Here is a 72,089-nt window from a genome sequence, read left to right as displayed (position 1 = left end):
AAGGCGCCTCCTCCTACATCCCCGCCATCTTGTCTCCCCCGATTTTCTCTGTCTTTTAATGTGAAAAGTGAAAAGGCATTCTTTTCATGTAATAAGCACACATCACAGCCCTTCAGTTGTAGACAAGTTTACTGAAATCAAGCTTCACCAAGTGGCTTGCTTTGTCTAGAGGAATGTGAACTGATGTGAAATGTTACACTTAGAGGAAAAGCTTTAACAACCCCTACCATTTTGTTTAATGTGACTTCCACAAGAAGAATGTCATTGTCCCAGGTGAGACTGCTCTCTCAATTTGAGGTCAGCACTGAGATTATGTAGAGAATCACAGAGCTACTGATATTAGTGCAGCGTGAGTGAGAATTTTTTGTTGTTGTTGTAAACTACTAAGAACTAGGAATTGCTTCTTACTCTACTATGACTTATATGAAGCTGACTGATACAGAGTGGTTGAATATGTTTTGGTGGTAGGAAAGACATATCCTCATATAAGAGTTGTAGCTATGATTAAAGAATGCTGCAAAATGTTTTTGGGGAGCATTAAAAAGGTAACCCTGAGCAGAACAGAAGTGTTACAAAGTAATGAGTTATGAGCATTTTATGTACACATTTTTTGCACAATGGGAAATCTGAAAACACATCATTGGACTTTAGATTTGGTATAGTAATGATGATGAATATTTAGGCTTTCAATCAGGGGCTCATAAGATGAAAACCCATGTAATTATTCCTTTTGGCTGTTAATTATAATCAGAAAAATTGGATGAGAAAGCAACAGAAATCCTGGAAAAGCTAAAAAAGGGCTGTAACTGTCATTTGATTATGGTTGAAATGTGGTCCATAACTGTGGAGTTAGGAAGAAGGTGAAGAACAAAATAATTCTTTATAAGTAAAACTATGGAGTTCTCTATATTTACAGAATATAGTGAATGTATAAGAGGAATTAATCAAATGTATCTTTATAGTTTCAGATCTGAGGGACTGGGGAAATAGAAACACCGTTAATAGGGAAAGGTAAATAAGAAAAAAAGGGCTAATTCTGAGGGAAAACTTTGTGTTTGGAGTAAATATCTTTTTTTTTTAATTTTTTTTTGTGATAAACCATTCAATGAAAAGTTGGATCAGAGAGAGATCAGGTCCCATGATAGAAATTTTGGAGTTTTCCTCATAGAGATTATCACTGAAGCCAAGAAAATGAATGAGTCTTCCCCAATGAAACAGAGAAAAATAAAAGAAGGTAAAGAAAGAAGTTATGGTTAGGGGTTGGAAGAAGAGAAGTTATAGAATCAAGAAGTTGGATATGAGGGCGCCTGGGTGGCTCAGTGGGTTAAACCACTGCCTTCGGCTCAGGTCGTGGTCTCAGGGTCCTGGGATTGAGCCCCACATCGGGCTCTCTGCTCATCAGGGAGCCTGCTTCCTCCTCTCTCTCTGCCTGCCTCTCTGCCTGCTTGTGATCTCTCTCTGTCAAATAAATAAATAAAAATCTTTTTAAAAAAAGAAGTTGGATATGAACTTATACTAGACATAGGAATTTTCAAAGCATTACCTTTTCCCCCCAAAGGTAGTTTATTTAGGATTATTTGAAGCATGGAAAGGCAAGAATAGAGAGGATAGAGAAAACTTATTAGGAACATCAATTCTCATGGTCTAAGCAAAGAGTTATTTACTGGTGAAAAATTGAGATTTATGAAGTTTAAGGTTATCATACAATAAACATTGAAAGTCAAAGGTTCTAAGAAAATAGAATAGGGAGAAGTATAGCAAGAATCAGGGTGTTTGAAGAATGAGAAATGGATGGGCTGGGGGAAGCAGGTGGGAGGATTAAGTTGCCTTTAAGTGGGATAAGTGCTTTTGCTTTATTAGCCTTGGTGAGCTGGTGTGAAAATAAGAAAAATAGCCATCATGTTTGGTTCCTCACTATGTGTGTGACAGGTATAATGTCATTTAATACACCAAATATCTTCATTGGGTAAGTGGTGTTTATTATAATCCCCATTACGAGGAAGAAACAAGGCGGTAAAAAGTAAGAAGAATTAACATACCTCAATAGTAAGTGACAGAAATGAGAGTCAAACTCATGAATTTGGATTCAGAATCAGTATCCTAAACCACTACGTTTAGAATGGAAGTTATCAGTGTTGAATTTGAACCAAAGAAAAGTAGGTGTGGCCATTATAACAAGGAAATTGAGGGTACTAGCAGCATTTTAAACAAAATGTCATTAGATGCATATATCCCTTCTAGTTCCTACCATTTCAAATACTGGAACATTTCACAATAAAATAAATACTTTAAAAAATTCAGTAAGTGATTTAGCTTAACTCCTCACCATTTAGGATTCACCTGTAGTATTTCATTTGGTTCTTACAGCAAACTATGTAAAATATAGGACTTTTTTTTTTTTTCAACAAGTGAGATAAACCTAAGAGGAGAGGAGGAATAAGTTGATTTTGTCAAAGTCACTCTGGACAGAATCTGGCAGAGATGGAGCTCACACCTAGGCAATCCCTTCACTTGATCCCATCAAACTTGATGTTCTTCCTACTTTGCTAAATAATTTCTACCAAGCACCTATTCTTTTGAAAATAACAGCATTTATTCACACATAGCATTTGATAAAATCCTCTAAGTTTCCCTGAATATTCCCGAGGAAGGAATAAATTCTCGAAGAAAGAATTAGAGATATGGGGGCACCTGGGTGGCTCAGGTGGTTTAGTATCTGCCTTCTGCTCAGTTAATGATACCAGCATCCTGGGATCAAGCCCCACCTGGGATTCTGTGCTCGGCAGGGAGTGTGCTTCTCCATCTCTTTCTGCTTCTCCCCTTGCTTGTGCTCTCTCGCTGTCTCTGTCAATTAAAAAATAAAATAATTTAAAAATAATGAAAGAAATCTAACACCCCAATAGACAGGCCTCCATGCCAGAGTGAATTTCTGATTTCTCTACTCTCTGCACGAAGTCCATTCACTGTATTTAATCCAGAAACACTAACAGTTTGTTCATAGGGAATGCTTCAGACTTATTTATCTATTACCATTGAGAAACCATTCCCTGAGGTGGTAACAAAGCTCCTGCACAGCCCTTTCATCTTTCCATCCAAAATATAAAGTATCTTTTAGCTTTGAAGTTGAGCATCACCAGGGCTGGAAAGGCATTATTTACCTCATGTTCCTATGAGTCATGTATTTTCACAAAGTCCAACTTGTAATCTTTGGTCACAATGTTGTAAAAGCTTTCCTTCAATATTATTCTTGTTGCTTACGTTAATAAGAATAATTTTAGCTATAATTAAATATAACATTTTAGCTTCCATTCTTCCAGGAGGCACTTTACAAATTATTTTTCTTTACTTCAAACCTGCACTGTGAAATTACCAGCAAATATTTGGATTTTCATCAAAACATAGTACAATATTTGTTAAGTATCAAATAAAGAAAAATGAAATTCATCACTGTTATTCTTAGTTGTTTCTTTTGCCTAAGATTACCTAAATGATGTACCTTCATAAACTACCATAGTTTACTTTGGAAAAGAAGGCATGAAGAGTTTGTCTTCTGAATTGAAAACAGATGTTCAGGTTTCCTGAATACCGTTTCCTGGAAGTGAACAGCCATAAGCAGAAATTACATAGTAGTATCCTGTGAAGAGCTCTGCTATGCTGATTGTTCAGTTATCCATACCATAGCTCCCTTCCCAGGAGATGGAAGATGAGACTCAGCAGTTTCCTATAGACACAGTTGATTGGAACAAAAAATCTCCATACATGCTTAGCATAACCTAAGTAGCGTTGATTTGAGAAGACCTTATGAAGCCTGATATTATCTCAGCATGTCTAGAGTCAGCTGTGATTTTTTTAAAAAAAATTTGTGCCTGTGGTTCTTAGGCTTCTGGATCAATGACTTGGGAGTATGCAGGAAGATGAGCTATTTCATCTCTTCTGCAAGTTGAGAGATTTTTTCTATCCCAAAAGAGCTCGTTTCTCTTAAAAAAACGTAGTCATACCAACTGAAACTCCTCTTCCAGCCTCATTTGGAGTAGTAGATCATCTTTTAAATTGCAGATATTTTGGAAGCACTTAAATGGTTAATAATACTTTAGTGGAAAATCCTTCAGGTTACTTTTTTCCCCACCATTGAATAAAAGCCATCCACTCCAAGGATAGTTAAAGACCAGATTCTGGGGATATTAAAAGTTAAGAATCCATTATATTGGTTGTGTGAGGCAATGCTGCAATTTCCTGCACTTCTGCAAGAATGAAAAAAATACTATTTAAGGAAAACTAGTCAACAATATGTTTGGATATAGTTTAATCCTTAAAAAATAATGCAGAAGCACAGTCTCGGACCCATGAGTTGGGGGGTATTACCTATTATCTGTTTTGTCACCAACCTACCATGTGATCATGCATAATCTGTCTTGTGTTTCTTAGTTTCTGTTTTTTTACTTCTAAAATGAAAGTGTTAAAAAAAAAAAAGGACAGAAACAGACCCATATATCCAGAGAACAAATTGCTGATTGTCAAACAGAAGAGAAAATGATGGGGAGTGGGAGGTCCAGTCTTCCACGTATAGAATGAATAAGTCATGGGATGAAAGGTCTAGCATAAGGAAAATAGTCAACAGTATTGTAATATATAGGTCATGTAATATACAGGTAAGGACTCCACTCGTGGTGAGCAGAGAACAATGGAGAGTTGTTAAATCACTATTTTTACACCTGAAACTAATGTAACCTTGTGTGTCAACTACAGTTAATTAAAAAAAAAAAAATCCTGCCATTTCTGTGAAAACTACTGTGAAAAGTAGAAAATTACTGTGAAATTCCTATGAAATTTAAATTCTGTGAAATTAAATAAAGAAAGAAAATTCTATGAAAATTAAAACACTTTTCACAAGAAAAAATAGACATTTCAAAAAATAAAATGAGGGTGTTATGTTAGTTTTTTGTAGACTTGTATATACACATTTATTATTTTATTGAGATAGAAATGACTGACATATAACATTTGACTAGTTTCATATGTACAACATACTGTGAATTGATCATCATAATAAAACAAGTTAACATACATTACCACATATAGTTACACATTTTTTTCTTGTGATGAGAACTATTAAAGTCTATCCTCTTAGTAACTTTCAAATGTGCCATACATTGTTAACTATAATTACAATAATTATTAACTATAGTCACTGTGTTCTCCACAACAAGTTATTACCTCACATTTAATAGAATGGCTGTTTTTTTTTTTTTAAGACCACAAATAACCAGTGTTGGCATGGATATGGAGAAATGTTAGACTAATTTGAGATTCCTTCTAATCCAGATTAAAAAATGAAAGCAATCAATCATCCCAATCATAAAACTATGAGCACTTAAAGTTAGAACAGACCTCAGCAATGACTTTTCCTCCTGTCCAGTTCAGGAATTCTTCTTTAACATCAGTGGTTCAGTAATCTATAGCTGAAGACTAACTCTGAGAAGAAGCTCTTCATCTTATAAAGCAGATTCTTCTAAGATACAGGTGGAAGAACTTGATGGTTGACTGTTGGAGCTCTAGGGTTCTTGCATTCTGAGTTTGAATCCCAGCTCCCTAGGTGAGTGACCTTGGGAAGTTTAACCTCCAGAAGCCTCAAGTCATCACTTGTTTAAAAATAATGTTATTACTATGATTGGTGTAAGTATTATTGACACAGACTCTCTTTGACCAGACTTGAGTTAAGCTCCTTTGAACCCTCTTCTCAGCTAGGTCTCTGTGCTCATCTCTGATAAGCTCTAATTTAGCAAGAATTCTGCTAAGTCAATTTATCAAGAATCCCCACCCTTGAGGGATGTCTACTTGACAGAGAACACTTGGTAGCTGATCAGATTCCACATACCCACCCTTTATATCTAATCCCTCTCTCTGTCCTCTATAAAAATCCTATTGCAAAAGTTTAGTAAGAATCCCCTCTTCTTGTTGTGCCCTCTTGGTAATTTTCCATCCACTGACCCCCTCACTCTGCTTCTCATCTATAAATATCCCGAACTGTCTTTGTTGTATTTGAAGTTGAACCTAAACTCTCTCCCCTGTTCAATAACCCCTTTGTAATAGTCTTAACAAAAGTCTTCCTTACCATTTTTGACAAATGTCAGTATAATTTTTCTTTAACATTTATTATTAGAAAGTTTTCTTTCATATTGAGCTGAGAACCTATTATCGCCTCCTCCACAGTCATCCTAGCACTTTCCTTTTGGAAACATAAAGAACATTTCTATTCCTTCTTTCATGTAAACTCTTTCAGATACATGAATAAAGAGACCACATATATCAAATCTTCATTATTTCAGGTGGAATATGTCCATTCTCTTAAGAGTTCCAATGATTACCATTTTGTCCCTTTTTTTTTTCTTTTCTTTTCTTTTTTTTTTTTTTTTGAGTCAAGCATATTTATTTTTCATTGTCAAAGGACACCTAACGGGTTCTGTCACCTCCTCGGAACAATTAAAAAGGAAAACACTTGCACCATCCTAAGTCTCGGCAAGACTTTCAAATTCTGAGCTCTCAGCTGAAGGCAGCTGTAGAAAGGACAAGACTCTTCCCAAGACTTGCTTTGAACATTCTCCTCACGGCACAGGAATTGGGGTGGTGTGGGGACTCCTGGCCAGGCCCTGGAGCGGCCACTTCTTGGAGAGCACTGGCACCCGCTGCTGGCCTGTCTGAGGCCCCACAGGCTCGCCCTGGGGGACGAGACTGAACCCGTGGTGGGAAACACAGGCTGGGAACTGCTCTCACAAATGAAATCGCGGAGTCCTGTGGGATCTGCACAACCTTAATAGCTCCTCATAATGCCACGTGGTTCCCACTTTATTGATCTCTAACCTATTCCTTTTCGCTCTTTCTTGGGCCCAGAGAGAAACTAGGGATCAGCAGAATTCTGTTGTAACGGTACCTATCAGATAGATTCCTTTTCAGTTTCAAGTGTAAGCAATCATGATTCTCAATTCCACATGTATATGAACATAGTTGAATATGACATTACAGCAGTCATTATACTTCAAAGGTGTACATACAATCTGAGGACACATGACACCATTATCTTTCTTGGTCTAAGCCCTACAATTCTATGAATTTGATATGAGATGTAGTTTACAGATGCACTAAATGTTGACAGTTACATCAAAGTTTGGCACACAAATACTGATATGAATCTGGATTTTCTCTAACCTTGAATTTTAGCAGTTGATTTAAGAAAGGAAAGTACAGGATTTAAAATTAGAATGGAATTATCAGGATAGACTACCCAAAAAAAGATTTTTCTAGTTATCTAATGAAACAGTAATGGACGTGTGTCTTGAGCCTTGAAAGAGATGATGGACACTGGATGATGAATCATGAATGTTTTCTAATAATAGGGTGGAATACAGAAAGGCATGGAGAAGGGAATTAAAGTAATATGTCAGCTAAAAGTTGAATTATCATTACTCGCTGCTTTTCTTTTTCTTTCCCCACAACCACATTTGCTATTTCTTATCTCCAAACCTTGCACATATTTCTTCAATCCTGGCAGATTTGTCTTCAAAGCACCTTAGACCCTGATTATGGCAGGTTTGAAACTGTATTTTTTAGGCATGCATTACTATTTTTCTGAAACAGAAAAGCAATTTAATAGAGAAAGTTTTGAAAGTATAGAAATTTGATCTCAATTATATATATAGCGATATATATATATATATATATATATATATATATATATCACTGAATTAAATACATAGACATATATTTATGTCACTGAGTATATTTATATGTCATGTATATAATAAATTTATCCTTCTTCCCTATAGATTCCACTTCAAAGCAATAAACATTTCAATTTACTTGTCTGGGTCCATCCTTAAGCTACAGATTCTTTGAAAATGTAAACTGAATTTATTCAAGGTTGTTAAGCCCATGATCAAAGATAATGTCTTTTGAAGATGATATCATAAGTCTTTTGAAGATGAGATCCATTAAGTATCAACTCTTACCAGGCATAGTTTCAATATCCAGCCAGTATCATATATGACATACTGTATAGAAACAATACATAAGGGTGAAAAAGGATGTTCTCTGCCCTAAAACACAATTACCAGATATTTGAGAAAATATTTTTGACTGAAAAAAACTAGACACAAACTTAGCATTCTTGATGCCATTTAGACTTCTAAAAAGCACTCTGGAAAATAAGCGTAGGCCGCACACTGATAGAGGAATTTTGCCAAAAGAGACAGTCTCGTTAGCCTTTGTGCATCTCAGCAGCATGCAGCAGCACCAAAAATGAAAACTGGATTTAATTATAGCAGCAAACATTGTCACATAGTGTAGACAGAACAAAAGTAACCAGAACAAGTTTTAGAGATGATAAAGCTCAGTATCTTGGCAACTTTTTCTGTTGTGTTATTTTTAAAAAGTGGATAATATTGCGCTCTATTTCTAATTTTTTTTTTAATTTTTATTAACATATAATGTATTTTTAGCCCCAGGGCTGCTGGTCTGTGGTTTACACACTTCACAGCAATCACCATAGCACACATATTCCACAATGTCCATAATCCAACCACCCTCTCCATACCCCCCTACCCCTGATCCCCTCAGTTTGTTTTGTGAGATTGAGTCTCTTATGGTTTGGCTCCCTCTACATCCCATCTTGTTTCATTCTTTCCTTCCCTACCCCCCATGCCCCTCACTTTGCTTCTCAACTTCCTCTTATCAGGGAGATCATATGATAATTATCTTTCTCTGATTGACTTATTTCACTCAGAATAATACACTCTGGTTCCACCCACGTCATTGCAAATGGCAAGATTTCATTTCTTTTGATGACTGCATAATATATATATATATATATATATATATATATATATATATATATATATATACTAACCACATCTCCTTTATCCATTCATCTGCTGATGGACATCTAGGTTCTCTCCATAGTTTGGCTACTGTGGACATTGCTGCTATAAACATTCAGGTACACATGCCCCTTGGGATCACTATATTTGTGTCTTTAGAGTAAATACCCAGCAGTGTGATTGCTGGGTCGTAGGGTAGTTCTATTTTCAACATTTTGAGGTACTTCCGTGCTGTTTTCCAGAGTGGTTGCACCAGCTTGGGTTCCTACCAACAGTGTAGAAGTGTTCCCCTTTCTCCACATCCTCACCAGCGCCTGTCATTTCCTGACCTGTTAACTTTAGCCATTCTGACTGTCGTGAGGTGGTATCATTGTGGTTTTGATTTGTATTTCCCTGATGCCAAGTGATGTGGAGTACTTTTTCATGTGTCTATTGGCCATCTGGATGTCTTCTTTGCAGAAATGTCTGTTCATGTCCTCTGCCCATTTCTTGATTGGATTATTTGTTCTTTGGGTGTTGAATTTGATATGTTCTTTATAGATTTTAGATACTAGCCTTTCATCTGATATGTCATTTGCAAATATCTTCTCCCATTCTGTCAGTTGTCTTTTGGTTTTATTGACTGTTTCCTTTGCCGTGCAAAAGCTTTTGATCTTGATGAAGTCCCAATAGTTCATTTTTGCCCTTGCTTCCCTTGCTTTTGGTGATGTTTCTAGGAAGAAGTTGTTGCACCTGAGGTTGAAGAGGTTGCTGCCTGTGTTCTTCTCAAGGATTTTGATGGATTCCTTTCTCATACTATTTCTAATTTCTTCAGCCACTTACTGAGTGAGAGCAAAATTATAACTACAGAAACTGTATGTCATTTTGAACTTATAAGTATTTCCTAACTGCAGTAATACTTGTTTTATTTTTTCTTGTTTAGTTATGCTGCTTTGTGAAGAAATCTTTAAAGAGGTACTTACTGGATTAACTCAACTATGCTGCCAGACCAAAAAGTCACTATCTTGTCTATTTTTTTTTTAATTTTGAGAAATATTTCTTAAAATTTCTATTTGAGAAAGACTGGAGACAATATTATGTCAGCCTCCTCTTGTCACTTGTTAATATGTTTGAAAGAACACTGTGGGATATAATTATATTAGTCTAAGCATATCAGTGAATTTTTTTTTTTTACAAACTGATTGGTAAAGGCTTAAGTAAACAGGGTCACTAAAGGATAAACAGATCCTTAATTAAGTTCCACAAATACAAAATGCCATTTCCGTGCTGTGCACTAGACTGGGTGCTAGTTCTGTAGGTAGAGATATATATGGAAAAGTCCTAGCCTTTATGTAGGTCATAGATCAATGGTAAATAATAGTCCCTTATAACTTTCATGATTTATATCTTCAAAGATCTTTTAAACTGAAAATGAAGGGAACAGCTTAACGTTTATTTATGCATTATTCATAACAAGCTTGTCCCTTAGACATTGTTCAGAAGGATTGCTAACCATTGTTAAATTCATACATCTCTGCTCCTCCTCTTCCTTCAAGGTTAAGAACTGTGGATGCTCAAAGCATCTCAAAGGCATATCAAAAAACCTCTGTGAAGCATGCCTCCCTCCTTATTCCCCAAGTGCAACTCGCAGGTTGAGTCAGACCAACTAAAACCTTCTCTGAAATTTATGAAAATCATACTAGGAGTTTCACATGAGGCTATGTCCTATATGTAGTGCCCCCCAATTTCTCTCCCTCCTCCTCCTCCTCCTCCTTCTTCTTCTTCTTCTTCTTCTTCTTCTTCTTCTTCTTCTTCTTCTTCTTCTTCTTCTTCTTCTTCTTCTTCTTCGTATAAAAGCATAAACACCTTTTATTTTTTTTAAATTTTAATTTTTATAAACATATATATATATATTTTAATTTTTTTTGTTTCTTTTGTAATTTAATTTTTTTTATTTTTTCAGCATAACAGTATTGATTATTTTTGCACCACACCCAGTGCTCCATGCAATCCGTGCCCTCAAAAATACCCACCACCTGGTGCCCCCAACCTCCCACCCACCACCCCCCCAAAATTCCCAGATCGTTTTTCAGAGTCCATAGTCTCTCATGGTTCACATCCCCTTCCAATTTCCCTCAACTCCCTTCTCCTCTCCATCTCCCCTTGTCCTCCATACTATTTGTTATGCTCCACAAATAAGTGAAACCATATGATAATTGACTCTCTCTGTTTCACTTATTTCACTCAGCATAATCTCTTCCAGTCCCGTCCATGTTGCTACAAAACTTGGGTATTCATCCTTTCTTTTTTCTTTTTCTTTTTTTTTTTTTTTTACAGCTTTATAAACATATATTTTATCCCCAGGGGTACAGGTCTGCGAATCGCCAGGTTTACACACTTCACAGCACTCACCATAGCACATACCCTCCCCAATATCCATAACCCCACCCCGCTCTCCCAACCCCCTCCCCCCATCAAACCTCAATTTGTTTTGTGAGATTAAGAGTCACTTATGGTTTGTCTCCCTCCCAATCCCATCTTGTTTCATTTACTCTTCTCCTACCCCTCAACCCCCCATGTTGCATCTCCTCTCCCTCATATCAGGGAGATCATATGATAGTTGTCTTTCTCCGATTGACTTATTTCGCTAAGCATGATACCATCTAGTTCCATCCACATCATCGCAAATGGCAAGATTTCATTTCTTTTGATGGCTGCATAGTATTCCATTGTGTATATATACCACATCTTCTTTATCCATTCGTCTGTAGATGGACATCTAGGTTCTTTCCGTAGATTGGCTATTGTAGACATTGCTGCTATAAACATTCGGGTGCACGTGCCCTTCCATATCACTACGTTTGTATCTTTAGGGTAAATACCCAGCAGTGCAATTGCAGGGTCATAGGGTAGTTCTATTTTCAACCTTTTGAGGAACCTCCATGCTGTTTTCCAGAGTGGTTGCACCAGCTTGCATTCCCACCAACAGTGTAGGAGGGTTCCCTTTTCTCCGCATCCTCGCCAGCATCTGTCATTTCCTGACTTGTTAATTTTAGCCATTCTGACTGGTGTCAGGTGATATCTCATTGTGGTTTTGATTTGTATTTCCCTAATGCCGAGTGATATGGGGCACTTTTTCATGTGTCTGTTGGCCATCTGGATGTCTTCTTTGCAGAAATGTCTGTTCATGTCCTCTGCCCATTTCTTGATTGGATTCTTTGTTCTTTGGGTGTTGAGTTTGCTAAGTTCTTTATAGATTTTGGACACTAGCCCTTTATCTGATATGTCATTTGCAAATATCTTCTCCCATTCTGTCCGTTGTCTTTTGGTTTTGTTCACTGTTTCCTTTGCTGTGCAAAAGCTTTTGATCTTGATAAAATCCCAAAAGTTCATTTTTGCCCTTGCTTCCCTTGCCTTTGGTGATGTTCCTAGGAAGATGTTGCTGCGGCTGAGGTCGAAGAGGTTGCTGCCTGTGTTCTCCTCAAGGATTTGGATGGATTCCTTTCTCACATTGAGATCCTTCATCCATTTTGAGTCTATTTTCGTGTGTGGTGTAAGGAAATGATCCAATTTCATTTTTCTGCATGTGGCTGTCCAATTTTCCCAACACCATTTATTGAAGAGGCTGCCTTTTTTCCATTGGACATTCTTTCCTGCTTTGTCGAAGATGAGTTGACCATAGAGTTGAGGGTCCATTTCTGGGCTCTCTATTCTGTTCCATTGATCTATATGTCTGTTTTTGTGCCAGTACCAGGCTGTCTTGATGATGACAGCATTGTAATAGAGCTTGAAGTCCGGAATTGGGATGCCACCAACTTTGGCTTTCTTTTTCAATATTCCTTTGGCTATTCGAGGTCTTTTCTGGTTCCATATAAATTTTAGGATTATTTGTTCCATTTCTTTGAAAAAAATGGATGTTACTTTGATAGGAATTGCATTAAATGTGTAGATTGCTTTAGGTAGCATAGACATTTTCACAATATTTATTCTTCCAATCCAGGAGCATGGAACATTTTTCCATTTCTTTGTGTCTTCCTCAATTTATTTCATGAGTACTTTATACTTTTCTGTGTATAGATTCTTAGTCTCTTTGGTTAGGTTTATTCCTAGGTATCTTATAGTTTTGGGTGCAATTGTAAATGGGATGGACTCCTTAATTTCTCTTTCTTCTGTCTTGTTGTTGGTGTAGAGAAATGCAACTGATTTCTGTGCATTGATTTTATATCCTGACACTTTACTGAATTCCTGTACATGTTCTAGCAGTTTTGGAGTGGAGTCTTTTGGGTTTTCCACATATAGGATCATATCATCTGCGAAGCGTGATAGTTTGACTTCTTCTTTGCCGATTTGGATGCTTTTAATTTCCTTTTGTTGTCTGATTGCTGAGGCTAGGACTTCTAGTACTATGTTGAATAGCAGTGGTGATAACGGACATCCCTGCCGTGTTCCTGACCTTAGCGGAAAAGCTTTCAGTTTTTCTCCATTGAGAATGATATTTGCGGTGGGTTTTTCATAGATGGCTTTGATAATATTGAGGTATGTGCCGTCTATCCCTACACTTTGAAGAGTTTTCATCAGGAAGGGATGCTGTACTTTGTCAAATGCTTTTTCAGCATCTGTGGAGAGTATCATATGATTCTTGTTCTTTCTTTTATTAATGTGTTGTATCACATTGATTGATTTGCGGATGTTGAACCAACCTTGCAGCCCTGGAATAAATCCCACTTGGTCGTGGTGAACAATCCTGTTAATGTACTGTTGCATCCTATTGGCTAGTATTTTGACGAGAATTTTTGCATCTGTGTTCATCAAGGATATTGTTCTGTAGTTTTCTTTTTTGATGGGATCTTTGTCTGGTTTCGGGATCAAGGTGATGCTGGCCTCATAAAATGAGTTTGGAAGTTTTCCTTCTATTTCTATTTTTTGGAACAGTTTCAGGAGAATAGGAATTAGTTCTTCTTTAAATGTTTGGTAGAATTCCCCTGGGAAGCCATCTGGCCCTGGGCTTTTGTTTGTTTGGAGATTTTTGATGACTGTTTCAATCCCCTTACTGGTTATGGGTCTGTTCAGGCTATCCATTTCTTCCTGGTTCAGTTGTGGTAGTTTATATGTCTCTAGGAATGCATCCATTTCTTCCAGATTGTCAAATTTGTTGGCTTAGAGTTGGTCATACTATGTTCTTATAATTATCTGTATTTCTTTGGTGTTTGTTGTGATCTCTCCTCTTTCATTCATGATTTTATTTATTTGGGTCCTTTCTCTTTTCTTTTTGATAAGTCTGTCCAGGGGTTTATCTATCTTATTAATTCTTTCAAAGAACCAGCTCCTAGTTTCGTTGATTTGTTCTGTTTTTTTTTTTTGTTTTTTTTTTTTTTTGGTTTCTATTTCATTGATTTCTGCTCTGATCTTTATGATTTCTCTTCTCCTGCTGGGTTTAGGGTTTCTTTCTTGTTCTTTCTCCAGCTCCTTTAGGTGTAGGGTTAGGTTGTGTACCTGAGACCTTTCTTGTTTCTTGAGAAAGGCTTGTACCGCTATATATTTTCCTCTCAGGACTGCCTTTGTTGTGTCCCACAAATTCTGAACCGTTGTGTTTTCATTATCATTTGTTTCCAAATGTTTTTTCAATTCTTTAATTTCCTGGTTGACCCATTCATTCTTTAGAAGGATGCTGTTTAGTCTCCAAGTATTGAGTTCTTTCCAAATTTCCTCTTGTTATTGAGTTCTAGATTTAGAGCATTGTGGTCTGAAAATATGCAGGGAATGATCCCAAACTTTTGATACCGGTTGAGACTTGATTTACGACCAAGAATGTGATCTATTCTGGAGAATGTTCCATGTGCACTAGGAAGAATGTGTATTCTGTTGCTTTGGGATGAAATGTTCTGAATATATCTGTGATGTCCATCTGCTCCTGTGTGTCATTGAAGGCCTTGATTTCCTTGTTGATCTTTTGCTTGGATGATCTGTCCATTTCAGTGAGGGGAGTGTTAAAATCCCCTACTATTATTGTATTCTTGTCGATGTGTTTCTTTGATTTTGCTATTAATTGGTTTATATAGTTGGCTGCTCCCACGTTAGGGGCATAGATATTTAAAATTGTTAGATCTTCTTGTTGCACAGTTCCTTTGAGTATGATATAGTGTCCTTCCTCATCTCTTATTATAGTCTTTGGCTTAAAATCTAATTGATCTGCTATAAGGATTGCCACTCCTGCTTTCTTCTGATGTCCATTAGCATGGTAAATTCTTTTCCACCCCCTCACTTTAAATCTGGAGGTGTCTTTGGGTTTAAGATGAGTTTCTTGTAGGCAAAATATAGATGGGTTTTGTTTTTTTATCCATTCTGATACCCTGTGTCTTTTGATTGGGGCATTTAGCCCATTCACATTCAGGGTAAGTATTGAGAGATATGAATTTAGTGCCATTGTATTGCCTGTAAGGTGACTGTTATTGTATATTGTCTCTGTTTCTTTCTGATCTACTACTTTTAGGGTCTCTCTTTCTTAGAGGACCCCTTTCAATATTTCCTGTAGAGCTGGATTGGTGTTTGCAAATTCTTTCAGTGTTTGTTTGTCCTGGAAGCTTTTAATCTCTCCGTCTATTTTCAATGATAGCCTAGCTGGATATAGTATTCTTGGCTGCATGTTTTTCTCATTTAGTACTCTGAATATATCATGCCAGCTCTTTCTGGCCTGCCAGGTCTCTGGGGATAAGTCTGCTGCCAATCTAATATTTTTACCATTGTACGTTACAGGCTTCTTTCCCGGGCTGCTTTCAGGATCTTTTCTTTGTCACTAAGACTTGTCAATTTTACTATTATGTGATGGGTTGTGGACCTATTCTTATTGATTTTGAGGGGGGTTCTCTGAACCTCCTGGATTTTGATGCTTGTTCCCTTTGCCATATTGGGGAAATTCTCTCCAATAATTCTCTCCAATATACCTTCTGCTCCCCTCTCCGTTTCCTCTTCTTCAGGAATCCCAATTATTCTAATGTTGTTTCGTCTTATGGTGTCACTTATCTCTCGAATTCTCCCCTCGTGGTCCAGTAGCTGTTTGTCCCTCTTTTGCTCAGCTTCTTTATTCTCTGTCCTTTGGTCTTCTATATCGCTAATTCTTTCTTCTGCCTCATTTATCCCAGCAGTGAGAGACTCCATCTTTTATTGCACCTCATTAATAGCTTTTATGATTTCAACTTGGTTAGATTTTAGTTCTTTTATTTCTCCAAAAAGGGCTTTTATATCTCCCGAGAGTGTTGCTTTAATATCTTCCATGCCTTTTTCAAGCACGGCTAGAACCTTGAGAATCATCATTCTGAACTCTATATCTGACATATTACCAATGTCTGTATTGATTGGGTCCCTAGCCTTTGGTACTGCCTCTAGTTCTTTTTTTTTGTTGTGAATTTTTCCACCTTGTCATTTTGTCCAGATAAGAGTATATGAAGGAGCAAGTAAAATACTAAAAGTGTGGCAAGAACCCCAGGAAAATATGCTTTAGCCAAATCAGAAGAGATCCCAAATCGTGCGGGGGAGAAAGGGGATAAAAAGGGGTTCAGAAGAAAAAAAAAAAAAGAAAAAAAAAACTATTAAAAAAAGAAAGCCGATTAAAAATAAAAAGGAAAAAAAATATATATATATATATATATATATATATATATATATATATTAGATAAACTATTTAAAAAACGTTAAAAAAACAAAACGGTAAAAGTTAAAAAAATTTAGCAGAAGAAGAGAAAAAAAATTGAAAAAGAGAAAAAAAAATTAAATTAACTGCAAGGCTAAAGAATCATGGGCATAAAGCCATGAGTCCATGCTCTTCTTTCTTCTCCTCTGGAATTCCGCTGCTCTCCTTGGTATTGAAACTGCACTCCTTGGTAGGTGAACTTGGTCCTGGCTAGGTTTCCCGTTGATCTTCTGGGGGAGGGGCCTGTTGTAGTGATTCTCAAGCGTCTTTGCCCCAGGCGGTGTTGCACCGCCCTTACCCGGGGCCGGGCTGAGTAATCCGCTCGGGTTTGCTTTCGGGAGCTTTTGTTCCCTGAGCGCTTTCCGTAGAGTTCCGGAGGACGGGAGTGAAGATGGCGGCCTCCCAGTCTTGGGCCCGGAGGAGCCGAGAGCCCGGGGCCCCACTCCTCAGTGCGCCCTCAGAGAACAGCGCCCAATGACTCCTGTTACCCTGGCCTCCGGCCGCGCTCCAAGCTGACCGAGCCTGCGACCGGTTCAAGGTAACCCTGAGTTTAGAGCTCACTCCTCAGCTCTGTCTCTGTAGCTGGCTTCCCTGTTCTAATACCGGTAAGCTCTGCAACACTCATGCACCCCTGATCCTTCTGTGACCCTGTGGGACCTGACGCCGCACTGACCTCGCCTGGGCTTCACCCCAGTTAAGCCTCTGGAGCGATGTCCCTCAGTGGAACAGACTTTTAAAAGTCCTGATTTTGTGCTCCATTGCTCTGCTGCTCGCCGGGAGCCGGCCCCTCCCCCCGCGGTCTATCTTCCCGTCGCTTTGGATTCACTTCTCTGCCAGTCCTACCTTTCAGATAGTGGTTGATTTTCTGTTTCTGGAATTACTGTTCTTCTTCTCTTCAATCTCCCGTTGGATTTATAGGTATTTGCAATATTTAGATAAGCTATCTAGCTGATCTCCCGCTACCTGAAGTAGTCTCAGCCTGCTACTTCTCTGCCATCTTGACTCCTCCTCCTCCCACCTTTTCTTTTTTAAAAGTAAACTTTACACCCACTGCTGGCCTTGAACTGAAAGACCCTGAGATCTAGAATCAGATGTTCTACTGACTGAACCAGCCCGGGTAACCCTAAATTTCTGGATATAGATTCTTACTCTCCTATGATCACCATCCTGCATATCATAATCAAATATGTGTGGTGCTTTTCATCTCTTTTTCTATTTAATTTCTTTTCTCATCTGTTCTCTTCACTATTTCACTATGACTAGCACAGTAAATACTTGTGATATCTGTAAGGGAATGAATGAGTGAGTGAATGAATGAATGAATTAATGATGCTTTACCCTTCTGCCATCCCCTGCAGAGGATTTCCCAACTGTGTTTGCTCTCTGTGCTATTCGCTTTCAATCGTGCCCCAGCCTGTGATTGCAGTTGACTCATCCCCTCAAACCTCAACCTGTAGAGTAGTGTCTCTAGAAGCTGTCTGTTGTCTGTTGTCTCCTCACATTTCTCGTGCTTGGTGCTTTCTGTGATTTTGTGTTCTGTGGAACACTCCGTATCACAGTGACTTCTAGTATCTGCCTAGAAATATGTCTAAACCTTTCATTTAAATTCTTCAATTTTGTTTTACTATTTCAGCGTTGTCTTCCCATCCCCCCTTCTGAGTCTTTAGATTTTGAAATTCCACCCCAACTAAAGTCTACAGAATTCTTTGAGCACTTTGTGTTTAATACTCACTGTCACTTTAGGATGCACACATAAGAAAATAGATTCCAGTGGGATGGTCAATAGCTCAGCCCTGTAGCTGAGATGGTTGAACCTGATTTCAGAGGGGTCTGTTTCTGCCAAATTGGATGCTTTTCCACTGTGCTGTGCATCACCACCTGGCCCAGTTTTGGCCAACTTCTGCCTTCGTGTATTTGAAAGACAAAAACACTGACTGATGAACTGCCTTGACATAGATCACTCTCTCATAAGAAGTATGAACAATCTGGGGGACAAGATGGCGGGGATGTAGGAGGAGGCGCCTTTTCAACCTGTACCCTAAAGTGAGCTGATTACCTACCAAAGAACTCCGATCACCCATGAAATCAGCCTGAGATAAGAATTATACACTTCTGGATCTCTACAGGGGCAGAAGATGCCAGTGGGAAGGTAAAGCAGAGTGGGAAAGGTTGACTGATATCCAAAGATAAACAAAAGGGAGAGGGAGCCACCAGAGGTGACCAGTTGGAATGTAATACCCCTAATAGAAGTGAGAGTGCCCTGCATCTGGGGACCAGCATTAACTTGGAGAGTGGTTGAAAGCACTCCAAAAGAGCAAAGATCTCGGGGGGAAATTGTAGGAATCGAGGTGGTTAAGGACAGGGGCTTAAGTCTCCGGTACCAGGACAGCCTCCCCTGGCATGGAGCCAAAGAGAGTGTGGTGGAGAAACCAGGTCTTGGTCCCTGAGCCACCAGCATGCCGTGGGTTCTGGCCCCTGTAAGGGGATGGGAGCCATGAAGGATGGCAGAACGCGTGAGCCCTGTGACAGAGCCTGAGATCCACGCGCTCCTCATGCTCCCCTGAGAGAGGTACAAAGGCCCAGCTGGCGCTCTTTGACAGGCGCCATTGTTTCAGAGCCTAAGACATGCGCCCCAGACTCTCCCCTGTAAGAGGTGCGCAAGCAGGGTGCTCTTAGACCCAGAAAGACCAGGCACTCCCAGCCCAGGCCAGCGGGAAAATATCAGTGTGCTATCGCTGCTTGGAACCTCTCTGGTGGTCTGGAGCTGCCCAGATAGCCTCCACTGCTGCCGTGGTTTTGGGTACAAGCAGATGATCCTGCGTCCCCAGGGACCACGACTCGGAACCTGCTCTGCGAGGCCAGAGGGGGATTTATATGGGCTCTGCAACACCCACAGAAGAACAGACTGAGGATTCCCTCTGAGAGGGAGGGCAGGGCGCAGTTTGCTTTCCTCTAAACCTACAAAAACCATCAAAAGCGCTCAAGGTGACAGGGGAAAAAAAAAAGGTTAACAAACATAAAAACCTCCAGAGAACAAATGCCTGAAAAAACCGGTTTCCTCAGAGCCTGCCCCCTTGAGGGGGACTGGAGGACTTAACTCAGGGAACTTCATTGACTGAAAACCCACGTGACAGGCCCCTCCCCCAGAAAACCAACCAGGAAAGAAAAAAAAAAAAAAAGACTACAAAAGAACCACCACCACTACTTCATAGGACCACTTTTATTTTTAATTTGTTCCCATTATTCTGGCTCATTTTTTATAGATAATTTTTAAGCTATTTATCATCACAGCGAGCTGTCCAGTACATCAAATTCCATAATAACCTTCTAACCTGAACATTTTGATACATACACCTGGGTTTTTCTTTTGCATTTCTATTTTTTGATTTTTTTTTTTTTACTTTTAGTTTAGTTTAGTTTAGTTTATTCCTTTTTCATTTTTATTTTCTAATATTCATATAGAGTTAAACTGCAAAGTAATCCCCTTTCCCAATCAATACTACCTCTATAGGTAAACCAATTTTTAATCCCCCTTTAGCCTAGGAAAGTTGAGTCCTTTAACAAAGATATCAAGATACATCCAGGAAGAATCAAAACAACCTTCCTCACCCACACTGAGAATTTATAACCACTCTCCCATCTTTTTCTTCCACCAGTGTTTCTGTGTTTTTGTGTTTGACCTGATAGTATATAAATCTTACACTTGGGGTTCTTTTCGACAAGGTTGTTCTTTTACTTGCATATATATAATTTTTTTCTCTTGTTATATACTTTTATCAGTCTTTTTGTTTGTCTGTTTTTGTTTGCATACCTCATAAATCTTACCTTGCGGCCCAATTGAGCTGAACATTCTCTTTCATATTCCCTTTCTTTCCTCTCTCTCTCTTTTTCCTTTTTACTTTCTTTTTTCTCTCATTTGGGTGGGGAATCCTGATTGCTCAGAAGTGTTCCAGGGTGCACCCAGACTGCACCACGGTCGATACAACCAGCTACATATGTTCAGTCATCTCTCACCAAAATTACTAGGAAGAGGAATGCCCAACAGAAGAAAAATACAGAGGATGGACCTTCTGCAACAGAGCTAATGGCTATCAACATACACAGTATGTCAGAAAGAGAATTCAGGCTAACAATTATCCAGGCAATAACTAGGTTGGAGAAAGCCATGGATGACCAAACGGATTTGATTAGGGCTGAGCTGAAAGCGACCAGACAGGATGTTCACAACGTTAGGGCAGAGCTAAAAGCTACCAGGGCTAAGTTTCACAATGCTCTCAATGAGTTCCAATCTAATCTAAATTCTCTCAAAGCTAGGGTAACTGAGACAGAAGATAGAATTAGTGATCTGGAGGGCAAACAGATAGAGAGAAAGGATCAAGAGGAAGACTGGAACAAACAGCTTAGAAACCATGAAAACAGAATCAGGGAATAAATGACGCCATGAAATGTTCCAACGTCAGAATCATTGGAACCCTGAAGGGGAGGAGAAAGAAAGAAGTCTAGAAGATATAGTGGAACAAGTTCTTCATGAGAATTTTCCCAATCTCGCGAATGGAACCAGTGTTCGTGTAAGAAGCCGAACAGTCTCACCCAAGATTACAGATTCCATAAAAACATCAAGGCACCTGATAATCAAATTGAGGAATCATAATTGTAGATATAATCTCTTGAAAGCCGCTAGGACAAAGAGGCTCCTTACTTACAGAGGAAAGCCCATCAGAATAACGTCACACCTGTCCACAGAGACCTGGCAAGCCAGAAAGGGCTGGCAAGATATATTCAGGGCACTAAATGTGAAGAACATGCAGCCAAGAATACTTATCCAGCAAGACTGACATTCAAAATGGATGGAGAGATAAAGAGTTTCCAAAACCAGCAAGGCTGAAAAGACTACGCAACCACCAAGCCAACAATGCAGGAAATATTAAGGGGGGGGGTTCTATAAAAGAGGAAAAATCCTAAGAATAGCATTGAACAGAAATATAGAGACAATCTACAGAAAGAAAGACTTCAAAGGTAACACGATGTTTATAAAACCGTATCTATCAATAATCAATCCCAATGTGAATGGCCTAAATGTGCCCATAAAAGGGCACAGGGTTGCAGATTGGATAAAATTACAGGACCCATCCATATGTTGTCTACAAGAGACACATTTTGATACTAAAGATACACCCAGACTGAAAGTGAAGGGATGGAGAAGAATCTTTCATGCCAGTGGGCCTCAAAAGAAGGCTGGGGTAGCCAGCCTTATCTGGTATCAGAAAAATTATATTTTAAACTAAACACTGTAGTCAGAGATACAGAAGGACACTACATCATTCTTAAAGGGACTATCCCCCAAGATGATCTAACAATTGTAAATATCTATGCCCACAATATGGGAGAAGCCAGTTACATAAGAAAATTGTTAATCAAGATAAAGAGTCATATTGATATGAATACATTAATAGTAGGAGATCTTAACATGCCTCTCTCAGAAATAGATCATCGAAGCAGAAAATCAATAAAGAAACAAGAGCATTGAATGACATTGGACCTGATGGACCTCATAGATATATACAGAACATTCCACCCAAAAACAACAGAATACTCATTCTTCTCAAGTGCACATGGAACCTTCTCCAGAATAGACCATGTACTGGGTCACAAATCAGGACTCAACCGATACCAAAAGACTGAGATTATTCCTTGCATATTCTCAGATCTCAATGCTTTGTAACTGGAGCTCAATCACAAGGAGAAGTTCAGAAGGAACTCAAACACCTGGAACCTAAAGACGACCTTGCTTAAGAATGCTTTGATCAACCAGGAGATCAAAGAAGGACTGAAACAAATTCATGGAAACCAATGAGAATGAAGACACTTCGGTCCAAAACCTATGCAATACAGCAAAGGCGGTCCTAAGGGGGAAATACATAGCCATCCAAGCCTCCTTCAAAAAAATTGAAAAATCCAGAACACAGCAGCTGTCTCTACGCCTTAAAGAACTGGAGAATCAACAACAAATCAAACTGACTCCACACATAAGAACGGAAATAATCAAGATTAGAGCTGAGATCAATGAGGTAGAAACCAGAGATACAGTAGAACATAGCAATGAAACTAGAAGCTGGTTTTTTGGAAGAATCAAAAGATTGATAAACCATTGGCCACACTAATCCAAAAGAAAAGAGAGAAAGCCCAAATTCATAAAATTATGAATGAAAATGGAGAAATCACAACTAACACCAAAGAAGTAGAAACAATCATCAGAAGTTATTATCAACAGTTATATTCCAATAAGCTAAGCAACCTAGATGAAATGGATGTATTCCTGGAAAACTGTAAACTCCCAAAATTGAACCAGGAAGAAATAAAAAACCTAAATAGACCGATATCTAGTAATGAGATTGAAGCAGTGATCAATAACTCCCAAAAATACAAGAGCCCAGGACCTGACAGATTCCCTGGGAAATTCTACAAAAGTTTAAAAGAAGAAATAACACCTATTCTCCTGAAGCTATTTCAAAAAAAATGAAGCAGAAGGAAAACTTCCAGACACTTTCTATGAAGCCAGCATTACCCTGATCTCCAACCCAGGCAAAGACCCTACCAAAATGGAGAATTTCAGAACAATATCACTGATGAATATGGATGCTAAGAATCTCAACAAGATCCTAGCAAACAGGATCCAAAAGCACATTAAAAAGATTATCCACCATGACCAGGTGGGATTCATTCCTGGTCTAAAAGGATGGTTCAACACTCGCAAATCAATCAATGTGATAGAACAAATTAATACAAAAAGAGAGAAGAACCACAATGTATTCTCAATTGATGCAGAAAAAGCATTTGACAAAATCCAGCATCCAGTCCTGATTAAAACGCTTCAAAGGATAGGGATAAAGGGAACATTCCTGAACTTCATCAAATCTATCTATGAAAAACCCACAGCAAATATTATCCTCAATGGGAAAACGCGTGCAGCCTTCCCACTGAGATCAGGAACACGACAAGGATGCCCACTCTCACCACTCTTGTTCAACATAGTATTGGAAGTCCTAGCAACAGCAATCAGACAACAAAGAGAAATAAAAGGTATCCAAATTGGCAATGAAGAAGTCAAACTCTCTCTCTTCGCAGATGACATGATTCTTTATATGGAAAACCCAAAAGACTCCATTCCCAAACTACTAGAACTCATAGAGCAACTCAGTAACGTGGCAGGATACAAAGTAAATGTACAGAAATCAGTGGCTTTCTTATACACTAACAATGAAAATACAGAAATGGAAATTAGAGAATCAATTCCATTTACTATAGCACCAAGAACCATAAGATACCTGGGAATAAACCTAACCAAAGAGGTAAAGGATCTGTACTCGAGGAACTACAGAACACTCATGAAAGAAATTGAAGAAGACACAAAAAGATGGAAGACCATTCCATGTTCTTGGATCAGAAGAATAAACATTGTTAAAATGTCTATACTGCCTAGAGCAATCTATACTTTTAATGCCATTCCAATCAAAATTCCACCGGTATTTTTCAAAGAGCTGGAGCAAATAATCCATAAATTTGTATGGAGCAAATAATCCAGAAAGTTGTATGGAATTTGAAGAGACCCCGAATCTCTAAGGAAATGTTGAAAAAGAAAAATAAAACTGGGGGCATCACATTACCTGATTTCAAGCTTTACTACAAAGCTGTGATCACCAAGATAGCATGGTACTGGCATAAAAACAGACACATAGACCACTAGAATAGAGTAGAGAGCCCAGATATGGTCCCTCAACTCTATGGTCAAATAATCTTTGACAAAAAAGGAAAATATATACAGTGGATAAAAGACAGCCTCTTCAATAAATGGTGCTGGGAAAACTGGGCAGCTATATATAGAAGAATGAAAAACAACCATTCACTTAAACTGTACACAAAAATAAAATCAAAATGGATAAAAGACCTCAACATGAGACAAGAATCCATCAGAATCCTACAGGAGAACATAGGCAGTAATCTCTTCGATATCAGCCACAGCATCTTCTTTCAAGATAGGTCTCCAAAGGCAATGGAAACAAAAGTGAAAATAAACTTTTGGGACATATCAAGTCAAAAGCTTCTGCACAGCAAAGGAAAGAGTCAAGAAAACAAAGAGGAAACCCAAGGAATGGGGAAGATATTTGCAAATGACAGTACAAACAAAAGGCTGATATCCAGGATCTATAAAGAACTTCTCAAACTCAACACACACAAAACAGATAATCATATCAAAAATGGGCAGAAGATATGAACAGACACTTATCCAATGAAGACATACAAATGGTTATCAGACACATGAAAAAATGTTCATCATCACTAGCCATCAGGGAGATTCAAATTAAAACCATATTGAGATACCACTTACACCAGTTAGAATGGCCAAAATTAGCAAGACAGGAAACAACATGTGTTGGAGAGGATGTGGAGAAAGGGGAACCCTCTTACACTGTTGGTGGGAATGCAAGTTGGTGCAGCCACTTTGGAGAATAGTGTGGAGATTCCTCAAGAAATTAAAAATAGTGCTTCCCTATGACCCTGCCATTGCACTACGGGGTATTTACCCCAAAGATACAGAGGGAGTGAAAAGAATGGCCATCTGTACCCCAATGTTTATAGCAGCAATGGCCACGGTCGCCAAATTGTGGAAAGAACCAAGATGCCCTTCAACAGATGAATGGGTAAGGAAGATGCGGTCCATATACACTATGGAGTATGATGCCTCCATCAGAAAGGATGAATACCCAACTTTTGTAGCAACATGGACGGGACTGGAAGAGATTATGCTGAGTGAAATAAGTCAAGCAGAGAGAGTCAATTATCCTATGGTTTCACTTATTTGTGGAGCATAACACATAGCATGGAGGACAAGGGGAGTTAGAGAGGAGATGGGAGTTGGGGGAAAGTGGAAGGGGAGGTGAACCATGAGAGACTATGGACTCTGAAAAACTATCTGAGGGTTTTGAAGGGTCAGGGGGTGGGAGGTTGGGGGAACCAGGTGGTGGGTATTGGAGAGGGCACGGATTTCATGGAAAACTGGGTGTGGTGCAAAAACAAGGAATACTGTTTTGCTGAAAAAAAAATTAAAAAATTAAAAAAAATAAATCTAAAAAAAATAAAGTTGGGCTGGTTTCCAGTGTTAGTTCAGTCCTATTTGGAAGTGTAAGATGGTAGTAGATAAATCAGCCTGTATCATGATTTGGTGGCCTTTGTTCTCTGTGATGTTCAGGATTTCACGCCAAGTCCTTAGAGTCAGGGGCCATCCCCGTATGGATCGTGAGTTTCCCTTTCCCAGGTGGGAAGTTGGATGCTTAGCTAAATCCTTTGTTGTACATTGTACCTGAATGGGGTGGCTTCTTGTATCAGTAGGTCTGGGAGGGAAGAAACCATTCCAAAAAGCCCTTTTTATTTTGAGGTCTCGCATGAGTATCCTCGTTAGTAGGAGTTACTGGTAAGTGGGAGACAACTCGTCTGGCAGATAAGGGCCTTCCCAAGTGCACCCTCCACTCCAGTTAGGGGGACAGCTGGGTACTTCATTGTCTCCATAAGTCCCCAGAGAACCCTGTGGAGTTGTGTATGTTCTCTGTCTTTGAGGGAATGAGTTCCTCATCCCAGCCCCATACAATTGGTCAAGGGTCTAGTTGAGTTCTACAGTCGTGGGGGAATCAATCACATGTTCCAGTTGTTGAATTAACCCTGAGCCCATGGGGTCCTGGTATCCCCACAGAATAAGAAGCAAGGGGATTGCCTGTCCATGAACTAATGTGGAAAAGTTTCTGAAGATGATCTCAAGTTGTCTAGCTTAGGTAAGCGACACATATGGAAAGGCCACCAGAATTAGACTTGAATGTCCACAAAGGCGGGTTTTTGAAGCTACTTTTCCTCTTCAAAAGAATGCTCCTTTCCAGAGACAGCCAGCTCAGGGCTCACATCCTTGGAAAGCAAGCCCTGCTTTAACCCATGTGGTGCAATTATCAACTTAAGCTTAGCAAGCCTAGTGATCAATCATGGTGATCACTTAGAATCTGCATCACTGTGACTTTTTTGAGGAATCTCTAATCGTTGTCTCTCTAGGCCAGAAGCCAAAGGAAGGGCTTGACATCAGACATGCCTTCGATACCTGTGGATTTGGGCACCTTCCTCTTCCTGAGGTGCCCGATATATCCGAGGATACTACACCTACCAGAGAGTGACATTCTTAATGCTCCTGGTGAGGCGGTGGGGAAGTCTGGAAGCAAGGGGTCAGGCAAACATTCCCAAGGGATTTGATGGCTGCAGGTTTTCTGAAAGTCAGCCTTAGTTCCTTAAAGCCCTTTGGTCCCATCTGAGTCTCTGCCTAGTTCTCTCCATAGGACAGTGCCTTCCAAGCCTTGGTCAAATCACCCATGTTTCCAATGATGCCCCGTTAAAAGTAGAAGAGAGTCTTTTTGAACATAGGGAGATAGATTAGGGTTGCCTTGTGAGAAGAAATGCTTCCTGAGAGCTTTGAACTTGGAGGGCTCATGTAGAGCAAAACGTGCAATGCTTTAACATGCTTCCAAAGGAACATTGGCCATTGCTGCTCTGAACATTGGGGTACACACGGCCCTTCTTTTCACTACATCTGTATCTTTGGGGTAAATGCCCGGTAGTGCAATTGTAGGGTCATAGGGAAGCTCTATTTTTAATTTCTTAAGGAATCTCCACACTGTTCTCCAAATTGGCTGAACCAACTTGCATTCCCTCCAAAGGAATGTTGGATCCCATTTCTGTACACCCTAGGTGTCTAGCATTGCCGTCCTTGAGTCACATGTTTTCCCCGAGATGCAGCAGGGTGCTTGGGGCCCTAGTTCCTCTGCCATGGTGTCTGGGTTCTCCAGAAGTTGAGCTCAGAATAGGGATAGCCTCTCCTCCCTACACCTGTTCCTACTGCAAAACACACAGACTGAGTGGGGCCCATTTTATGGGTCCACTGACGGTGTTGAGCCCAGCATTGGTCATGGTCAGGGTGTGAAAGCAGCAGGGGTGGTTCAGGGTTAGAACCCTGGGGTAATACAGCTGGGGTGGCTGCTGCCCCTCGAGTGGATTACAGGGTGGTCAAGGAGCCCTGGCAGTCCTGCTTCTTCCTGCATCTGTCATGCTCTGCATATTTGCTGGGGACTGGAGGGAAAGCGGGAGGAGCAGCCCCTGAAGCAGACAGGGGAAAAGACCACAAAGCTGCTGGGACCCCCAGTCCCAGGGAGGCCCAGTCTCACCAGACAATGGATTATTGTAGGCCCAGATCATTGCCTCTGCTCAAAGTGTCAGTCATCAGCAGGGTTTGGGCAGCCAACTCTGGGTGTGGCAGCCGACTCAGAGGGTCATCTTGTTTCATCCTCTATGGGCTAGGGTCCTCTTGCCTTGCCTCATCGTCTTCTGGTGGGCTGCCCAGAAGTCTTCTCTTTGGCCTTCGGAGGTCAGGTGTAAGAGAGCCATTCCTGCAGGCATGTTTCCTTGTGTTTTCATGCCGAGTCTTCCTCCTGACCCAAATCGAAGCCTCAAGTGGGGCCCCAGGGCCCTCCTGGCTCCCTTTGTCTGAGCACCCCAGGAGACTCTGGTGCCTCGGGGTCATGGGCAGACTGTCCTGTGGTGTAGCTGTTGAGACAGCAGGTGGAGTGGTATGAGATAGTGAGTGGCATGTGGTGTGGCCTGGGGCGGTCTTTCCAGAGGCCTGTGTGGTTTTGTGGGACATGTCTTCTGAGATGTTGAGGTAGAGGTTTCCCTGCAGGACCCATGTATGACATGAAGAAAGGTAAGTTTCCCATGGGCCCACTGAGGCTGAATGAAGGCTACACTCCCAGGGTCGCTCAAACTCCTTCACTGACCTTCTTGCTCCATTACTGCCGGGTCCTCCTGCTGGGCTGTCCCTTCCCCAGGCTCTCTGAGAGCCCTCGACATGCCCTTCTCTGTGGGGGGAGCCTTTGCCCACACGAGTGTTGCAGGTAGCGTGACAGAGAAGGCATGCTCCTGACTCCCATGGGAAGTGAGTTTACATGGGTCCCACGCTGTGGGCAGGTGGTGGGCAAGGTGGAAGCAGGCAGGGTGGCCTTTCCCTGATGGGTCTTCCCTGCGGATTGAGGGATTAAGGAGAGTCTCTAGAATATCAAACTCACATAGTTTAATGGTGCCATGAGGGAACCCGCTACCTCCTGCGAGGTGTCTTGGAGGCCGGGGGACTGGAGGTGTTGGTCAGGTCCTACAGGAATAGCCAGCATACATGACTCAGCCAGAGAATGAGGCCTACTTCGTGCCCACAAGGATGCAGCCCTGGGAGGGGTGAACTGTCCTGCTCCTATGAGCCTGGGGGCCTGTCTTGTTTGCTCATTTCTCAGGTGCCTGAAGTGGGAGATGGGGCCACTCCACCACTCTCTCTTCCTGACTAGTGTTGTTCAGAAGAAAGTCGTCTACTGACTTTTGCAGGGTGGGAGGGCAAGCATTGGGTCATGCAGAGTGAGGGGTCAATGGGGCGTGGGGCCCTTTTCCAGAGGAGCACAGTGCATGGGCTGCCCTGGGTCTAGTCCCTCCAGGCAGCCAGTGCCCTACCTCCAAGATCAGCAGCTCCTGGACGACAGGATCCAACCACCACAGGGAGTTGCACGGATCAGGTGGAGATTTCCTGTGGAATGTTCTCAGTCTTTCTAGTGCCTGCAGGGACTGTGACCTTCCTCTCATCTCCTCTTTGTGGTCAGAGGTCAGGGCAGCACCCTGGGTTTTATGTTGTTTCCCAAGATGCCCACAACAAAGTCAGGGCAATGAGGGAGAACATGTGCCCATGTTTGCCTGACCCTTTTTCTGCCAAACTCACCCCGTTCCCAAGTCCTTCTCTTCTTCTGCTTCCCTTGTTGTTTCTGTCAAGTCCACAGAAGGGAAGCTTCTTGAGAGCTGAAAGCAAGAGCAGAACAGGGCATGAGCAGACTCCCAGGCAGCGGAGAACCAAGTGGGGACACCCAGACCCAGCTTCCCTTCCTGAAGACCCTCCAGCATGGTGAGCTGTGTCCTGCAGACTCCCAGGCCTACTCCCTGCTCTGCTGTCCAGGGTTTCTTCCCAGACTCAGTGGCAAAGGTTCAGGGTGATGCTAGGATAAGGCTGATGATAGGATAGGGCTACCCAGGGATTTCATGCAGCAGTTCAGATGCAAAGCCTGAGTGCATGCCAGAGATTAGGGCCTCCAGTGTGGGCGTCATCAAAGCAAGGGAAGAGGAAGAGCTGGGAGGAGGTGCTTATGGATAGATGAGAGAGGAAGTCCAGGAGATGGAGATGGAAATGAATTACAGGCGCAGTGTGGCTCCTTTTGTCAGAATCATCTTCTGTGGAATCCTCCCCGAGGTCAGAGAGCAGCGAGGAGACTGGGGTGGCTGTGAGAGATGACAAAGGGGAGTTAGTGCAGCTGACGACCTCTGGCCTGCTGCTCTGGGGATGATGGGCTCTGCCCTCAGTTGGGTGAGGCCCCAGCTCTGAGTCCTCTGGGGTCTTGGTCACTTGATCTCTGCAGGGTACAGGTGGGTCTCTGGTTGCCAACCTGCTCTTCCTACCTCTGAATCTCTCCAAGTCCCAGAAGCCCATTTGTGTGATCCTTTCTCTCCTGGAGGCCATCACTGTCCCTAAGACTGCCTATGCAGGTCTTTGCCTTCCTGGGTCCTTGTCCCTGTCCCTCCCTGCTCCCCTTCCTCCTCCTCCTCCCCTAGTGATGCTCCATGTCCTTCCTCCTGCCAAGGTCCTCCAGTCATAATGTTGTCCAAGAGGGGGCAACCAAGGAAAGAGTGGAGATACCCTGGTTCCACGGAATCAACCCTCTGATCCCTCTGTGCTAGGAGCAGATGTCATGTGTCTGGGATTTCTGGGGAAGTGCAGGGAGAGATGGCTCACCACCTCCTCATAGCCATGTCTGCCCAGTGACTAAGATGACCTTCCCAGGGACATATTTCAAGCTAATACAGCACCCTCTGTTTCCATAAGTGTTACAGAGGTTGAATGGAGATGGAAGCACAGGAAATTCTCCAGGTGCCCTCAGCTGTTCAGGACAGCCCTTGAAAATATCCAGCAGTGTGGTCACTGAATCACAGGATTCCTACCAGAGCTCCTGCTGAGGCTGGCAGGGAATGGATGATGCAGGCGTGTGTGTAGGGCCCTGGGCAGGCCTGAGGAACGTTTGCAGTTTGGGCATGACTGGGGCGTGGGGAGCATGGCCAGGGCTGTGTGCCGGAGAGATGGGTTTGTGCATGGAGCTGTGACTCCCTGGCCCATCTCCCAAGAAGCTCTGTGCTATGGCTAAATGACAGCTGGTGAGAGGTAGTGTGGACCTGGGACAGAAAGTCTGTGAAGCAGCTCCAGAAGTCCCTACACACAGACTTGGGGGATCCTGGCCTGGCACAGGGTGTCTCCAGGGCAGCTGCATGGGGGCGTACTTCCCTTGGGAACACGTCCACAGGTCAGACTCGGCTGGGGTGTGAAGGCTGGCAGAAGCTAAGGGATATGGGAGGCAGTATAGTGAATCCAGGGGAAGTTTCTTCTACTTTCTCCAGGTCTGGGAGTCACCTTGAAGGTACAGCAGCTTGGACAGAACCAGGAAGGTCTGTAGTGGATGTTATGAGGGAGAGAGATTACCTGACTTCCACGTCTTGGCTCCCAATAGAATGTAGTGTCCTGGTTCTTTTGCAAAGGAGAGGGTGGTTGGAGCCGCCAAGTCATGAGTATGACCAGGTCTGGGCCCATGCCAAGAAAGACCCACAATCTATTGTGCACCATTCCTGAGAGGCCATGAGCAAATAGACCAAGCTTTGACATGTGGCAGTGGCAAAGGGAGACAAGAGCAGGTTTGATGCAAAAGATCCTTAAAATAGCCACCCAAGGAGTCTAGTGGTGATGACAAACCCAGCCTACCCTAAAGGCCCATGAACACAATGTCTGTTCTTTTCATTCAGAAACTATGAAATGAGCAAATAATGCCTGTTGTCAATGCATCCCTTTCCTTGGTTGTTTTTTATCCACCTTCTTCATTCTCCAGAGTGGCAGGGGCAAACCCTGTTCCCAGGTGCCCTGTCCCACTGTCCCCTTTCTCTGTGCTGTTCCCTACCTGAAGAGACTTCGTCCTCACTGTTGGAGTCCTCGATGCTCTCTACATGCAAATCTGTAGGAACTGAAACAGGAGCAATGCTCTTATGAGAGAGACTGCCTCACCCATTCATCCCAGTTCTGTTGAGATGTCTATGGGCCATGCAGCATCTGCCTGACCCTTTTGCTCTGCTGTCAAATGTTCACGGAGCTGGTGGAACCAGAGCCCTTCGAGGAGACAGGGATTAGAGTTTCATCCTTTCTTTTTTTTTAATTTTTTTTTTTAAATTAAGAGCTACGTTGTATTTAATTTGCTCTAGTGGACTTTGTAAACATATATTTTTATCCCCAGGGGTACAGGTCTGTGAATCGCCAGGTCTACACACTTCACAGCACTCACCATAGCACACACCCTTCCCAATATCCATAACCCCCCCCCCGAGTTTTATCCTTTCTAATGAGACCAGGATGCTGCAGCAGTCACCTCAGTGTCAGTTCTACATGCCCATGACCGCTGTCCCCTCCCAGTGCAACCATCTAAAACTCCAGTCATTATGGGACTCTTGACATGTGGCTAGTGGGAGTGAGCAACTGTACGTTTTTGTTTCCTTGATGATTTCCCTATAGTTCATTGAGATAATAAATGACTGTGTAAAATGGATACTAGACAGACTTTTTCCTGGTTAGCTCAGCATTAGAAACCAACCAGGAGCGAGAGACAAGCCCTGTTCTCCCGCATATTTCTCCACCCTTATTGGCTGGCCTGACAGGGCCAATGATATGTAAGACATTCCTGGGCTCATACACACCCACCAGGCACTGTTGGAGGACTTTGGACCCTAAGAGATTAAGGTGAACCCCAGTTCCTAGAATAAATGGGGAACAGATTCAGTGCAGCACTGACCAAAAGCACAATGTGATGTTCTCAAAACAGAGAAACTGCTAGAATAGATATGGAACCACAAAGAGCACAAGGAGTCAAAACGTTTCTGAATATGAAGAAGTATGTGGTGGGTCCCTAGAAGCTGAACTTCCAATACCTTGGATCACTCCCCTGAGCCAACAGGATGGTGCTGGCATAAAAATAGGCAGGGGCATGTGGGAGCGAAATAGAAATGCCCAAATAAATGTGATCATGTTGGCTTCATGATGTTTGACAAGAGGACTGCCTAGAAAAAGCATCCTCTTCTAAAATAGCGAACAGAATAAAAAGGCAGCCCACAGATTGGAGACACCATTTGCAATACTTATTTCAGAAAAGGTGTGTTCACTGACAAAACAGAAAAACAACAAACAAAACAAAAGCAAAAAAAGAAGAACGGTATTTCACCAAATGAAAGAATTGAGAAAAAGACTTGGATAGACTGTGCTTCAAAGGGAACAAATGACTCGCCAAACAGATGTTTGAAAAGATGCTCAACATAAGGCATCGTGAGGGCAATGTGAATCCAAAGGATGCTGAGCTGTGGCATTGTATGCTAGGGTAGCGAGGACCCAAACCAGGAATTCAAGCCCAAAACCCATTTTGGAAGGATGCAGAAAATTTGAGACGTTGTATGCAATTCGTTGAATGCAGAAGGGTGCAACTACCCGGGAACAGCCTCTTGAGTGTCCTCAGAGAGCAGCTAAAGGTACTCCCGTGGACCCCGCACATGAGAGTGAGAAAAATAGATGACGGAAATTAAACTTCTATTCAAATATGTGTTTCTCACTAGATAAAGTCTTGTTTGCTGCCAAAGAACCCTGAAACCTTGATTTGGCTCTGTTTCCCTTCCCAGGAAATGAACTCCCTTGACTTGTCTATTGGCCCAAACCAATAGGGCAAACAAGCCCCTCTTGTATGGACAGATGGCCAGGGAAATGTGTGGTGATTGTCCTGTCACGCCTCTTGAGGTTTGAGGTTCTCTTTCGCCACTTTGCAATGCACAGATTACCCCTCGTTCCTGCATGGAGGGTGCCCAGGTCCCCATAGTGATGCTCAGTCCCTGAAGAAGACCTCATTTCTCCTTTGATAGGCCACCTTTTGGTCCCACCTCAGAGAGCCCCAGCTAGGACCAGTGGTGGCTGTGTGATTTCCCATGGAAGAAGGCCAGTTTAATTCTTAGACACAGTATCTACAGGGAAATGGTAGCTCTCCATGGAGAAACATGGAGTGAATTGGCCCCATCTATTCCTGGCCACTGTTCCTTTGTCAGGGTCCTCCCTGAACGAGTTGTTGCATGAGGCTCCCCCAGAAGGTGCCTGCAGAAGGAAGGAGTGTATCCCAGCACTCAGTGCTTCTGATGAGGTTGGGAAGATACATCATGGGGCTTCTGATGCAGAGTCGTGTGTGTGAGTGAAGTGGCAAGTGAAGTGGTACTGTGACCACTCATGCCTGAGATGTACCATGACTTGAGAGACCCATGGACACTGACTCAATAACAGGGATAGGAAAAGACACACTTGTGTCTTTGGGACACAGTTTCCCCCTTCCTAGTTAGCTACAGGTATGTTTTCTAGGGGGAATTGATGTGTATTTGCAAGGAAAGAGCACCTATTTAAATTGTCAGTGTTGAAGAGTTCTCACATGCATGGACATTCATGACGTGATGCTGACGGGAAACATCCCTGAGAAAGTGGACACCATTAATTGCCATGTCGAAGGGAAAAGACATGTATGAGAACATACCATTCACCCAATGGACACACACACCAACCCTGAGAATCACAACACATGCATTCCCATGTAAACACACCTCCTGCCCAGCACCCAACTCTACACCATCTAAGACCAGCACGGTAGCTTCTGGGGGCAGGGTCTTGAGGCCTCGGGTCTCGGTCAGGAACATGACCCTTAGTCTCCTTGTAGCAGGATCTGGATTCTGGGTGGCTCTCAAGGTGGAGCCTGCAAGGAAGCCCCACCTTGCCCATTATACAGGTTGTTCCAAACCAATGAGTGACTCTAGTGTACAGCATACTTACCACTCTCCCTTTCCAGCAGAGCCACCTGCGAGCCCAGAAAATAAAACAATATGGACATCAAATCATGCCTTGTCCTATGTGCACAGCTCTTTTGTTCTCTTGGTGATGGGCAGGGTCATGCGCAGTGATATGGAATCCACCTAGAGGTTGCATGCCCTGGGTCGATTGGACAAAACAGGTACCAAGGTGGTGTAAGTAGTACCCATGAAAAAGCTCACTACCCTCTTGACTATAACCGAACATGCTGTTTCCTATAGGGTCTTTGGTATGGGGTATCCATGGGTAACAGACTCTCCTGCAATGATCTCCCCACCAAGGACATTGTACGTGCTGAGGTGTTCAGATCTGATTTCGAGTATAAGAGAAACAAGGGATGCTGTACTTCACATGAAGAAAGGCTAATTTACCACCTTGATGAATAATGGGGCCTCTCCCTCTGTGCTTTCCACATCAAGGCCATTGCAGGCTAGCCAGGGGATCTAGGTAGATACACACAGAGAGCATTGGGGCACCCTCGGGGCTCTTCGGGAATTGCTCAGGGAGCTTTGCTTGGCATGCACGTGTGGACAAGTGTGTGGAGGTGGGGAGCTAATCAGTATGGACTGAGCTGAAATTGGCCCTTCCTGGATGGAGGATGAAAGGTCCTGGAGAGGAGTGGGATGTGAATAGAAACTCTACCTCCTATTAAATCTACAGGGCTTGGAGTAGCTGTGAAAGAGTCCATCTCTAAGGCACACCTACTCCCTGCACCCAAATCTGCACCACCTAAGAGCAGCGGAGTACAGGTATTTCCACAGAAAATCCCTTTCTGTTACTCTGACCCTTATTCTCAGTCCTGCAGGACCTGGAATCAGAGTGGTTCTCATAATGGAGCCTGTGAGGAAGCCCCACCTTTCCCCTTTTCCAGGTTGTTGCAAACAAGTGAGTGACTCTAGAGTACAGAATACTTACCGCTGTCCCCTTCCAAAAAGGACGCCTGTGATTTCAGAAAAGAAAACAGTATGAACATCAAATCAGGTTTTGTTCTGTTTGCATGGCTCTTTTGTCCCCTGGGCGATGGGAGAAAACCAGATGGGGAAGTGTGCTAGAGGCCCGTGAGCCCCAAAATATGAAGAGAGCAAAATGAGTCCTGCACAAATGCACCCATCTTCCTACAGGTCCCACGTTCTGGGTCCCACTGGATAAAATAGTTGGCAAGGAGTAATAGCTGCTACCTGTACCAAAGCTCACTGCCCTACAGATGGTAGATGATCTTTCTGTGGTTGTCCCGCCCCCCTGCAATGTCTTTGGGATTCGGTAGCATTTGATAACAGATTCTCAATCAAAATTCCCCCGACCCTGTAAATTTTGCATGCTGAGATTTTTGTATGTGATCTTGATTTAAAAAGCCAGAAGAATTCTGTCTCCCACAAAGAAAGGCCAATGTACCACCCTGGGGCATCTTCCTCTGTCATTCCTGTGGAACATTCACCCACCTGTCCATCCAGTGAAGCTAGGGAGACAGACACAGAATGTTCAGTCCACTTGTGGGGCTCGGCAGGAAGAGCTCAGGGAGTTCAGCTTGGGGTGGGCGTGCACAGGAGTGTATGGAGACGTTGGGTTAAATGGGTATGGACTGAGCAAGCTGTTGCTGTATCAAAAGTCAGGGCAAGGAGCAGGAATGGAGAGAGAAACATTGACTCTGAATTTTAGCTACAGGTAATTAAATCAGGGTGATCTCTTCAATCCGAAAGAGGGTAAACACTAATATGCACGATACATTTTACTAACAGGCAAGTTCCTCCAACCAGAGATTATGTTGTGGTCATTGTCAAGACCGTTTCTTTGACACGACCAACTTATGCCACTCCTCCCTGTCTCTGACCTCTTTTAGGATATTATATTTCTTCAGAAGAACACTGTGTGGCAGGGTTGCATTCAATGCAAGCATCAGTACCCTAGAGGTTTCTATTTGTTCCTGAGTCATTCATGGTCAAGGAAAGCAAAGACACTGGAATTCTACGTACTGACATCTGTGCATTCCAACAGAGTCCCCATCCACAAAGTGCTGATTCTTCCCAGTCTTCCTTTCCTGTGGCATGTGGGTGTGTCCTTCGAGTCAGCAGGACCAGTTTCTCAGGAGCCTCCCCCCCCGACCCCCAATCAGGAACCGGCAAGTTCATGAGAGAGCAGAGGCCAGGCAAGAGAAGGGCACTCTCTAACCTGGCCATGTATCAGATTGTCAGCAAGTTTGAGTGGGCACCAAGCTATAATGCTTTCCTGGCAGTTGCCATTTGCCAGTGACCCTTCACTCTGTGCATTCAAGAAGTGAGCGTTTTTGTAAGGCAGATGATGATGTTTTGGTAGACTAAAATAGCTTCTGGTTCTTTTGTGTTTTGACCCTGTCTTAGAAATATCCCCAGCTAGGACAGATGTGGGCCCCTTCCTTTCTCCCCATCCCTGTCTGAGGAAAGGGAATCCTAAGAAACCCTCCAGGTGTAGCTGTGGTCAGCAAGGATGTGGTGTTCTAGGGGGTGTGCATAGCGGGGATGAAGGAGGTTTGGCTTTGAAACTTTGAACCGTGCACTGAACTTCATTAAGTGGGAGATGTCTTCTGATGAAATGCATGCACTCATCACACCCATATGCCCAGTCCTGTCACATCAACCCACACAAAAACAAGCCACAACTCTCAGACACAGCAAGCACACCACCTGAATGACTTACTGGTTTGCAGGGACTGTAGCACAGGGTCCTGGTTTTCTACAGGGCACTCCATTTGTTCAGTCCGCCCCAGTCTCCATTCTGAGCAGGAAGTCAGAATGGTGGAAGCCCTCCAGACCAAATGAGGAGAGAAAGCTCTACCATGTTCTTCAGGTAGATCTTTCCCCCAAAAGTGACTGATGGGAGAATACATACATGGTCCATTTCCGGTTGCCGCCTCCTGCAGTTGGAGAAAGAGAAACCCAGTGAGGATCCCAGCAGCCTGTGCATACCATGCGCAATCATCTCTGTGCCCTTGGTGTCATAAGCAAGCTAGATGAGATGCAGTCATTGCGTTTATGATCCAAGAAGGAGAAAATGACCTCCAGAAAAGGCTCCAGCTTGGAATGTCAAATCTCCCAAGTCCATTTTCTTCAGCAACTCATTACAAAGCCATTTTCCATAGACAAAATGACCTCCTGGAAAATGCTCATGACCACCCATTGCCTAAGGAATGGTGGTGATGTTTTCTCAGTGCCCATCTAAATACAGTGTCTGTTAATGGTATAAACTCACTGCAGGCTCTCAGCACCAAGGAAATTGTATCTAACCTTTGGCATGTACATGCTCAGATGTTCATGGAAAGAGATATCAAACACTGGTTGTCCCTTAGAAGCACAAAATGACTTTACTGAGGTTACTAAGCGGCTCAGACTTAGAAGCTTCTGCCTTCAGCTCAGGACCTAATCCTAGGGTCCTAGGATGGAGCCCCACACTGGGCACCATGCTCAAAAGGGGAACCTGCTTCTTCCTCTCCCTCTGCTACTCCTCCTTCTTGTGCTCTCGTGCACTCTCTCTCTCTTTCTTTCTTTCAAATAAATAAAATCTTGAAGAAAAATGAGTTTTCCTGAGGGAGAATCGGAGTTTCTTCTTCTGCCCTCAAAATGGGTAGCACTTCCATCAGGTCCTCAGGGGGAAGTAGGAGGATACAGAGCCACTGTGAGGACACTGGTGTGGCTGCTCAGGAAGTAGGCAGGGAGTTTGGATGGATGAGGACAGGAGGTGAGTGTGTGTGGGGGGGTGCTTAGGAAGTATGGCCCACACTGCTGCCGGGCCTTCTTGGTGCAGAGAGGAAGGGACGGGAGAGGAGCAGGAAGGAAACACAAAGATGGTTTTTGTCTATGTAGCTAAAGTGAGCCCAATGAAAGCCAAATAGTCAATCCAATACATGTGAACCCTAACCTGGCTTCTGTGTGAGGACCAAGTCCCATAACCTCTCCTGACTGATGTGCCACTAAGGTGTCAAACGCTGCTCCTTTGGAAATAAGTTCTGGGCCCAAGACCCCCATATGCTGTGACTATATGCATCATGTCTCTGTAATATTTTGCACGGCATAAAGAGCAGCCTTTCTTGCCGGGCTGAATTCAACACTCAGAAAAGAAGCCGAGTAGTTGTCTTCACTCATCATTTGTCCTCAGAAAATCCCATGTACAATGCTTGAGAACACTGACATCATAGCTTACGTAATCAGCCGGCACTGGTCGATGAGTAAGATAGATTCCTTCCACTATTCTTGAGTTGCACCGTGTGTGTGTGTGTGTGTGTGTGTGTGTGTGTGTGTGTGTGTGACTCCCATGAAGACAGTGGCTATCCAAACCCTCCCAGGTATTCTGACCAGTGGGAAGTTCCTTACACAGAGGAGTCTTGGAGTGTGTGCTGACACTCTGTAAGCCAGCTTTGCAGGAGATTTGCCCAGGGGGTGTTGGGTCCAAAGCTTCCAACCAAGCTTGACCTTGATTTTTTATTTGCCAGTGGTGTGTGAGCATGTGCTATGAGAATTTGAACCTTTCTGAGGCTTATGGAAATCTAATCAAGTACAGTAAATTCCCTCCGTGATGTTTTTCTGCCATTGGATGTGTGTACACATCGAGACTGGCTATGACCGATGTTGCCCTGTTCTGTCCTCCATGGGTCAGCACCCTTTCTAGCTTAATGGGCTTGAGCATGAGAATGCAGCTTTTCTCTGTGCACTTGAGTCCAGGGACCAGGCTGTAATCTTTAACATGGGCTTCTATCCTTGCCCCAGCTTCTGTGACCTTGGAGGCCACTGTGTCATGATGGGTCTTTTTGGGAAACTTCGTAGAACCTAGGTTTTTAGCTGTATGCACAGATGCTGGTGGCCCTTTGCTAGCTATCACCTATGGTACATCATGACCCCCTGGCTGAGGGAATAACACAGGTTTGTAGGCCAGAGCAGCTTTCATATTGAAACCCGAGCTCAAACCTTGGTTTTCCAAGTAGGAGGTCAAGGGTTTGGAACATTCATCTCTGCACCATGCCTGTCTCAGAAAAGAAAACGGAAACATCCCCCAAGTACATCTGTGGTGAGCAGGGGAAGGAGTATGTAAAGTGTGCCAGGGTGATGAGAGTGTTTCAGAAGGCTGACACTTTGATTGTGATGAAAGTTTGAGAAAGATCTCCTGAGAAATTAACACATTCTTGTTCACAAGCATAACACATAGAAACAGACAGACACACAACCATGCACCCACACACACAGGGCCTTCATCCCACATGCACACAAATCACCCCTTCCATATGTACTAGTTCTTCCAGGCCCTGTACAACGTGGTGACCGTGCCTCACTGGACAGTCTCAGTCAGTATCCCCCAACCCCCATTCCTTGTTGGAACCCAGAATCAAGGGGCAGGCTTCTGTGTAGTCTAGATTTCCTCCCAGAGCCCGATGCTCTTAAAAACTTACAGCTGCCATTCCTCCCAGTGTCTACCTGTGATTGGGGAAAAGAAAACACAGTGAGGATCCCAGTATCCTGTATGCTGTTGGGCCAGCTCTTTGGTTTGGGGAGGACTTCAGGCAGTTAATTGGATGAGGTCCGATGGTTGAGTCCATATCCCCAAACCCTAGTTAAAGAGGACACTTTGAATGATGCTGGAGCTTTTTGTGGCAGATCTCCGAAGTCCATTCTGATCAACAGATAGAACATTCTTTTTCAAGGAGAAACCTTTTCTGCTGAAGAAGGTGTTTGATCCCATCGAGTTTGTAACTGAGGCTGTCCTGTGTCATTACCATTTTTGGGTCAACTGTCCATAAGAGGTTGGACCCAGAATTCCTCCACGAGGGGAAACTGCTGCCCCCTTCCCCTGGGAGGTAACGTGCCAGATTTTCATCCTCCATTGATTGAAGAAATCAAGGAAGGAACATTTCTGTCTCTGAAAAAGAGAGGCGAGCTTACCTCAGAGAGAGTTGGGGTGCCTTCCTCTGTCCAATCGCTAGGAAGGTCTTTGGACTGGCCCTCCACAGGGTCTAGGAGAACACAGAGGACCTGTCAGGTCATTGGCTGCACTACTCAGGAATGACTCGGGGAGTTAACTCTACTTGATGTGGATGCGGGGCCAGAGTGAATGGATGTGAAGAGTGACCAAGCAAGGCCTGACCTGCTGCTGGGCCAACGTCCTTAGTGTACATAGAAACACAGAGGAGGGGAGCAGTATGGAAAATGGAAATGGGGCCTTGGCTTTCAAAAGGGGGGCGTGATCAGTGGGAACACATCAGGGTCAATCTGGGAAACACTCAAGGCACACTGGGTTTCAGGGCGCAGTCCCCTGAGCCCTATTGCCCACTGTGAATCCAAGCCAGCTTGCCACTTCTTCACCTGGTCATGGGGCCTGTTCAGCTGTCTTCCCTGCATCTCTGCTGTGACCCTATCAGTCCTCTATTACCTTGGAGTAGTGGTTTTTCAGTGATGGAATCTAAGTAATATTGACGGTTGTATTTGTTAGTACGTGTATGTTAAATGACACTGCTCACATCCCTGATGCTTTGTAGACAGGACTGCCATCTATGTGAAAAGCATTGCCATCCTATCTCATGTAACCCCTGTACCCATGATGATATGACCAGCCCTCCCCCTTTCCTCACTGGAACGTACTTTCCACTTTCTGGATCTACAAATGTCCCTACCCTAGTGTCATCAAAGCCTGGAATCGTGTAATGGACCTTTTTCCTTGTGTGCTTGCTCTCAAAGTGTGTGTTAGGTTTCCAAGGTCCACCTATTTCCTGAAATATTGAAAACCTTTGTTTCTTCTTATGCCTGAATAGCACTCCATGATGTGTATGGATGCCATTTAATGTGTCCTTTCCTCCCATGATGGATTTGGGGGCTGTCCTTGTATGTGGCAATTGGGAACCCAGCTGTGTGAGACATTAGTGCACAGATTTCTGTCTATTTCCAGAATGAGAAGACGTCACCAAATGCATTGGCCCAATTTGTAGAATGGTAAACACATGGAATGTACTGGATACTTTAGTTCCCCAAATGTGGTGAGGTCGTTTTGTTCCTTTGAAGGTACATAGCACGTCTATGTAGGATGTGGCTAATGGGTGGAAGTGAAGGGGGGAGATCGTGAAACCTCCTGTCATATCTTGTTCCATTTTTCTGTTCAGTGTTACTGGTGGAAAACATAGTCTCTTCCTACACATCTAAGAACCATGTTTCCTAGAGAGAGCTATATGGAACTGTGTGTCCCAAAAGGGCCAAAATGCTATCCCTTCAGCTAGTAGACACTTTTTCCTGTGCCCCTTGGATCCAGTTTGAATGAGAATTTCATCTTGACTTGTGGACTTAATGGTGACGAATGGCATAGAGGGAGACAGCTATCCGTGAAATCAGAGGAAAATGTGTCTCAGCAGTTTTAAAAGCTTCAGTTATGTCTGTGCTACTGAATAAAAGAATGCATCTCCAATCAACGTAATGAGTCAATCTCCAAAGTACCTTCCTCGGTGTCCCAGATGGTGTAGACCTGATCCTGGAGGGAGAACCGGACTTTCTTCTTGGGTGGTCGTGGAGGGGCCAATGTGGTTATGGGCGACTCCACATCCTCAGGGGGAAGCTCCACACAGATTGCTGGGAGACGCATAGAAATAGAGAGCAGTGTCAGCATCTTGTCAGAAGACCATAGGGGGATTCAACATTCTTTACTTCTAGTCCAACCGTCTCCTCCCCCTACTCACCAGCTGCCCAGGAGGCATTCCTCCCTCCAGGTGGGACTTAGGAAGCTTTGTGCTGTGCTCTGAATTCTGTCCCCTCCCAAACCCACAGGTTCTGTAGACAATGACTTGTATTTAGCAGAGACATTACAGAAACACAGCAGAGCACAGTGAGCATGCCTGATGGCCTGGATTCACATCCCATTGAGCAGCCACAACTACCTGGGAGTGTTCCTGAGAACCCTCTGTGCCCCGTTTCCCTCCATCCGGCCTAGTTAGAGTGCCATCACGGTGTCCCAAGTGATTGAGTACAAGGAGTGCCTGGGACCTAGGGAGGGACGGCATGCTTCCCAGTTGCTCAGCAGGTATTGTGGAACGGACTGCCTACAGACTCAGCTAGACGGTTGGCTGTGGGTGAATCCAGACGTGGGACTTGGGATAGCTCCACTGCATGGGAGGATGGAATCCTTCCCATGAGAACAATGCTTTACAGCCAGCTGATAATCCATGTACCTTTCTCCTGTCCTCTCCACAGCAGCACCAATGGGAGTGGCAACGGGCTGGAAGCCCCATTTGACAGTGGAATGTACTGAAATGTAGGGTGGTGAAAGGACTGTCTAGAGTTGCCACCAAGATGCGTGATGGATCTGGGACAGGAATGTCGTTATTTCCCTGTGGATGGAGATCCCCGAGCCCCTAACACCCACCCAGGGCCCCTGAGAAAATGTCCTGAACCCCTGAACCAAGAGCTGCCCTCACAATCTCAAATCCTCCTGTACCAGTGTTTCTGTATGGGAGAGCGAGTGCCACGAGACCAGACTCAATCCTCAGTCACCTTTGTGTTTGGAGCCCTGACATAAAATAACCAGCTGTTTCTTAAAAATGGAGCTCTAGTGAAGGAGCAGGAAGGAACGTGTAGCATTGGCCACATTCCCTCACCTCTTTGCAAGGTCAGCACAGTCTCCCACGCCCTTTCTGAAGGCCAGTTGAACCCCACAGCTACTGGTGTTCTGCTTGGCTCCCAAGCTGATTCAAACTCCTAACGGTCACATAGGACCCCACCGAGAATTTGCTTGCCTTCCACTCCCAATGGTCACACTATGACCCCACCGAGAACTCACTTGCCTTGAGCTGGCCAATCCGGAGGAGCAGTTCATGGTACGAATTAACATGGAGGTGGCCAAGTGGGCTGGGGATGGTTGGTTTCAAGAAGGAGATGTATGATGCTGAATGACCTGCTCTTGATGTGAGGACTGTTCTGAGAAACCTGGGTGGAAGTGAGGCTACCCTGGCTGGAGTGAGTTCCTCACTACTCTCTCATTCTTCCCCAACATCCACTGTCTACTCTCAGGTCTCTTGATCCCCTCTGGAGACTGTAGGTTTAGGGGACACTCTCCTGTCTCCCTCCCTAGGCTGGGCCTTGAGAACCCCACCCTGCAGTATCTATGAGACCAACATGCAGTCCACTGTTCAGCTGCCAAGTGTTCTTTCCACACAACCGGTGGCACAGCCCATTCCCTTCCATTCCAAGGCATCATGTGCATAGCCCATGAAACCCTCCACCTCAACCCATGAAAACACCCCAGTATCTTCCAGTGTCTCTCCTTCTAAAAACATCTGCATTTCGACTGCTGACCATTCCTCTCTGATTTTGCCATCTCCATTGAGAAGAGGTGACCGGCAATCCATTCCCCTCAAATGTGTTGCCTGGGTTGCACCAAGATTCTCCTGATACAGGGACAACAGTGTGGCGTGTGACCTGTGTGTGTTCCCTATATGACTGCATCTGAAAATGGCATTCAGAAATAGTACGGTTTTCTAAACGTAGAAAAGATTTGATGAAGGCAGCTTCCCCAAGAAATCCCCATGAAATCACCCAGAAAAACTAACAAATACAGGCATCGAACTGGGAGGAGAAATCAGAGGGTGGAAAGGAAAAGCCAAAGAGAAGAAGCCAGTCTCTGTAAAAGTGAGGCAGCCAGCTTAGGAGAAGAAAACTGAGAAAATCGATAGGCACATACCCGTAGAACAGCAGTTGAGATTTCCCATCATGGGGACCTTTACATCTGTTCACCAAACTGCAAGGGGCTCGGCTCACAGAGTGGCAGTTGAAATGGAAGGCAGGGTGCGTGTCATCAGGTCACCATGGTGATGGCTCATGACAGAACTCTCAGAGTGAAGGCATCACTGCACACTGTGTGGTCATGGAGGGAAGTGGGTTGGGGAGGGGTCGATGGATGATGGGCATTGAAGAAGGCATTTGTTGTAATCAGCTCTGAGTGGTGGACATAAGTGATGAATCCCTGAATTCTACTGGAGAATGCAATACTGCACTGTAAGTTAACTAACTACATTTTTTTTTAAGATTTTATTTATTTATTTGACAGAGAGAGATCACAAGTAGACAGAGAGGCAGGCAGAGAGAGAGAGAGAGAGAGAGAGAGAGGGAAGCAGGCTCCCCGCTGAGCAGAGAGCCCGATGCGGGACTCGATCCCAGGACCCTGAGATCATGACCTGAGCCGAAGGCAGCGGCTTAACCCACTGAGCCACCCAGGCGCCCCACTAACTACATTTTTTGACATTAAAAAAAAAGATACTCTTGAGTGCACATAGGGTACTTAAATGTTCATTTTACATCTGCTACTCTGAAAAACTCCTATTTATACGAGATTGTTTCACAAAGTCTCTCCAGGAGTTATTGGGTGGCTCGGTGGGTTACGTATTGGCCATCAGCTCAGGTCCTGCTCTTGGAGTCCAGGGAGCAAACCTAGCATCAGGCTCTTTGCTCAAGGGGGAGTGTTTCTCCCACTGCCCCTCACCCAGATCATGCCTGCTTTGTTGAATAAGTAAAATATGTAAAAAAAAAAAAAAGTGCTTAATGAGGGGCTCCCCTCCCCAGGAATTCCCTGTGTTCCTTCCAGGAGCCCCTTGGAGCCAAGGGTGACAGTTACTAATATTGTCTGTGGGGCGGAATGCCTGAGCCACGAGCTAAGGATGCAAACATATGTCCGTCATTTTCCAGTGAGTTGCATTAATTTGGATCCCAAGGTGCCCTTTCTGCAGGGAACAGAGAGATACTCTTTGAAAACACTGGATTCCCCCTGCATGTCTGATTTCAAAGGCCCTTAGTGCACTGACCTCCTTCTTGCCTCCCACCCATCTTTAATTTCCAGTCTGCAGGTAGGGTCGCCTTTTGTGGACAGTGGGTCATCTCCACCACTGGATGGCGCCACCGGGGTCTGTATACATGCCATGCATGCGTGGTGTCCTTCCCTACATGGACACAGAGGATGAGGCAGGTGACAGCTACACAGGCCCATCTTGGCTGCCGAGGCCAGTCTGTGCACTCTGGAGTGTTTGGACCCAAAATGTCTCTGCTGATTTCACCCCTTGTCCTTGCACTCCCTGGAGATTGGCATGAAGGGGGCCACATCCATTGTAAGTCCCTGCGGGACTGGCCACTGCTGTGTGGTCTCTTGGAAAGTGAAAATTCAAAACTCTTTGGCAAAATGCCAGGGGATATAGGCATTTGCAGGCAGCAAATATGACGTGATTTCTTTAAAATAGTTTCTACCTGGGGTACCTGGGTTTCTCAGTCACTTCAGCACTTGCCTTTGCCTCAGGTCCATGCCCTGGGATTGAGCCCAAGTCGAGCTCCCTGCTCAGGGGAGGAGAGCCTGCTTCTCCCACTGCCTCGGCCTGCCGCTCTACCTACTTGTGAACCCTATGTCTCTGGCAAAGAAGTGAGTACAATCCTTACAAGATAAGTAAAAACATTAATGTAAATAAAATATTTTATGATTTCTGCAACATAATATGATGGGAGGAAAAAAAACCATGAGCAACAGTATATATTTATACATGACAATACAATGGTCATGCTGCTTCAGGTAACACAATTGTACCATTTTATCCAATTGATATCTAAATAGATCGTTTTTCTGGCACAGTTTTGGAAAAATTTCTTAATGATCTTATGAAAAGATGTACCTTTAAGAAATTAAGTTTTGAATAATGTCAAGTAATCTCTGTCACTTTGGCAAATGTAAGATAACAGTTAATTGGAGTTTAGGACTTGGCGAGGGTTTTCTTGGTGGTGGTGGTGTGAAAACAAGTATGGCTATTTACGGTAACTTATAGACTATGATAGAGGAAATTGGATGGATTTCTGACGTTCTGTCAAAATAGACATTTCAGTCCCGACCTCCAGGGCCGGTTCTTTGGAAAGAAATTTTCAGGAATCATAATTTAAAGTGACATGGACTTCGGCATTTTAATGTTTCCTCTGATGTTTGCCATAACCTGATGATGTACAAATAGCCTCACATGGCCCTTTGCATTGGTACATCATCGTGTCAGTCAAGAAGTGGGTGCTGGGAAAGAAAAAAAAAAAGGACATTTCTGTTTGGGGAATTAGGGACAGTCATCTGGGAGACACAGAGTGGAGAGAAATTAGGTGTGCTCCCGATTTTGAGCAGGGAGTACAGGTTCATGAGGGAAAAGCACAGGCACTTGTTTTGAAAGAATGATGATGAGTGCTGGCAGTTAACAGGCATTACATTGTCTCTCTTTCAGTTCAGAGTAGAAGGATGTGTACCAGATGGTGGTGGATCTGCCACTGAGCAGGTCCATGGGCCAGAAGACAAAAGATCACAGAGCTCGGATACTTGAAACAGGAGATGGGACTATGATTTCCTTCCTGATTGTCCTTCATACTCTAGTTTCAGAGTGGCTCTCTTAACAAAGATTCCTTCATTACAAATCTTCCTTGAGAATTCTCCTCCATCTCTTTTCTGCCATCATTCTAACAGGAAAACACCAATAATCTGAGTATGTTTTCCTACCATCCTTTTCATTTTCTGGGTGGCTGGCAACCTGCTTCGGGTCCCTTCTGCCCCTGGAAGGTGGCAGTTTCCTCGTTCCTGGGTCATCCAAGCTAGTTGAGCCTTCGGGCTGCATCCCACTAAGAAGAAGATTTGAGGACATTCCATCTAGATGGTACTTAGGGTCTCATTTATGGGTAGATCTGATGGCTGACTTGTATTCTTGGAGGAACAGTTATTTTGACATTTTCAGTAGTACTGCAAGGAGAAACGCAAGGTAGAAGCCACTGGAAAATGACAAAATTAAAATACTCAAGACTCCAAACAGTGCATTTCTTGCTCAGATGCTGTGGTCTTTCCCCATCTGTTCCCACAGAGAGATTCTGGAGGAATAGCAAGACCCATGATGTTGTGTTTTGGTGCCTTTGCTCTTCATCTGGAAGAGAGCCTGCTGTCTCATTAACCCTGAGTGCAGAGGGGATGGGAGGGTCTGCTGTTATGCTGGGTGGATGATAGTCCCCAGTCAGGGAAGGAGGAGGATACCACTACACAGACCCTCTGTGGATGCCTAGGGTTTCCCCAAAGGACCTCAGTGTGGTTCCAAGGCAAGGATCTGATTTCAGTCCCCCTGACCCCTTTCTCTTTCCACCTGTAGGTATGAAGAAATACCAGCAATTTGTGGTCATCCTGATGGCCTACATGAGCATCGGCCTGAGCCTATCTAACATGCCAAGGAGGCCACGATAAGGCTTGAGACGAGGACCAAACCAGGCCCTGACTTGTGCCTCCTTTAAAGGCTGAATAGCCAAACAAAAGGCTTAGGTCGATAAAGTCAAGTAGTACTGAGAAAGGGTCTGTGCTATGTGTTGTGACATATATGTCATACACAGAAAGGGTCTGTGCTATGTGTCGTGCTATGTGCTCGCCTATGTGACTTCCCACACATTCTCCCTACAGAAGGGAACAATGTGGTTAGGGTCATGAATTTTTAGTTGGTCCTTGTTATTCCTGTACTTCCCATAACCCACTCCCTGGTTGATTGTAACTTCTTGTATCAATAGTAATGGCATTAGCCGTGATTACCTGGCATCACGAGATTTGTTTGTAGTTAAGGTAAAACTTGTTATAGGAACTTGCGGTTATCTGACTAGGTACTGATGTATTACTCCTTCTATTGTGGTCTGCCTTATAAATGCTTGTAAGATATGGAATAAAATTGGCACTGTTGGACATCCTCCTCAGTGCTCCTCCTGCCCCCATTGCTTTGTCTCTTAATTTCTTTTCACCACCCTCTTACCCTCATGTTCCTGGTGGATTTGTCACACCGGCCATGACACTCTGGGTGCCCCTCCCCTCCTGGAGTCCTGGCCTACCTCTTTCAGGGGCCTAGCAGCATACCCTTGTTGACACATAAAGGCAAGGAAAGAATCAAGATTAAAGCAGAGATCAATGAGTTAGGAACTAGAGATACAGTAGAATACATAATGAAACTAGCAGCTGGTTCTTTAAAAGAATCAAGAAGATTGATAAACCACTGGCCAAACTGTTCCAAAAGAAGAGAGAGTGTTCCTAAATTAATAAAATTATGAATGAAAGGGGAGAGATCATGACTAACACCAAGGAAATAGGAACAACCATCAGAAATTATGACTAACAAATATATGCCAATAAGTTAAGCAACCTAGAGGAAATGGAAAATTACTCAACCTTAGAAAAGGATGGGAATTATGTCCTTTGGATCATGGATAGTCCCAGAGGGCATACACTAGAGTGAAATAGGTAAGACAGGTGGGACAAACACTATACAATTTCACTCCTGTCTAGATTCTGAAAAGCAAAACAAATGAATAAACCAACACAAAGCAGAAGCAGAATGTCAATATAGATAAGAAAGAGATGGTCCTCAGAAGGGAGTTGAGGGGGACATGGAAGAATAGGGGAAGGGGTGTAGGAGACACAGTCTTCCCATTGTGGGTTGAGTAAGTCACGGGGAGGAAAGACACAGCATACGGAATATTATCAATCATATTGGAATAGTGTCTCTGGTGACAGATGGTAGCTATACTTCTGGCCATTATAATATAAGGCAAAAACTTGTCCAATCATTATAATGTTCACCTGACATTAACAAATTATTGTGTGTCAACTATGCTATAAAAATAATAATGAGTCATAAAATATACAAATATAACAGGAATGGGTTTGTCTGAGAGTGACAGAAACCCAAAGGCAGTCCAGCTGGAATTATCCTCACTCAACCAGTCTAGGGGTGAAAGATAACTGGTCTCCTGGGGAGACCCCACTCTTCACTTCTGTGGTGATTTACTTCTAGTTCACTTCTTTGCAGATTTCTGTTTCAGCTTCTGTTGCCAGCTTTTCCTGTGTGCCCCTTTGGTTGGTGGTCAGTCCCAGGCCACATGCTCACCTTCTCTTCATGGCCCGCACAAGGATGCCCATTTATTCCCATTTTCCGAGGGTACCTCTCTGCTCTTACTCATCTCTCCCCTGAGCTCTAGAGCCTGTGGATGGGCACAAGGATGAAACGGCTCCATCTGACAGCTCGTTTTTTCAACAAGTAATTTATGGGACCTTCCAATGTGCTGGTGGGGAAGAGCTATGGAATTCTCCTGAAAACATTATTATTATTATTATTATTATTATTATTATTATTATTATTATTATTATGTTTCAGGGATAAAATTTAGTGATACATCAGCTCCATAAAATACCTAGAGCTCATTCCATCAAATGCCCTATGTAATGCCCATCACCCAGTTTCCCCATTTCTCAGCTACCTCCTCTCCAGCAACCCTCAATTTGTTCCCTAGTGTTGAGTCTCTTATGGTTTGCCTCCTTCCCTATATGCATCTTGTATTATTTTTTCTCCCCTTCCCCTATGTTCATTGGTCTTATTTCTCATATTACACTTATGATAGAAATTATATGGCATTTGGCTTTCTGTGACTGACTTATTCCCTTAGCATTATACCCTCTGGTTCCATCTTCATCCTTACAAAAGAAAATATTTCAGTGTTTTGGTGGCTGAGTAATATTCCATCATATCTATGATCCACATCTTCTTTATCCAGACTAAAATGTTCTGCTTTTGCACCCAGCTGTTTATAATACTTTGTGGCATCTTTCTGAAGAAGACTCCCTTCCCTCCACCATATCCTCAGCTATACCACACCGAATTCAAGTCTCCATCCTCCTGCCTTCGAAATGGTGGTCACTTTTCTACTTGTAGCCTTGCAACATTTATATGATCACACATTTGATTGATTTATTGAGTGTTCAGTATAATTTAATAAGTATGTAATTGTATTTGAGGAAGGAGAAACATTTAATTCTTCCCCAGAGAATTCTCTCATTGGATGCTGGACTTGTAGACTGTGAACCTGGTAACAGGACAGATTTTATTGTTCCCCTTCTATGAGAGCGAATGCCACTATGATATTGGCAAGCAGATCCGTACTGGTGACACAGATTCATCCCTTCCAGGCTTAGGTTTACTGTGGGAAGATGTCCTAAACATACTGTCTACCATAGTCTCCACTTATATTTAATCTTTGATGGATGAGCTGAGAGTAACGATTTCTCTATTGCCATGGTGTCTGACTTACGTACACCTGTGATCTTTCATGGGGTCTAATAGCTCATGTCTTCATTAATATCCATGTCAGTGTTTTAATTAATGGTGCCTCTGTGTGGCACATGTACTTTGCAGTATTTATGACCATCACTGTAAATACTACCCAAATATTAATTTTTCCGCTTGAAGCACAGTTTACCGCTTTTCCTTTAAAACATGGTTTCCAGGTGATAATATCGGTCAGGGGTGTCATTGAGAAATTCATCAGTAATTGGCCAGCTGACCTGTCCTGTGGTTGGTCCCCAGAATGATGCCAATCTGAGAAATCCCTGGTGATTGGCCAGGGCATAGTGGTGAGATCCCATGGTGGTGACATCACATGAATGCATTCTAGTGTCCCAGGGCGGTTATAAAAACTTAGCAGTAGCCCAGGCTCTAGTGAAGATAGAGATGGCAGTTCAGTCACAGCTCTTCCATCTCTTCCTCATCTTCTCTGCCTTGTTCCATGCCCCTGCCCATGGCAAGCCCCCTGCCCACTCCTTCTGCCCTAGTCCTCTCTCCAATACTCTACACACCACCATCATATTAGCACCTATATTTTTGCCCCTCTGTGGTCCAGAGAGTCCTCATACCCATACATGGCAAATCTTAGACCCATTCCACACTATGAGGCTGGGCCAGGTCCTCAGAGAGACATTCTCATTTGGCATTTGGGAGTGGGACACTGGCTATCAGAATACCATGGATTCTCTGCCAGCTGGGTCCCACACCCCTGGGGTCATATGTGACTTCAGTAGAGGAAAGCTGAGTTCACATCCTGAGGGAACATTGGGCACACTACTACTCTGAAGCCCTCCAACCTGGCTCATCACAGGGCACATGGGTGGTCTTAAAATCCAGCCAACCTAGATGTGCACAATATGAGTAATATCTGGAGACATCAGGCAGAGGGGGCATTTTACACAACAAGTAGGTACTGGGAAAAGGAATCACCACGTCTCTATATGCAATGTTAGTCTTTGGAACACTGACACTCAGTCTATGGTCTGTCTGAAACAACTCAGCAGTGGACAAAATAATTTCCCAGAAACCTGGCTAACCCAGAGCCCACAGACCATCAATCCTCAAACACAGCTTAACAAAGAGACCTTCAGAACTCAGGACACAGCACCTCCCAGGAACCCAAAGATTGGGAGGCTTCTGATTCCATTTGACACTGGGCAGATGAGTCACACAGACACTGAGTGGACAAGGAGCATCCATACATCAAGCTGGCCATCCCAGTGCACCACAAGGCAAGGAATTCCAAAGAACAGGCTTGCCAAGTGCCAAGAAACCATGGATTCTGCATCCCAGCTTGTATTGGTAAAATGATTCAACTCAAAAGAAACATTACTTTGGGTCTTTGTACCCAGTAGACAAATACTCAACTCTCCACTAGGCCAAGCAGGAACTTGGACACCAGACTCACCATGTGCCCATGGACCAGGAGACCAATAATTCAGATGTAGGCAAGGTCAAGAAGGCACCTTGAAGTGCCATCACACCATGTTCCCATGGATATGGAGACTAACAAATCTTCTCTCTATTGCACCAGACAGGCGCCTGGACAGCAGGCCCACCATGTGCTCTTGGACCTGGAGACTGACAAGTGAGTTGTCTGGTAAGCTAAGCAGGGCCCTTGACAGTGGGCTCACCATGGTCCCTTGGATATTAAGCCCAAGAAAGGAGCTCTGGGCTAGGCCAAGCAGATAGCTGGACTTGAGCCTCAATATGTGCCCTTAGATCTGGAAACCAACAACTCAGCTCTTTGCTTGACCAAGCAGGCACCATGAAATTGGGCTTACCATGTACCCTTGGACCTGGAGACCAACAACGGAACTGTCTTGTGGGTTAAGCTGGCATGTTGACAATAGGCTAATCATCTGCCCTTGGACCTGGAGACCAACAATGCAGCTCTGTGATAAGCCAAGCAGGTGACTTCACAACTGACTCAACATGGGCCCATGGACCTGGAAACCACAAAATCAGGTCCATACTAGGCCAAGAAGGCACCTAGACAGCTGGTTCTCCATGGACCTGGAGACCAATAAGGGAGCTCTGAGCTAAGCCAAGCAGACATCTAGACATGTGGCTTACCATGTACCCTAGGACCTTGAGACCAACAACTCAGCTCTTTGCCTGGCCAAGTGGGTACCTTGACAAAAAGCTCACCGAGTGCCCTTGGACGTGGAGACCAATAACTGAGCTGTCTGGTGCGTTAAGTAGGCACCTGGATAATGGGCTAAACCTGTGCCATTGGACATTGAGGCCAAGAAAGGAGATCTAGGACAGGACAAGCATACAGCTAGACAGGAGGCTCACTGTGTGCACCTGGACCTGGAGATCTGCAAGTCATCTCTTTGCTTGGCCAAGTGGTCAACTTGGCAACACGCTTCCCATGTGTCCTTAAACCTGGAGAATGACAACTGAGTTGTGCAATGGGCTACACTGACATGTTGACAGTCAGTTTACTGGGTGCCCTTGGACCTGGAGACCAACAATGCCCCTCTGTGACAAGCCAAGGAGACAGCTTCACAGCTGGTTCACCATGGACCCATGGACATGTAAGCCACTATACCAGGTCTGTACTAGGCCAAGCAGACACGCAGATAGGAGGCTCAACATATGCCCTTATGTCTCAAGACGAACAACTCACTTTGTAGTTTGGCCAAGGACACACGTTGACAGCAGGCTCACCGTGTGCCCTTGGACCTGGAGACCAGAAAATGAGCTGTCTGCTAGGTTAAATAGTATCCTTGGCAGTGGGATAAGAATGTCATCCTTGGACCTGTAGAACAACAATACAGCTCTGTGACAAGCCAAGCAGGAAACTTCACAGTGGGCTCAACATGTGCCCATGGACCTGGAAACCAAAAAATGAGGTCTCTACTAGGCCAAGCAGGCACTGGGACATCTGGCTCACCATGTGCCCTTGGACCTCGAGACCAAAAACATAGCTCTCTATTAGGTCAAGCATCCACTTGGATAGCAGGCTTACCATGAGTCTTTGGACATGGCGACCAGTAAAGGAACACTCAGCTAGGCCAAGCACATACCTTCAGAGTGGGATCACCATGTACCCTTGAACTTGAAACTAACAACACAACACTTTGCTAGGCCATGGGGACATCTGGAGAGCAGGTTCACCATGTGTTCTTTAATGGCAATAAGAAACACAAAGTTTTGCCCCAGGCCAAGAAGACAAGTAGAGAGTGGACTCACCATGTCCCCTTCGACTAGGAGACCAAAAATTGAGCTGTCTGATAGGCCAAGCAGACACCTGGGCAACAGGATCACCATGTACCCTTCGACCTGGAGACAAACTCAGCTGTCCGATATGCCACGTAGGCACCTGGTAAGAAAGTGCACCATGGGCTCTTGGACCTCAAAACCAACAACTCAGCTCTGTGCTCAAGCAAATAGGAATGTTGATAGCAGGCTATCCATGGGCACTTGGTCCAGTAGACCAAAGAATCAGCTGTGTGCTAGGCCAAGCGGGCATGATGAATGTGGGTTCATCATATGCCCTTGGATCTGGAGACTAATAATTGAGCTGTGTGATAGGCCTACTAGGCACCTGGACAGCAATTTCACTGTGTGCCCAAGGACCTGGAGACTAAGAATGCAGCTCTGCGCTAGCCCAAGAAGGCAACTAGACAGCAAGTTCAGCATGTTTCCTTGGACACAGATTCCTCCTTCTCCCCAGAGTAGAGCACACACAAACACTCAGCTTTCCAGCTGGCATCAGATTATACGACCTCCAAACCTGCTCAGTATTGAACCGATTTGTCCAATGCAGCCATGGAGACCTGTGAGCCTCCAAACTATGAGCCCTCCATTACAGGTCAGCATGGGACTAAGAAGCCACTGGGACACCAACTTACCCCAAAAATCTATGGTAGTATGCTTTTCATCTTTGCAGAAAAGTGAGTATTCAAGTTTCTTCTTACTTTTTATCTCCTTCAGCCTGAGGTCCTTTTGGCCTGCTATCTGTACAATGTTCAATTTGGGGACAGTTCTCCTCCGGATAAGAAAACTACACCAAGTCCAAAGAGAAGAAACAGGTGAGGAGGAGTCAAGATGGCAGAGAAGTAGCAGGCTGAGACTACTTCAGGTAGCTGGAGATCAGCTAAATAGCTTATCTAAAGATTGCAAACACCTACAAATCCAACGGGAGATTGAAGAGAAGAAGAACAGCAATTTTAGAAACAGAAAATCAACCACTATCTGAAAGGTAGGACTGGCGGAGAAGTGAATCCAAAGCGACAGGAAGATAGACCGCGGGGGGAGGGGCCGGCTCCCAGCGAGCGGCGGAGCAACGGAGCAAAATCAGGACTTTTAAAAGTCTGTTCCGCTGAGGGACATCGCTCCAGAGGCTTAACTGGAAGCCCAGGCGGGGTCAGCGCGGCCTCAGGTCCCGCAGGGTCCCAGAAAGATCGGGGGTGTCTGACTGTCCAGAGCTTACCGGTATTAGAACGGGGAAGCCGGCTGCAGAGACAGAGCCGAGGAGTGACTCTCAGCTCGGGGTTGCCTTGAACCGGTCGCAGGCTCGGTCAGCTCGGAGCGCGGCCGGAGGCCAGGGTGATGAGAGTCATTGGGCACTGTTCTCTGAGGGCGCACTGAGGAGTAGGGCGCCGGGCTATCGACTCCTCCAGGCCGGACACCGGGAGGCCACCATCTTCATTCCCGTCCTCCAGAACTCTATGGAAAGCGCTCAGGGAACAAAAGCTCCCAAAAGCAAACCCGAGCGGATTACTCAGCTAATCAGCACAGCCCCGGGTAAGGGCGGTGCAACTCCGCCTGGGGCAAAGACGCTTGAGAATCACTACAACAGGCCCCTCCCCCAGAAAATCAACTGGAAACCCAGCCAGGACCAAGTTCACCTACCGAGGAGTGCTGTTTCAATACCAAGGAGAGCGGCAGAATTCCAGATGAGAAGAAAGCAAAGCACGGAACTCATGGCTTTCTCCCCATGATTTTTTAGCCTTGCAGTTAATTTAATTTTTTTTTTCTTTTTCAATTTTTTCTCTTTTCTCTTCTTCTGCTAATTTTTTTTAACTTTTACCGTTTTCTTTTTTAACGTTTTTTAAATAGTTTATCTAATATATATATATATATTTTTTTTTCCTCTTTTTATATTTTTTCTTTATCGGCTTTCTTTTTTTAAATAGTTTCTTTTTTTTTTTTTTCTTTTTGAACCCCTTTTTATCCCCTTTCTCCCCCCTCACGATTTGGGATCTCTTCTGATTTGGCTAAAGCATATTTTCCTGAGGTTGTTGCCACCCTTTTAGTATTTTACTTGTTCCTTCATAAACTCTTATCTGGACAAAATGACAAGGCAAAAAAATTCACAACAAAAAAAAAAGAACAAGAGGCAGTACCAAAGGCTAGGGACCTAATCAATACAGACATTGGTAATATGTCAGATATAGAGTTCAGAATGACGATTCTCAAGGTTCTAGCCGGGCTTGAAAAAGGCATGGAAGATATTAAAGCAACCCTCTCAGGAGATATAAAAGCCCTTTCTGGAGAAATAAAAGAACTAAAATCTAACCACGTTGAAATAAAAAAAGGTATTAATGAGGTGCAATCAAAAATGGAGGCTCTCACTGCTAGGATAAATGAGGCAGAAGAAAGAATTAGTGATATAGAAGACCAAAGGACAGAGAATAAAGAAGCTGAGCAAAAGAGGGACAAACAGCTACTGGACCACGAGGGGAGAATTCGAGAGATAAGTGACACCATAAGACGAAACAACATTAGAATAATTGGGATTCCAGAAGAAGAGGAAACGGAGAGGGGAGCAGAAGGTATATTGGAGAGAACTATTGGAGAGAATTTCCCCAATATGGCAAAGGGAACAAGCATCAAAATCCAGGAGGTTCAGAGAACCCCCCTCAAAATCAATAAGAATAGGTCCACACCCCGTCACTTAATAGTAAAATTTACAAGTCTTAGTGACAAAGAAAAGATCCTGAAAGCAGCCCGGGAAAAGAAGTCTGTAACATACAATGGTAAAAATATTAGATTGGCAGCAGACTTATCCACAGAGACCTATCAGGCCAGAAAGAGCTGGCATGATATATTCAGAGTACTAAATGAGAAAAACATGCAGCCAAGAATACTATATCCAGCTAGGCTATCATTGAAAATAGAAGGAGAGATTAAAAGCTTCCAGGACAAACAAAAACTGAAAGAATTTGCAAACACCAATCCAGCCCTACAGGAAATATTGAAAGGGGTCCTCTAAGCAAAGAGAGACCCTAAAAGTAGTAGATCAGAAAGAAACAGAGACAATATACAATAACAGTCACCTTACAGGCAATACGATGGCACTAAATTCATATCTCTCAATACTTACCCTGAATGTGAATGGGCTAAATGCCCCAATCAAAAGACACAGGGTATCAGAATGGATAAAAAAACAAAACCCATCTATATTTTGCCTACAAGAAACTCATCTTAAACCCAAAGACACCTCCAGATTTAAAGTGAGGGGGTGGAAAAGAATTTACCATGCTAATGGACATCAGAAGAAAGCAGGAGTGGCAATCCTTATATCAGATCAATTAGATTTTCAGCCAAAGACTATAATAAGAGATGAGGAAGGACACTATATCGTACTCAAAGGATCTGTCCAACAAGAAGATCTAACAATTTTAAATATCTATGCCCCTAACGTGGGAGCAGCCAACTATGTAAACCAATTAATAACAAAATCAAAGAAACACATCGACAAGAATACAATAATAGTAGGGGATTTTAACACTCCCCTCAATGAAATGGACAGATCATCCAAGCAAAAGATCCACAAGGAAATCAAGGCCTTAAATGACACACTGGACCAAATGGACATCACAGATATATTCAGAACATTTCATCCCAAAGCAACAGAATACACATTCTTCCTAGTGCACATGGAACATTCTCCAGAATAGATCACATTCTTGGTCCTAAATCAAGTCTCAACCAGTACCAAAAGATTGGGATCATTCCCTGCATATTTTCAGACCACAATGCTCTAAAGCTAGAACTCAATCACAAGAGGAAATTTGGAAAGAACCCAAATACATGGAGACTAAACAGCATCCTTCTAAAGAATGAATGGGTCAACCAGGAAATTAAAGAAGAATTGAAAAAATTTATGGAAACAAATGATAATGAAAACACAACAGTTCAGAATCTGTGGGACACAACAAAGGCAGTCCTGAGAGGAAAATATATAGCGGTACAAGGCTTTCTCAAGAAACAAGAAAGGTCTCAGGTACACAACCTAACCCTACACCTAAAGGAGCTGGAGAAAGAACAAGAAAGAAACCCTAAACCCAGCAGGAGAAGAGAAATCATAAAGATTAGAGCAGAAATCAATGAAACAGAAACCAAAAAAACAATAGAACAAACCAACGAAACTAGGAGCTGGTTCTTTGAAAGAATAAATAAGATTGATAAACCCCTGGCCAGACTTATCAAAAAGAAAAGAGAAAGGACCCAAATAAATAAAATCATGAATGAAAGAGGAGAGATCACAACGAACACCAAAGAAATAGAGACAATTATAAGAACATACTATGAGCAACTCTACGCCAAGAAATTTGACAATCTGGAAGAAATGGATGCATTCCTAGAGACATATAAACTACCACAACTGAACCAGGAAGAAATAGAAAGCCTCAACAGACCCATAACCAGTAAGGAGATTGAAACAGTCATCAAAAATCTCCAAACAAACAAAAGCCCAGGGCCAGATGGCTTCCCAGGGGAATTCTACCAAACATTTAAAGAAGAACTAATTCCTATTCTCCGGAAACTGTTCCAAAAAATAGAAATAGAAGGAAAACTTCCAAACTCATTTTATGAGGCCAGCATCACCTTGATCCCAAAACCAGACAAGGATCCCAACAAAAAAGAGAACTACAGACCAATATCCTTGATGAACACAGATGCAAAAATTCTCACCAAAATAGGAGCCAATAGGATTCAACAGTACATTAAAAGGATTGTTCACCACGACCAAGTGGGATTTATTCCAGGGCTGCAAGGTTGGTTCAACATCTGCAAATCAATCAATGTGATACAACACATTAATAAAAGAAAGAACAAGAACCACATGATACTCTCCATAGATGCTGAAAAAGCATTTGACAAAGTACAGCATCCCTTCCTGATCAAAACTCTTCAAAGTGTAGGGATAGACGGCACATACCTCAATATGATCAAAGCCATCTATGAAAAACCCACCGCAAATATCATTCTCAATGGAGAAAAACTGAAAGCTTTTCCGCTAAGGTCAGGAACACGGCAGGGATGTCCGTTATCACCACTGCTATTCAACATAGTACTAGAAGTCCTAGCCTCAGCAATCAGACAACAAAAGGAAATTAAAGGCATCCAAATCGGCAAAGAAGTACTCATGAAAGTAATTGAGGAAGACACAAAGAAATGGAAAAATGTTCCATGCTCCTGGATTGGAAGAATAAATATTGTGAAAATGTCTATGCTACTATGCAGCCATCAAAAGAAATGAAATCTTGCCATTTGCGATGACGTGGATGGAACTAGAGGGTATCATGCTTAGTGAAATAAGTCAATCGGAGAAAGACAACTATCATATGATCTCCCTGATATGAGGGAGAGGAGATATAACATGGGGGGTTGAGGGGGTAGGAGAAGAGTAAATGAAACTAGATGGGATTGGGAGGGAGAGAAACCATAAGTGACTCTTAATCTCACAAAACAAACTGAGGGTTGATGGGGGGAGGGGTTGGGAGAGGGGGTGGGGTTATGGATATTGGGGAGGGTATTTGCTATGGTGAGTGCTGTGAAGTGTGTAAACCTGGCGATTCGCAGACCTGTACCCCTGGGGATAAAAATATATGTTTATAAAGCTGTAAAAAAATAAAAAAAAAGAGAAGAGAAGAAACAGGTGAGTGGTTTGAAGACTTTTTTTTTGAACTTATGGCACGAAATGAAGAGGGACAATTGGAGGAAATTGTGTAGGAGACCAATGCCACGAACACCGTGGAGTCATTGGCTGAGATCCTCCAGCTGAAGGATAAGAGTTACATCCTCAAAGCAGAGGTGGAGGCCTTAAAGCAAGAAGTCATGTAGTGCACTGAAAGGCAGGCTCAGCTCCATGAGTTGGAGAGTTTCTTCATTCAAATGAAGGTCTTCCTGGACGTTTCTGCCTTACACACAGTGCCCAAATGTTAATGTTTGTGCACCCACACACTGGCATAGAAGGGGAGATGGGAAATATGTGTTCATCTCCCCAATTGATGGTATGGTATGAATTTTAAAAATAGGGAAATAAAGATTTTAAAATTTAAAAAAATAAAAATAAGCAAAAATTATTACTTCTAAATAACTGATTTACAAAAGACAACCCCTGGGTGATTGTAAAAGGCAGCCTGTATTAGAGTTACTACTATCCCTTACTATCTATCACATTCTCCTGAGGTTGGGGTCTCGATGGTTCTGAGAATATGTTGGTTATTCATGCAGAGTTGACACTGAGCATAACCTGCCTGCCCTCATCAACTTGTTCAGACAAACTAATCTCTAGAACCAAAGCAGAGGACCAAAGTTCAGTAGCATTCTGATGGGAAGGAAGAGACAATCCGTGTATCTGTTCACAGGTATTTCTGCATAAAGCATTGGCAGAGACCAATTTTTCAGATTTTTGCTAAATTCGAGGTTGGCCCCTGATGCTATGGCTTCAGACTGTTGCCAGGAAAACAGCTGTTGATTGAGAACAGATTCGTCTGTGCTGCAGTCCTTGAAAGAACAAATGTGACAAGACCATGCAAGAAGGGTAGAGCGACTCCAGAGGCAGGGTATGATTCCCTGTATCTGGGTGAGTAGATTTGGGGTCAGAATAGGAGGCAGAGTGGTATGAGTGGCCAGGCTGTGGGCTCCATTATGACCAAAGAAGGACTGCAGTAACTGGGGAGAAATGATGGATTCACATTGGGTGCTTTAGGTGCATGGGTGTCTGCACAGTGTAAGGCTCAATGGGAGAGAGATGGGAAAAGGTGCACCTTGGAAACTGTAAGGCCTGCTTGGGTATGAAGAATGGGGCCACTTCCAGGACTCGATACTGACCTTCTGATAAATTGGACACTGGGGGTCAGAATGTAGTTGGAAGTTGAGATTCCTGGACGGCCCCTCCTGGGCTATGGTCCATCTTGGCTGCAGGGATGTGGAGTGAGAGTGTAGGTGTGGTGCAAATGCCAGTGATCTGGTGTCTACATTTGACACAAACTGATATTGTAGGGGAAGTGCCTAGAGCTGTGGCTCCTGGGCTGAGCTCAGTAATGAAAGTGTGCTCATAGCACCTGGGCATACACAGATGGGAACCATGAGGAAGTTTCTTCTGGGGGTTGAAATGAACTTCAAGGGAACCTGCAAATTGGGAGACATGCAACCTTAAGATGGATGATGTCTGAGCTGATTCTTCCAGGAGCCAATATGGAGGCTGGTAGAGTCCAGGTCACCAAAGTGTAAGGGGGATATGGGTTGCTTATGTGTTCCTAACACTCGGGAACTCCTGTGATTAGCTGCTCAGACCATGCTCACTGTACCAATGATTCCATAAACATCAAGCTCCTGCATTGACTGGCACCGCAGAGTTGCTCACCCCTTCAGTCCCCATTCCTTCATACCGAAAATGAGGGCAACTTTTGTAGGAGGTGATTGTGTGAATAGGAGACAGGAGAAGGCAGGTTTGGGGAAGGGATCTTCAAGGGTAGGGACAGATGCAGTCTAGAGACAGAAGGGAAGAAGGGACAGTAGACAAAGGTCCTTGCCGCAACCTTTTCTCCCCAAAGCAAAATATCAGATTTGGGAAGGTAGTGTGTGAGATGACTCTCCCACATCCAGCATTTGCTGCCACTTTGGGCTTCGGCCATCACAGGACAACTTCTGCCAATTCATAGACAAGCACCGGACCCATCCTGCCTCCTTCACTGTTGCTTGACACCCACAACATAGGGTTTTGGGGTCTTTAGGAGATATTTGGAACTCCCATGACCTGGGGTTGGATTGCTTTACTTAGGGGTGTGCTGACAGGTAGAGCACTACTACAGATAGGAAGGGAGGTAGAGATGTAGATTTGTAGATTCACAGAAGCCACAGGTATTTCAGAAGGGTTCTCATAAAGTTAAACATAGAACTACGTATGACACAGCAATTGCACTACTGGGTATTTACCCCGAAGATACAGATGTATTGAAAAGAAGGGTCATATGTACCCCAGTGTTCATAGCAGTAATGGCCACAATAGGCAAACTGTGGAAAGGGTCAAGGTGTCCTTCAACAGACGAATGGATAAAGAAGATTTGGTCCATATATGCAATGGAATATTACTTAGCCATCAGAAAGGAGGAATCCACCACTTTTGAATCAACATGGAAGGGACTGGAGGAAATTATGCTGATTATAAGGTGTCAAGCAGAGAAAGTCAATTATCATATGGTTTCATGTAGTTGGGGAAAATAAGAAATAACATGAAGCACATTAGGAGAAGATAGGGAAAAGGGAAGGTGGGGGAATTGGAGGGCGAGATGAACCACAAGAGAATGGAAAATTAAAGAAACAGATGATTTTAGAGGAAAAGAGTTTGGGGAGATTGATGAAGCTGGTGGTGGTTATTAAGGAGGGCATTTACTGAATGGATATATATATATATATATATATATATATATATATATATATAGTATATAATGTTGTTATACATAAACCATGACTCTAAGAACTCTGTGTCAAAAACTGATAATGTACTGTATCGTGACTAACATTACATAATCAAAAATTTAAAAAAAAGAAGGATCACATACTGCATCACAAATCAGATCTCAACCAATACCAAAGTTCTGAAATTTTCCCCTTCATTTTTCAGACAGTAATGTTTTGAAACTGATCAGAAGAGGAATTTTGGAAGGAATTCATACACTTGGAGATCAAGATTGTCCTGCCAGGGAATGATTGCATCATTCAGGAAATTAAAGAACTTAAACAATTCATTGAAACTAATGAAAATGAAAACACATTGGTTTAGAACCAATGGGATACTGAATAGTCGGTCTTTAGAGGGAATTACATAGACATCCAAAAAATTAGAAGAATCCCAAATGCACAAGCTAACCTTACACCTGGAAAAAGAACAGCAAATCGAGCTGAAACCAAGCAAAAGAAAAAGAATAAAGATCAGAGCAGAAATCAATGAAATAGGAAGTAGTATATCAGCAGAGCCCAACAACAAAACTAGAAGCTGGTTCTCAGAACGAATTAATCAGATCGATAAACCTCTGGCCAGAGGTAGCCAAAAGAAAAGATAAAGGACCTAAGATAATAAAATCAGGAAGGAAAGGGGAGAGATCATGACCAATGCAAAAGAAACAGGGAAGTGTTAGGACACATTATCAGCAACTATATGCCAAAAATTAGGTCATCTGGAAGAAATAGATGCATTCCTGGAAACTTGTAATCTAACAAGTCTGAAACAGGAAGAAGTATACAATCTGAACAGACCCAATACCCAGCATGGACATTGAGTCAGGAATGAAAAACCTACCCCAAAACACAAGAGTCCAGGGCCACACAAATTTTCAGTGGAATTCTACCAATCATTTTAAGAATAAATCATGCCTATTCTACTGAAGCTGTTTCCAAAAAAAAAAAAAAAAAATAGAAGTGGAAGGACAGCTTCCAAAAGATTTTCTGAGGCTTAGAATTACCTTGACCCACAAGCAGACAAAGACCCCATGTAAAAGGAGAATTACAGATGAATAAGCTTGGTAAGCACTAATACCAAATTAGTCAACAAGATACAAGCCAGTAGGATTCCATGGTACATTAAAAGGGTTATTCACTACCACCATGTGAGGTTTATTCCTGGGATGCAAGGGAGATTCAACATCCACAAATCAATTAATGTGATTGGTCATACAAACAAAAGAAAGACAAGGATCATATCAAACTCTCATCTGATGCATAAAAAGCAAAGCATTTGGCAAAATACACTTTCTCATGATTAAAACTCCTCAAGATACAGGGATAGAGGGAACATATCTCATATTATAAAAGCCATCTATGAGGATCCCACAGCAAATATCATTCTCAATGGGGAAAAACTGACAGCTCTTCCATTCATGTCAGGAATATGACAGGGATGCCCACTCTCACCACTCTGTTGAACACAGCATTGGAAGTCCCAGCCTCAGCATTTGGACAACAATAGCAAATAAAAGGGATTCAAGTTGTCATAGAAGAAGTCAAATTGTCTCTCTTTGCATAAGACAATCTACGTTATGTGGAAAAGCCAAAAGACTTCACTCCAAAATGACTTGAATTCATACAGCAATTCAGAAACATGAAGGATTCCAAAATGAAAACACAGAAATCTCTTGCTTTCCTATACACTAACAAAGTGAATGAAGAAAGAGAAATGAAGGTGTCAGTTCCACCAATCATAGCACCCAAACCCATAAGATGCCTAGGAATAAACCCAACCAAAGAGGTAAATGATTTCTACCATATAAACTACAGAACACTGAGGAAGGGCATTGAAGAAGACGCAGAGATGGAAAAACATTCCATGCTCCTGGATTGGAAGGATCAACAATGTCAAGAGCACTCAACACATTCAACGCAATCCTTATCAAAACACCATAAAATTTTTCACCCTTAAAACAAACAATAATGAAATTTCCATGTAGCCAGAAAGTATCCTGAATAGCCAGGGGACTGTTGAACAAGAAAACCAAAGCCGGGCACATCACAATGCCCGACTTCAAGCTAGTTTACAAAGCTGTAATCATCAAGACAGCATAGTAGTGATACAAAAAGAGACCCATCACTCAACAGAACAAAAGGGAGTCCCTAGAAATGGACCCTTGTGTCCATGGTCAACTAATCTTTGACAAAGCAGGAAAAAGTACTCAGGGAAAGAAGATAGTGTCTTCAATACGTGGTGCTGGGAAAGTTGGACAGTCACACACAGAAGGATGACACTGGATCTTCTCCTAAGTATATGCAAACATAAATTCAAAATGGATGAAATACCTCAATGTGAGACAGGAATCCTTCAATATCCTAGAGGAGAACCCAGGTTGAAACCTCTTCAACTTCAGCCGCAGCAACTTCTTGCTACACACGTCTCTAAAGGCAAGGGAAACAAAAGGAAAAATGAACTACTGTTTCTCAAGATAAAAAGCCTCTGCACAGTGACGGAACCAATCAACAGAACTTCTGATTGGGAGAAGATATTTGCAAATGACATATCCAATAAGGGATTAATATCCAAATTATAGAAAGAACTTATACATGAGAGACATAATATTCAAATACCTGAGTAAATATATCTGTTTACCTTCTGAATTAACATTTAATGCTACTACTCAAACAACTACACAAAGTATCAGAACTCATTTCTAAACTTTGTCCTAGGAACTCGCTGAGCAATTGATATTTTCACCTTATTCATGTCTGTGGACCTCCTCAAGTGAATGCACACATAATACACTAGGTATCCTCCTTCATGTACAAAGATGTCCTGAAATCATGATTGCTGTTACGTTTTTATGGAGTTATCTAAAAAGTCAAGGGCAGGGATGAAAGAAAAGTATACACACTGGTTTGAAAAATATTCAAAGAAGTCTATTCAGAAAAATGACTTCATTAATAGAATGGTGGAAGGTCCAATGTCAGCTCTCCAAACCAGTATGTTTGTTACTATGCAAGATAATGAACAGTATATGTCTTATGGCATTTTTATTTTTATTTATCATTTAAGGTTGAGATATTTCTCCAAATGCTTAAGATGATTTTAATTGGAATTAATAAAAACTATTTTAATAAACTATTAGAATTAACAGTTGATACTTCTTTAAGCATTTAAATTATGGAAATCCAAAGGAAAATCTTATTTTTCAAAGTCTATTTAAAGATAAATATGTTATCTGTTTTATACTTTCACATAGATATATAATTAAATGTTAAAAGGTAAATAAATTACTTACATACTTGTGTTTTAAAAAAACATAAACCTCTCTTTTAACTTCAAACAAAGTATGATAGAATTCTTGAAAGAATTGGTGTTGTACCTTCTAATCCCTTATGAACTTGTAGTAAATGTGGTGGAAGTGATATTTTAATCAATGGGTGATATCTACAAGCATCAATGTATTCTTTACTCAATTTAAGGTAAATTAAACTAAGGTCGACACTAATGATATTATATTCATATGAACATGATCACTTTAAAGTAATAATAATTCTCTCTGGCAAAATATATAGTAAATAAGCAAAAGCAAATGAACTTGCAAATATGAGAATATGTCTGAGCTAAAATATTTTCAGAAAAATAATTGAATTTGAAACAGACATATTATCACTGACTGATACAGCTAACAGTAGGTAAATGAAAAGTTCCTATAAGTTAAATTAACTTCTAAGACTATGATCTTTTTTAAAATGTTGATATTTGGTTTTTAGTCTTTTTTTTCCCCCTTTCATTCTTAATCAAGACCTGTAGAGTTGTAAATCTGACTCACAAAATATATCCTAAGAAAGTTTCTTTAAAAAAATAATAAAAATAAGTTAAAAATATTAAAAAGACTAAGCCTCCCCCAGGCATTTCTAGTGATGCATTACTCTTTTTTAAATTTTTTTATTTTTTTTATTTCTTTTCAGTGTTCCAGAATTCATTGTTTTTGAACCACAACCAGTGCTCCATGCAGTATGTGCCCTCCATAATACCCACCACCAGGCTCACCCAACCTCCCACCGCCCTCTCCTCCAAACCCTCAGATTGTTTTTCAGAGTCCACAGTCTCTCATGGCTCATCTCACCCTCTGATTTCCCCCAAGTCCCTTCTCCTTTCCTTCTCCCCATGTCCTCCGTGTTATTCCTTATACTCCACAAATAAGCAAAACCATAAGATACTTGACTCTCTCAGCTTGACTTCTTTCACTCAGCATAATCTCTTCTAGTCCCGTCCATGTTGATAAAAAAGTTGCATAGTTATCCTTTCTGATGGAGTCATAATTCTCCATAGTGTATATGGACCACATCCTCCTTATCCATTTGTCTGCTGAAGGGTATTTTGGTTCTTTCCACAGTTTGGCGATCATGGCTATTGCTGCCATGAACATTGGGGTACAGATGGCCCTTCTGTTCATTACATCTATATCTTTGGGGTAAATACCCAGTAGTGCAATTTCAGGGTCATAGGGAATCTCTATTTTTAGTTTCTTAAGGAATCTCCAAACTGTTTTCCAAAGCAGCTGCAATGACTTGCATTCCGACCAACAATGAAAGAGGGTTCCCCTTTCTCTACATCCTCTCTAGCACACGTTGTTTACTGTCTTGTTAATGTGGGTCAATCTAAGTGGTTTAAGGTGGTATCTAAATGTGGTTTTGATTTGAATCTCCCTGATGGCTAGTGTTGATGAACAGTGTTTCATGCGTGTGTTAGCCATTCATATGTCTTCGTTGGAGAAGTGTCTGTTCATGTCTTCTGCCCATTTTTTTGACATGATTATCTGTTTCGTGTGTGTTGAATTTGAGGAGTTCCTTATAGATCCTGGATATCAGCCCTTTGTCTATATTGTCAGTTATGAATATCTTCTCCCATTCCGTGGGTTGCCTTTTTGTTTTGTTGAGTGTTTCCTTTGAGTATCATGTGCAGAAGCTTTTGATCTTGATGAAGTCCTCAAAATTCATTTTCACTTTTGTCTCTTTTCTTTGGAGACATATCTTTTTTTTTTAAGATTTTATTTTATTATTTATTTGACAGACAGAGATTACAAGCAGGCAGAGAGACAGTCAGAGAGAGGAGGAAGCAGGCTCCCTGCTGAGCAGAGAGCCTGATGTGGGGCTCGATCCCAGGACCCTGGGATCATGACCTGAGCTGAAGGCAGAGGCTTTAACCCACTGAGCCACCCAGGCGCCCCTGGAGACATATCTTGAAAGAAGTTGCTGTGGCTGATGTTGAAGAGGTTACTGCCTATATTTTCCTCTAGGATTCTGCTGGATTCCTGTCTCACATTGAGGTCTCTTATTCATTTCGAGTTTATCTTTGTGTATGGTGTAAAAGAATGGTCCAGTTTCTTTCTTCTACACATAGCTGTCTAATTTTCCCAGCACCGTTTATTGAAGAGACTGTATTTTTCCACTGGATATTTTTTTTCCTTCTTTGTTCAAGATTTTTTTGACTGTAGAGTTGAGGGTCCATATCTGGGCTTTCAACTCTCTTCCACTGGTCTATGTGTCTGTTTTTATGCCAGTACAATGCTGTCTTGGTGATCACAGCTTTGTAGTAAAGCTTGAAATTGGGCAATATGATGCAGCCAGGTTTTTTTTTTTTTTTTTTTTTCTTCAACATTTTCTTAGCAATTTGGGGTCTCTTCTGATTCCATACAAATTTTAGGATTGTTTACTCCCACTGTTTGAAAAATGCCAGTGGAATTTTGATTGGAATGGCATTGAAAGTATAGATTGCTCTAGACAGTATAGACATTTTAACTGTGGTTATATTTCTGATCCATGAGCATGGAATGGTCTTCCATCTTTTTGTGTCTTCAATATCTTTCATGAGTGTTCTGTAGTTCCTCGAGTACAGATCGTTTGCCTGTTTGGTTAGGCTTATTCCTACGTATCTTATGGTTCTTGGTGCTACAGTAAATGGAATCAATTCTCTAATTCCCCTTTCTGTATTTTCATTGTTAGTGTATAAGAAAGCAACTGATTTCCATATATTGATTTTGTATCCCACCACATTCCTGAATTGCTGAATGAGTTCTAGTAGTTTCGGGGTGGAGTCTTTTGGGTTTTCCATCTGAAGTATCATGTCATCTGCGAAGAGAGAGAGTTTGGCTTCTTTATTGCCAATTTGAATACATTTTATTTCTCTTTGTTGTCTGATTGCTGTAGCTAAGACTTCTAATATTATGTTGAACAAGAGTGGTGAGAGTGGGCATCCTTGTCGTGTTCCTGATCTCAAGAGGAAGGCTGTCAGCTTTTTCCCATTAAGCATGATATTTGCTGTGGGTTTTTCATAGATAGATTTTATGAAGTTGAGAAATGTTCCCTCTCTCACTATACTTTGAAGCATTTTAATCAGGAACAATGATGAATTTTGTCAAATGCTTTTTCTGCATCAATTGAGGGAACCATGTAGTTTTTCTCTCTTCTCTTATTGATTTGTTCTATCACAATGATTGATTTGAGAATGTTGAACCACTCTTGCAACCCAGGGATGAATCCCACCTGGTTATGGTGGATAATCTTTTTAATGTACTGTTGGATCCTATTAGCTAGGATCTTGTTGAGAATCTTAGCATCCTTATTCATCAGGGATATTGGTCTGAAATTCTCCTTTTTGGTGTGGTCTTTGCCTGTTTGGGGGTTCAGGGTAAGTCTGGCTTCAAAAAAAGAATCTGAAGTTTTCCTTCTGCTTCAGTATTTGAATCAGCTTCAGAAGAATAGGTGTAATTTCTTCTCTGAAAGTTTGGTAGAACTTCCCAGGGAATCCTTCAGGTCCTGAGCTCTTATTTTTTGGGAGGTTTTTGATCACTCCTTCAAACTTGTTACTGGATATTGGTCTATTCTGGTTGTCAACTTCTTCCTGGTTCAATTTTGGAAGTTTATAGCTTTCCAGGAATGTATCCATTTCTTCTAGGTTGCTTAACTTATTGGCATATAACTGTTGATAATAACTTCTGATTATTGTTTCTACTTCCTTTGTGTTCATTGTGATCTCTCCCTTTTCATTCATAATTTTATTACTTTGAGCCTTTTATCTTTTCTTTTGGATTATTTGGCCAATGGTTTATGTAGTGTCCTTTTGTATCTCGACTACAGTATTTAGCTTAAAATCTAATTTATCTGATATGAGAATCGCTATCCTAGCCTTCTTTTGAGGTCCATTGTCATGAAAGATGCTTCTCCATCCCTTCACTTTAAGTCTGGATGTATCCTTACCTTCAAAATGGGTCTCTTGTAGACAACTTATGGATGGGCCCTGTCCTTTTATCCAGTCGGCAGCCCTGTGTCATTTTATGAGTGCATTTATTCCATTCACGTTGAGAGTGAATATTGAGAGAACTTTTTTACTGACATCGTGTCACCTGTGAAGCTGTTGTTTCTATAGATTGTCTCCATATATTTCTGTTCAATGATATTCTTAGGATTTTTCCTCTTTTATAGAAAGCCCCTTAATATTTCTTGTAGTGTCAGCTTGGTGGTCGCATACTCTTAAACATTGCTAGCCTTGGAAGCTCTTTATCTCTGCGTCCGTTTTAAATGTCATTCTTGCTGGATAAAGTATTCTTTGTTGCATGTTCCTTTCATTTAGTGCCCTGAATACATCTTGCCAGCCCTTTCCCTATATCTTCTAGTATTCTTTCTTTCTCTGCCCCTTGAGGGATTCCAATAATTCTGAGGTTGGAACATTTCAAGGCGTCATTTATTCCCTAATTCTGTTTTCATGGCTTCTCAACAGTTTATTCTGGGCTTCTTCCTGATCCTTTTTCTCTATCTGTTTGTCCTCCAGATCACTAGTTCTATCTTCTGTCTCAGTTACCCTAGCTTTTAGAGATTTTATATTAAACTGGAAATCATTGAGAACATTGTGAACATCATCCCTGGTGGCTTTCACTTCTGCCCTTATCAATTCCATTTTGTCATTAAAGGATTTTGCAAACCTAGCTATAGCCTGGATAATTGTTAGCCTGAATTCCCTTTCTGACATACTATCTATATCCATGTCCAATAGCTCTAATGGAGAGGGCACAGTCTCTTAATTTTTCCTCTGTTGATCATTCCTCCTCCTAGTCATTTTGGTGGAAGTCGGATGAAGGGATGGTAGCTGACTGTATCAACTGTGGTGCAGTCAAGTTGGACTCTGAAATGCTTCTGAGAAATTGAGAGTCCCCACCAAAAAGAAAGAAAAAAGAAAAAGATAGAGAGAGAGAGATACAGGGAAAAAAAAAAAAAAACAGAAAAGAAAAAATAAAAGAGAAGGCCCAGCCCAAGCCCCAAAGGTAAAATTTATAAAGTATACAAAGACAGACAAACAAAAAGACCGACAAAAGTAGATAATAAGAAAAATAAATAAATATATAAAAGAAAGAGCCCAGCCAACATGAACCCCAAGTATAAGATTTATATACTACAAGAACAAAAAAGAATATACAGAAAGACTGACAGAAGAAAAAAGATGGGAGAGTGGTTATAAATTCTCAGTGTGGGAGAGGCAGTTATTTTGATTTTTTCCTGGATATATCTTGATATCTTTGTGAAAGGACTCAACTTTCCTGAGATAAATGGGGATCAAAACTGGTTCACCTATATGGTTAGCATTGACTGGGGAAAGGGGATTACCTTGAAGCTTATCTCTATATGAATATTTAAAAAAAAAAAAAAGAAAGGAAAAGAAAAAAAACAAGTAAAATAGAAAAGCAAAAGAAAAACACAGGAATATGTATCAAAAATTCAGATTAAAGGTTATTATGGAATTCGATGTACTGCACATCTCATTGTGATGGTAAATAAGTTAAAAAGTTACATATTAAAAAAATGAAAAGAACCAGAATAGTGGGAACGAATTAAAAATTAAAGTTGTATCTATGCAGTAGTGGTGGTTGTCCTCTTGACTTTTTTTTTTTTTCTTTTTGGTTGGCTTTCTGGGGGAGGGGCCTTTCACGTGGGTTTTCAGGCAATGTTCCTAGAGTTAAGTCCTCCTGCCCCCATCAAGGAGGTGGGCTCTTAGGAAACCGTTTTTTCAGGCTTTTGTTCTTTGGAGGTTTTATGTTTGTTTGTTTGTTTGTTTGTTTGTTGTTTGTTTTATCTCTTTTCAGTATAACAGAATTCATTGTTTTTGCACCACACCCAGTGCTCCATGCAATCCATGCCCTCTCTAATACCCACCACCTGGTTCCCCCAACCTCCCACCCTCCCACCTCTTCAAACCCTTCAGATTGTTTTACAGAGTCCAGAGTCTCTCATGGTTCACCTCCCTTTCCAATTTCCCTCAGCTCACTTCTCTTCTCCATCTCCCTATGTCCTCCATGTTATTTGTTATGCTCCACAAATAAGTGAAACCATATGACAATTGACTGTCTCTGCTTGACTTATTTCACTCAGCATAATCTCTTCCAGTCCCGTCCATGTTGCTACAAAAGTTGGGTATTCATCCTTTTTGATGGAGGCATAATACTCTATAGTATACTATAGTATACTCTGACCACATCTTCCTTATTCATTCGTCTGTTGAAGGGCATCTTGGCTCTTTCCACAGTTTGGGGACAGTGGCCATTGCTGCTATAAACACTGGGGTACAGAGGCCCTTCATTTTAC

At 42.5% G+C, this 72,089-nt stretch overlaps 2 pseudogenes; both read right to left on the bottom strand.

Annotated features, from left to right (window-relative positions):
* Positions 1-27,379: 27,379 nt before the first annotated feature.
* LOC125092697 (uncharacterized) lies at positions 27,380-29,480 on the bottom strand (annotated as a pseudogene).
* A 7,680-nt stretch (positions 29,481-37,160) lies between these two features.
* LOC125092700 (uncharacterized) lies at positions 37,161-42,215 on the bottom strand (annotated as a pseudogene).
* Between the last annotated feature and the right edge of the window lie 29,874 nt (positions 42,216-72,089).

Source organism: Lutra lutra, unplaced genomic scaffold (genome assembly GCF_902655055.1).
Source record: "Lutra lutra unplaced genomic scaffold, mLutLut1.2, whole genome shotgun sequence".
NCBI lineage: Eukaryota > Metazoa > Chordata > Mammalia > Carnivora > Mustelidae > Lutra > Lutra lutra.
Note: the sequence above shows the minus strand (reverse complement) of the source record. Positions and strands in the feature narration are given on the sequence as shown.